This window comes from Corvus kubaryi, unplaced genomic scaffold (assembly GCF_017639235.1).
Source record: "Corvus kubaryi isolate FWS band 111438036 unplaced genomic scaffold, C.kubaryi_AGA036_p1.0 37354, whole genome shotgun sequence".
Classification (NCBI taxonomy): domain Eukaryota; kingdom Metazoa; phylum Chordata; class Aves; order Passeriformes; family Corvidae; genus Corvus; species Corvus kubaryi.
The window spans coordinates 9,929,223-10,001,311 of NW_024581116.1; the positions used below are offsets into that span (position 1 = coordinate 9,929,223).

General features: G+C 38.2%; 1 long non-coding RNA gene across 2 annotated transcripts; it reads left to right on the forward strand.

The window, feature by feature from the left end:
• The first annotated feature begins 15,263 nt into the window (after window positions 1-15,263).
• Window positions 15,264-39,916, forward strand: LOC121667024. 2 transcript variants are annotated; one of them, XR_006016888.1, is made up of 4 exons: window positions 15,264-17,760; window positions 32,281-32,407; window positions 35,198-35,346; window positions 39,337-39,916. It is a non-coding gene; the product is annotated as an uncharacterized LOC121667024 (long non-coding RNA). The 2 variants fall into 2 exon arrangements; XR_006016889.1 differs by having other exon boundaries at window positions 15,268-17,760; window positions 35,198-35,284.
• The last annotated feature ends 32,173 nt before the right edge of the window (window positions 39,917-72,089 follow it).

Below are 72,089 nucleotides of genomic sequence, written 5' to 3' on the forward strand. Positions count from 1 at the left end.
TTTAAGTTTTTGACATTTTTAGAGCAGATGCTGGTAAATTTATAAGGTTTGTATCCTTTCCTATGCTTCATAATAGCACTAAAATCCAATAAAATATAATTCAATGTTTTGACTACTGCATTAATTGAACACTAATGCTGTTTCTATCTCTTAGGTTCAAAATATAATTAGAGACATGCTAACTTTTATTTTCCATGTTTCATGTAAAAAAGATGAGACCAAATAGTAATATAAGTCACCAAAGCAGTAAAGGTCTTTTTAGCTAACAGTTAGACACCTCAACATGCCCATTAGTCATCTATGTAATTTCTAATCCTTAAAAACATTGATGGCCCAAACAAGTTCTGAGTGCTTATAAATTTTTCAATTGTTTTGTAACTGTCCTTCATAAACAATTTATAGAATTTCATTGAATAAGTGTAGTTTAAAGAGTAAATGTTTTACCTGGATCAGACTCTTGTTTCAGCTGCAAGAGGAGCTCTTGGTTATAGTGAACTGCAGCCTGAAGTTGGAAATTGTGAGGAAGGAAATCTTGCCACTGAGGTGTTTGATGCTCTGTTTTGATCTCAGTGGGCATCAGAGCAGAATACGATATTCTGGGGTCAGCAGCAGCCCTGGCCCCTTGGACCACGATGGAGGAGCGCTGCCAAGAACAGGGCATCCCATCCCCACTGCTGCAAGGGAAGTGCAAGCTGTTCAGCTGGGTGCAAATTAAAAATGTGCCTTAGGTTTCTGATGAACTCCCAACACAGCCTGTAGGCTAAAACCTTGGCCTCTTCTCCACCAGGTAATGAACAATGTTTGGCTTGTTGTTAACTTCCATATCAGTCAGCTACTCAGTATATTGAGATCTTCCCAAACAGGCCTCCCTGTAAACTATTTTTATACCAAGATATCCTGTAGCAGTCTTTATAAAAATAAATGAACTAGTGACATTAAGCTGAAAGGTAAGCAAGGTGTTGAGTGTTAAACATATTAAGAGCAGGGGAAAAATCTGTTAATCGTTTTATTAATGTTTTCTTTTCTGCCAAATCCTTGAAAATGCTTGTAATTCTTTGCAGCTGACAGGCTGCTGATTTTGCAGAAAGAAGAGGTTTTTGAGTCCCTTAACTCCAAGTCACAGTTGTTCCTTGTTTTGACTCTCGGAGTATTAGTTCTATAACCTCCCAAATAGTAAGTGCCTGTGTTCTTAGAGTTTAAGAATAAGAAGGTCTGCATCTGCGAATAATTATAGTTAAGCAAACATTACATTGAAACACAAGCTTAATGAGTTGCACTGAAGCAGCATAAGGGACTGTCAAAGTCATTTTGCTGCTGTATGTATTTTTACAACGCTGTTACTTCACTTATTTGAAGGATTCCCCTCTTTCACAAACACTAAGTGACATTCAAGCGTTGCCAGGCTTGTGGGAAGTGGCAGCAAGGGTGAGGCTTTGAGCCTGTGATCTATTCTGTCCTTTTACCATGTCCATGGTAAAATCCATGAGGCCCAGTCCCAAACTGTGCACTCTGTCCAGAACTGGTGCTCTCTTGAGGATTGTCATTGTGGCTGACAGCTTTTCAAAACTCTGATGGGGAACCTTCCACCAGCCTTCAGTTGTGCCAGAAAGGTTTAGATTGGATATTAGGAAAAATTTCTTCACTAAAAGGGTTGTCAAGCATTGAAACAGGCTGCCCAGGTTTAGTCACCATCCCTGGAGGTATTTAAAAGACCAGTAGATGTGGCACATATGGACATGGTTTAGTGGGAGACCTGGCAGTGCTAGGTTAATGGTGGGACATGATGATTTTAGAGGTCTTTTCCAACCTAAATGATTCTATAATTCTATAATTCTATGACTTTTAGGCTTTCCTCTGATTCCTGTCTCCAAGCAGACTGGATATTCCTCACTTTGAGAGGATATACACCACAAGCCCAAGTCCACCAAGACACCTCCTGCAAGATGTGCTGCAGACCAGCAGCTTTCTCAGCTAAGCCAGTGGGTTCCTGTGCCCTTGCTCACTGTTCAGGGCAGGGCACATGGGTCACCAGACTGGCGATGGAAACAGGGGCACAGTCTCTCTACAGTAAGGCATAGAAAGTTATATAGGTACACTATTCCTACCAAATCCCTGAGGCTTTTTCGGCTTTCTAATCAGTGTGCTGAATCACCTGATGTTCCTGCTCTGGTCAGACACCGAAACTGGGCTTGTCACTGCCCCAGGTCTGAGTAGCAGTTGGCTTTGTGTGACCTGCAGGTAACAAAAGCCATTTGCCATTTTACATGGTCATACTGACCTCCACCACTGAGTCTTCTCCCCTTCGATGCTTTTATCTTCTCCTTTCCCTTCACCTTCCAAGGTAGTGAAAGGTGTAGTGACAGCTCAAAAGTGAGTAAGGGAATGTATCTTTCCCTTCCCACCAAGAGCTATTGCTTGGTGGACGTCGCAGTGTAAGAATAATGGTTGGATACAACGATCTCAGAGTAGTTTTCCAACCTTAATGATCCGACTCTATAAGAACAGGAAATTGCATCTAAATTCTCACAGAAAAAATTAATTTGATGAATTTATGTTATATTTTTGAATACTTTGGCTCTTGTTTTGATTTTCTTCACATTTATAAAATAATAAATACGTATTCAAATTTTGCCATGTGTGTTTTTGCTGAAGTGCTAGGCAGATTAAGGTTCCTGTACAAAAACACCTAGGACATTTCTCATTGTTTTATGCTGACAGAATCACTCTGGCAGCCTTTTTTTTTGTGGACCAACTCCTTCCAGAGACACTGGGAGAACAGATGCCAGGGTTTCAGGTTACAGAAATCTGGAATCACTGTATCACACAAAGAGCATTTGAACACTTCTTATGTTGTATGAAAAGCAGAGGCCCTTAACATGCTACAGTTGAATGAAAAAAGTTAGATAAGCCTCAGCCTTCCCGATAATAAAATAAGCAAGCAAAAAAAAAAGTCAAAATGAAAAACTATTGTCAAATCATGTTTATTCTGCAGTTTGAGCATGCTTTTCATATTTATCTGAGGACAATGTTAAACTTGGATAACGAACTGTGTTAAATCTTTTTAAAGGCAAGATAACACTATACAGTCAAGTAGTTAGAAAAACGAGGAATTGTGTTTTATTTTCTCCTCCAATTTCTATGAACCATGTACAACTGTTAACCTTTCAAATGTACTATGGTCTATCATGCATTTTTCTTGGCTCTGTCCTCACTCTTGCAATCTGAACATTATGTTATTCTGTGAATCAGCTGTGAATAGGCCCCATTAGCAGAGACCATGGTCTGGACTTAATGAAATAAATGATGAAACGAATTATGAGATTGAAACTGACTTGCACCATCTTTTTCGGGCTGTTTTTCTAGTTTTCTAATGTAAATTATTTTTATTTCTTCTGAATCAAACATCATTATGCATTATGCAATCTCAGCTAAAACATATACCTTACACCAGAAAAGCAATGTTTCCAAAAAATCTTTTTTTTGCTATTTAAAGTATAATTACCTGGTCAGTCTTAAATACCACTTTCACTACAATCTCTTCTACACTCCCAAATGTCAGAGTAATTACTGGGTTAATTCAGGTCAGTGCCTTTAAATTAAATCTAAGAGCAACAGGAGCAGAGAAGAAGTAAACAAGAATAAAGTACAAAGCAGACAGTTACAGTAACATATAGGAATTTTTTAGGGTTTGCCAGAAATTCCAATCTCATGTGGAGACAGGAAGAATTACTGCAGGGTACATATCCTCACATGGAGAAGAATGGAACAGAGAGTTCTTATTTCCAGCAAAGAAGAGTGGAAGACTGAATACTAAAAAAAATAATCTATTTTAACCCAGGATTGAACAAAGAGATGATCAAAGCTGCCAGCAGCCCTGAGATAGTGACTGCACAGTTTTAGGACCATGCCATCATACCAGTCTCACACCTGTTTTAACCCCAACTTCCTTGTTATTCCCATCCAATCTCCCTGTGCCCTGTGGAATTCATGTTTGTTTTCATGGCTAATGGGCATGGGTAAAAGCCAAACTCTGCTTCAGTTTATGTTGGCATCTCTCCACTTTGCACTGAGAATGCAAAAGCACTAATAATCTTATGATGACCTTTCTGTATGTCACTGGACTTTCACAGCTGAGAACTTTTGCAACTGGTATTATGGACTGAGAAGGATTTAGAAATTTTAGTTTCTCCTTGTAACAGGACAAAGGAGTGAAGGTGAGTTTTCCCTGTGGAAAACAACATGCACAGGATGGTTAACCTTGACAAAAAATCAAAACATGTGGATGTTAGTGGTATAAAAGACATGAGCTGGGAGATGAGCCCAGCTTAGAAAGAATTATTCCTTTGCAGAGTAGATTGTGCTCAGTTTCTGCTTAGTTAATAGAGATCCTCTCTAGATGTGGCATCAGTGACATTGAGAAATCAAACACAGCCAAAATTAATGTAAAAAGCTCTTAACATGCAGTTAGAACATTCATAATTTCAGCACAGTGTTACCTCACTGGTTGCAGGGTATTTTGGGGCTGCACATTGCCTGTCTGTATTTAGTTATACCAAGTTCAGAGTGACATATGCAGTGTATATTCTTGTCCTTCTAAAACTTAAGTAGTATATAATGATGGCTGGAAACAACATTTAGTCAGTCCAAAGAGGGCTATGCCTTTTTGATAACTCCTACAAAACCTTTGGGAGTGTTTTGTTTCTGAAATATAGACTGAATTTTAAATTTAGAAAATGATCCCTGTCATGTTAACGCTTTTTGATGTGCTTCCAGTGAGTTCAGGCAGCTTTGAGTAAAGCTTCTGAGGGGAAATGTTGGCTATCCTGTTAAACTTGAAGAAATATGTGAAACAAATGAAAGAATCAGAAAGAGATGCAATTCCTTGAAAAGGAAGGGGATAGAAGTGCCTCTCTAGTATCAAGAATGGGTTGGTTGTGAATTGAACCTAAACTTAAGGTGCAACCACATCTATTTTGGATAATGGGCTTTAAATGACCCAGGTATCAAGGCTACAAGTGGCACCTTATTGAGTTAGTTCTTTGCCTACCTTTTCTTTACAGAAGTTCCTTATAACTTTACCACCAGTTGGGTGCAGACTTATATCAGTCTTGGCCATGTATTCTTACTCAGACACAGAATGCAAATGCTTTGATAGATGGTTCCTGCAAGATTTGGGACGAGGAGACTACAATAGGGTTTATCTTTCCCCAGTCTTCTCCTTTCTAGACTGAATATATTTGGTACATTTTCCCTAATACTGTTTCAGTCTAAGTATCTTTTTATCTGTCCTCTGCTGGTTTCGACTCTGTCCTGTTGGGTACCTTGTTTTAAAGCAGTGTAGTCAAAACTGGACTCCAGCTGAGGCCTCAAGTGTGTAGGATAAAGAATAACTACCTCCTCTGTGTTACTCCACAGCCTGTTGCTTGTTAATAGCATCACATTTTTCACCTGGACTTAGTTTAAGATCCACTCTAACCTCCCTGCCTCAACTTTTTCTTTTTTCTAGCATGCTGCCTAGCTAGTTATTCCTGATTTTCTGTTTGTGTGTTCAATTTCCTCTCTCAACTGCTGCCCTTTTTTTTAATTTCCATTTCATCGTGTTGCTTTTGGATCATTCCTCCAATTTGTCAGGATCGGCTTGAACAGCAACCACAGCCTCCAATGTGCTTCCAGCTCTGTATGACTTACAAATGGCATGAGTAGTCTCTGTACTGTCATTCATATATTTAATGAAAGTAAGGAATAGAAGAAGGTGCTGCAGAAATATGTTGCCAATTTGTGAGTGAAATGTTGGCAACTTGTCTTTGAGTATTTTTTTTTCAATCACTTGTGCATTTATCATAGAGTCATTTGTTCAAGATAGTATTTCCTTCTTTGGCTGAGGACAATATCATGCAACACGATGTCAAAAAAAACTTTCCAGACCCAACTGGAAGAGGTTACTGCTCTCAGGATATCCGGCAGACCCTTCCAAAGGTAAAGCAGGTAAAACAGTGTTTTATACCTTGTATTTGCTCTCCATTTGCTTCTTTTTTTCCTCATTTATGCTGTCTGCCTGTTTCTTTCCCTCCTCTCACAACTCAGTGGGCTGCACTCTACTGCAGATGCTCCTGTGGACTGCAGGAAGATGGGTACCTTGGCATGTTTTGCAAGAGCCTTGAGCAAACTAATGCAGAGAATCATGAGTAAGCAACTTCTGCAATTGCCCAGAGAAATGTGGCTGTGCTACTGTTTAAAGGGAAAGCAGACTAAGGAAAAAAACCCACTATGTAAAACAAATGTTTCTTGATATTTAGGAATATTTGCTTTTGATTTTTGCATTATTGTGTGGCACGTTTAAATTTCATCTAGTATACCATGTTTACTACTGATTTAACTGTATCCTAAAAGTTGTCTCACTCCTATGTCATTCCTTCTGTCCAAGAACAAAAGGAAAGGTAACATTCAGTGAGATGAAGCATCAAAGGTGCATCTGATGGAAAAGAGATTCTTTCTGCAGAATATGAGATGATTCTGTGGAAACTGCTGCCACAGATCACAGTGACCAAGGCTGCTGTGGGCTATCTGACACACAGATGAGTAATGAGGAGACAAATTTAATATGAATGGTGATAGATAGCAGTTTTGAAAAAACTAGTTAATGTCCAAAGATTTGGAAAAATTATTAGTCTAGGAATTTAAGAAAGAGCACACTACTGCTGACTAGAGAGATGTCAATCTGTAGCTCTGGTTTAGATGGACAGCTTCAGAGCTGGTATGAGTTCTGTTTCAAAATCCCCCCATTTAGCACCATGAAGAAAATTATTAACAAACCCATAAATGCCTTGTTTTACCCCCAATGTAAAAAAAATAGTAGCATAAAACCAAACTGGTTTTCCTGCCTTAGGATAAGCCAATTGCCTGAGCCTCAGGCTCTGGATCCTGGTTTTGTTATGTCCTTGTAAATAGGGCTGGTATCTCCTGGCTCTACTGACTGGCTGTGTATGCTGGGCAGCCCCAGCACCTCTGCCTGTCCAGGTAAGGTTATTGGAGCAGCTGCATACAGCTCCTGAACACAAATCCTTCTCTGCCTTTTCTTGGACAGAAATTGTCAAACTTTTCAAAAATGACTGGCAATTCATCAGGTAAGCTGGAGGTAATACGGGATGATTAGCTTCCCTCATCCTCAGAAATATGCAAGAAGAAAAAGGCTTCAATAAATCAAGACATGTGACTTCTGTGAGGTTTCAGTGTTATAACTAAAAATAATGGCTTTGTCTTTATTCACAAAGGAATTTTTAAAATTTCTGAGGTTATCAATATTTCAGATGTTGTGGAAAGGAATAGGCTAAAGTAGCTGAAGAAATGTTGTCCCACATTTTGACCAGATGTATTATAAAACAAATTCTAAAAAATACTTTTGCATATTTACTCTCTGAGAACTAGCCTTATTTTCTACATGGCAATAACAGAAACGAACTCAAGGGAAATTACTCACATATGTCAAGAACGTAATGTGCCCCTTCACTTTCAAAGGGTTGGCATCAGTGTAAATTATTGCTTACAGGTGCTAAGTAACCTCTTTGATGTTTTTTTTTTATTGACTGACTCAGATTTCTTAGGAAGATAAAAAGCTACTGTAAAAGAGTACTTATTTAATGAAAAAGAACTAAGGATTTTCATAGTAAAGAAATGGGTGCAGATGGGTGATTTTTTTGTTGAATGCACTTGGGCCAAGACTGAAAATTTTTTACCAAGTATTCTCTTTATCTTTCATTTTCACATTGCTATTTCTACCATGGGCTTGAACATAACTTTTGTTTGAATAGAGACTATTACACAGACTTATTTTTGTCATTCAGTTAACACAAATAGTAACGTTTAGAAATTGTGTAAGCACTTTCTTGTGATTTTGAGTCATTCATGTAACACAGTCCTTCAGATTTACTGTTTTGAATTGTGTCCTAGATGCTATTTCTTGCTTTCTGCAAGTTCAATGGAAACGAAACTTCAGTCAAATGTAATACACATGGACAAATTCCAAGAAGATTCTTCCTTTTGTATTCTCAAAGTGATCATCAAAAAGGCCCAATTTAATAACTTTTCCTCCAAATTCAAAATTTGTTAACACATTTGAAAGTGCAAAAGGCAAAAGCTTATTGTCTTGTTTTAAATAGCAGTAATTTCCCATCGAATTAATTGCTTTTCTTTGTAGTGAAGTAAAGATAAGAAAATCACTTCATGAATTTCATACCTCCAAAATACATTTGCAACAAAGCCTGTGATTCTTTCCAAGAATTTTTTTTTGATGGGAAACTGATAAATTTATGTTTTTCTCTCCTCTCTCTAAGACAATATTCTCCTTCTCCCCTAAAAAAAGAACACAGAAAGTCCTGCTGCTGGTTTGCATTACAATAAAGCACCCAGACACATAGTTTAATCAACTGTTAGTATGCCTTTAACAAATCACAATTAAATATTAACAGCCCATGGAGCAGCATGGAGGGCTCTGCAATCCTTTGAAGGTATATTTGCCAATTAAACAAAGTCTGACATTAGAGTAAAGGTGGCAAGGATCCAAAGCAGAGAAACGAGAGTCAACCACTTCAGTGGCATTCATTAGCTAAACAGACATTCTTTGTGTGGCCTGTTTCTTTGCTACTGCCAAATCCACACCCTGTTCAGGAACTTACCCAGGCTCAGATAAGCTTATTATGGAAATAACACTTTGTCACCCCTTACAACTTGCATCTTGTTAAATTATCTTTTATCTTCTTTGTAGTATTTGTCACCTCTCCTTGGGTGCCCCTTGTGTGGCCAAATGGTATTGTGATTGATTTGGAATAATCAGGTTCTAAGGTTAAGTTAATAGGACAATATTTTAAAGATTCCCTCTTCAGTATCATCACACAAGAATGGTTATAGAGAGACATTTGTGTGCATACATTGTGTTGGGATTTTGGCAGTGTGTGAAAGCTTAGGTGTTAGTTTGGGTTATCTTGTAATAGGTGCTGATGTGGGAAAGCACAAATTTTTCTGAGAAGGAAAATTTGGTTGGGAATTCTCTAGCCTGTACGTGGCCTTCCAAAATTTTTGTTTCTACTGCAAACCTTGTGAGATATTTCATGTTGCCTCTGCATACTGAGGGCATGAGAGGGAAAGAAGGAGCCTTTCCACTGCTGCTATTTCTGCTGGCTGAGATAAAAGCCAGAAAATCCTGGTGTTGGATGCCAAGCACCATGGAGAAAGAGGGCATGACAGCCTTAAGTGTGCCTCAGCCATGGAGCCTGCAGAATGCACACAAACATGTGTCCCCTTTTCTTCATTCTGCAGCTTCAGAGACACCTCACTAAAGGTAAGTTAGTCTTCAAAGGCTTGGTCTAGCTTACATCTGTGCCTGGAAGAACATCCATGCAAAGGAAGTGATTTTTGCTTTTGTGCCTCAAAGAGATAAAGATGTGGTCAGAGTAGAATTCAGGCTCCTCAGAAACAGTTCAAAGTGGTAAAGGGAGAAAGAAAGGAAGGAAACTGGGCTTGTTCCCAGTAGAAGGTGCAGAAGCAGTCAGTACAAAGACTGTCTCCTCAAGTGGCCCTACTTCTGTGGCAATAGGTAGTTTTGCACAAACTCTGGGCCCAGCCTTAGCACAGACACCAAGAGACAAGTCTTGTGGATGTCAGTGGGTGGCAAAACACATACACCAGGACTGTTTTTCCATGTTCATGTGCGTATTTTGCCTATGCATACGCCTGCCTGTTGTTGACATCTATATTTCAATACAGAGTTGTCCAACCTTGTGGTGCTATGCGCATATCTTTGGTGACATTCTCAGCTCTGCAGTTAGATACTTTTTCTTCCTCTTTCTATGCTGAAACACTGCATTTCATTTCACTCATCCTCCCACACAGACGCAAGGAAACAGGATATCCATCACTAAGTAACTACAAAAGACTGGAGAGCCAAGTGAGGAGAGAAAAGTAATTTCTTGGGCAAATGCTTAAATGACTATCATATTTTGAATGGTTCTTTGTATTTGTCATAATAAAGTTGATGCCCTAGTCTGTGCTATTTAATATGTATTTGTTGATTTCTAGGACTTATAACAGAAACTTTACTGGCACAGAAATTTTTTTCTATATTCTATATTTTTTCATATATATGCATCATGTATATTCACTGTAGTCACACAAATTACACTTTCCATATACAAATAGAAATGTAGCTTTCACCAAAGCAAGAAAGAACAAGAATATCTCAGAGTTGTGTTGGTCCACTTACGCCTCATAGGCAACACTGAAATATGTCTCATTCAATGATATTACTGCTCATATCTCGCATATTACCTCAGTTCACTATTTTTAAAAAAGGCTCTGTTTAGTGTTCCATATACTGGAAAAATCCTCACCCCAAGTCACAGGAGTATTCTCCTGCCTGAGACAGATATGAGAGAAAGGGAATTAAAAAATAGGCTTTCTGTGTGAGCATCAGGATGAAAACATCTTTTTTTCCTTGCTCCAGTAAAGCACACTTCCTCTGAAGTTGCCAACCCAGTGCCTCAGCAGGTGTCTATCTGCCTCAAAGTTGCTGGAGCTGCGCAGATTTGCAATAGTGAGGGGTTTTTCTTCTAATCTGCTGATTTTGACATCACCCTTACTGCTGATTTAATGAGCCCAGTGTCATAAATAGGATTACAGACCCCAGAGGTCTAATTCTCAGCTCCTTAATACACTGAAGAGTAACAGTAACTATGGTAAATAATTGCCTCAAATCAAATCAAAATTACAGCTTTAAATTTGAATGCCGGAAATGTTTGTTCAGTGATCTGTATGGTGGAAATCACTTGCCTTTATCTAGCTCCCAAAGGAAAAAGATGGCACCCAAGGAGCAAGTGTCAACATCACAAATACTGCCTTTGTGAGCATTTCACAGAAGGTAATGCCAAGATCAGGTGGAAGCAGCTGAAACCAGTGGCTCTGAAGCAGGAACGTGGCCAAACTGTGGCTGTTCTCTTCCACCAACAGCTTTTTTTTTACCTTTTGGACTTGGGTAAGATCAGGATCTAATTCTCAGCATACAGATGTACCATGCAGTTCTCACAGAGTGTGATGGAAATTAAATAGATGCTTCAGGAAGCTAATCATTATCAGGAGACTTAAAGCTTGTTCTGTGCATGCTTTATGACTCTAATTTTCAGATATGGCCTGACTACCAGGATGTCCGCATGGGATATTTGGTCGCCTGGGTAATTATAACAAATATTCTGCTTTGATTTTACTATTCACATGTTTAAGTTGAGTTTGTAAAGGAGGGTATTTTAGGGAAGTGGAGATACTGTGAAGCCATTTGCTAATAACCCAAAGATGTTAGTAGATGACCAAAGTAAGAAAGGACTCTTGTCTCTTTTCCAATATCCTCAATTACATTGTCTTTTACAATCATCAGCCAGTTTTCAGCTGTTGTAATTTGGGCTGACATTAGGGAATGTAATCTGCGTTAGGATACATAGATGCAAATTCTTCAGGGTATTTTCTAGTATTCATGAGCAATGCTAAGTAAATGACATTTCTAGATGTGATTAGCTCTGCATATCCCCAGATACTGATGTGTATATGTAAAATAGATGCAGCTATATATTTTAGCACACACAAACATGCAGGCATAGGCACATAAAAACACTTCCTCTCTCACACAGAGATGCATGCACATAGACCACTGGTGGCAGATAAAAATAAATACACCGTAGGGTTGCTTTTTAGATGAGCACATATTGTGCTTGCCTTAAGAACTTTATGAATTTGATTATAATTTGTGCAGTACTACAGAACTATTTTCTAAATGAGATTAAATACCATAAAGATGCAAAAATAGAGTCTATATAAGACCAATTTCCTATGGAGAACTGCAGAGTTAAACCAAAGAAGGCAGGAAGTATTCCAGTAGGAGAGGGAAAAAATACATGTTTAAGCAATAGACTTGAAAAATTAGGCAGCGAAGGAAAGAGCAAATTGAAAGCTGCTTAGATTTACTGTAGCTGTAATGTGTGTTCTGCTTATTTACATAAGGTCTATGTGATTATCTCCTCTGCTGTTCAGTAAGAATAGTCCCTACTGTAGTATCTGCTGCAACACATGGTACTTTTGTTATCTCAGATATGCAGCCCACTTACTAAAGAAACACACTAACCAATATGTAACGTGAACTTTTGACTGTTCATGGAGTTTGGAGACAGAGAATTTATTACACCACCAGCAGATACTAAGGGCCGAGTCTGTATTCCCCAGTGGACAGACTACTTTGGTTTTATTTTAAGCTTAACAAAATTTCTGTTTGTTCTTTCTTGTTGCTGCCTGTTTGTTTGAAAACAAAGGTTCTCCATTTTGGACTTTATTTTAAGACAATTCTGAGACCAAATATTGCACCCTATTGGTTGAGAAACCAAGGCCTTTTTATGAAAATGACAGACTCTCTTTTAGGCCTTGATGTTCCTCAAACGTTCTTGACTCACCCTGCATACCTAGATCTCTGTCTTTGATGTTCTCCAAGTGTCATCCTTGTAGTCTGCACGCATTCAGTTACCACCAACTTTTACCCATGGAAAGGCAAACAAGTGTGTGAAGGTCACAATATGATGAAAATAACATGGACATTTTTTTTCTGAGACTAGCAGCATCATATCCTTCTAATGAGCATTCAGTTATAAATTCCTACAGAGAAGGTAGTGGTTTGGGTTCCAATCATTTGTGTTTTGTTTACTGGAATGAGCTTTTTAATTTTACTTTTTTAGTTAGGTTTTGGGGGTTTTTTAAAAATTTTTACCTAGTTATCTCTTGAAATATTACGGAACTGTGGCTCAGATCCCATAAGGGAATAAATAAAAGACTCCAACATATCCCATAGTGACAGGAGAATCTGAAGCTCTTTTAAAGTTTTCTTCTTGGCAAAGCAATATTCATGGATATTTTAAAACAAACAAACAAAAAATTGCTTGTCCTAAACTAGACTTTCATGCACATTAGATGAAGGAATTTTGAATTTACCAGTGACAAGAAATTATTAACAGGTTATCTATTTTTCCATCATGAGCAAGAGCTCTTGGTACTGTCTCTCAGACTGTTCTATATGGGAGAACAACATTTCACACTTTCATGATTTCTTCTCATTTCTTTTCCTTTTCAGAATGACAGGACCACTATAGTGAAATGCTACTGAGTCACTGGAAATTAGTCAGTACATTGTTTGAATATGAATTTGGGAAAAATAGAGCAAGATATTGTTTCATAGTTGGTGCAGAGGTAATTTACCAATTGTTCTAGGAAAAAGGAAAGATTTTAATAGGAAAGATAATTTTTATCACATATTTGACAAAGCAGTGGTGGAATGACCCTGGGAGATTGAAGCATTGCAAAACTGCACAAGTATAAGTGCTGAAAAGCTGTATTTGGGAGCTCTCAGATATCAGATATGTGGTTATTAGTAACTCAAAATGAAGAACTCATAACAGCTTAGAGTAAATTTTTACTGTTTAACCAGCCTGTACCAGGGCTGGTCTTCAGCCCATGTGTCTGGTCACAAATGTGCTATTAAACTGCCTTTCCTCCTGGTGGCTATCTTTATGCTCTCTACTGGGGACTAAATATACCCATCAAACACAGTAAGAAAGTTAGCCTTAATTGCTCCATCAGCTAAGAAATAAGGAAAAAGGTTGATATTCTTTCAATCCTGTCCATGTCTGAACAGACAAGTTTTCCTATCTTGAATCCAGCATAGCCTCAGACTCCACTCCCAGTAGTGCCCTTATAACCAACTTTCTTCCAGAACCCAAAGACCTGGGTGTCCAGTGAGCTGCACAGTGGCTGACGGGAGTAATGCCACCCAGTAGTGACCTGGTCACAAGCCTCCAGCTTTTGTTCTCAGCTAACGACAACATTCTTGGCAAATGCTTTTGTTTTAGGCCACCTTGGACTGGTCCAAGAATTCCAATTCAAGTGTCACAATATGAATGTCCCCAGCCATTGCTCTTAATTAGGGCCCTGCTTCCAAAAAACAACAAAAAAAGGCCTAGAGTCCTATTCTGTTATTCCCAGCTGGAGTGTCCTGTTGGCTAGTCAGCTTTGAACCCTTCAATTTCTTCAAAAAAATGTATCAGGCTTCTCAATGAGTGTACTCTACAGCATTGTTAGTTTGCTTTGTAGTAGTAGTAGCAGTAGTAGTAGTAGCAGCAGTAGTAGTCGAGTTTTTAGTGGAGGTTATTCCAGCAGAAAGAGCAGTTTGGCAAACTGTGTTTTCTTACAGTTTTTCTGACTGACCTTATTCTAACTAGCATGGGCAAGAGCAGCTCTGGATTGGCAGTGAGAAGAGTTGTTTTTTCTTCAAAGCCTTCTTTCTAACCCACAGTGTAAAAAACACTCTGTTCTGTTCCTTCTCTGCCTCAGTTTACTTCAACTATAAAATGGAAGTGATAATTTCTGTTGTAAAATACTTACATCTGTGAATTGAAAGCATTACAGAAGAACTAATTACTGTTATGCTTAAACATTCCAGCCTTGCGATTAAGTGATTTTTATGCCTTGATAATTATATTTCACTAGGGAAGAGTGGGAAACCATCCATCAAAGTCCCTGGCTGCGACTGAAATCTTAAGCTGACAGGAATTTTGTGGTGCAGTCATTGATAACCATGGTTTTGAATAGCTCTGAAACAAAGCTGTGAAAAATTCACAGTCTCTTCAGATTCACCTTATTTATAGCACACCCCAGTATGACGTAAATTTCAGTCACGTACAGCTTGTTTTAAAAGCAGAGTAAATTTTTATCAGTCTCTTGAATGCTAACAGATGAAAGACTATGTTCAAATCTTTAGGCCTTATACAGCAGACAGGATTGCAAGGCTAATTGGTGCTGCTGGCATTCAGTGTCGAGGTTAATATGAAATAAAGCTGGTTTAGAAAATTATTATTTATTGTTTTGTACAGATGGATTTGATTTGTAGCTTGGAAGTTTCACAAAGCATCTGTAGTACCCAGAGGAAAGTAAAAGGAGTAGAATCAATAGGAAGTGCAATAGGTACCTAGCATGGTTTTAGAAAAATAACCATTTCAGACAGCTTCACTTTAAGTACAGCTTCTGAAGTCTGTATTTGGCATTCCTTCTTACTAAATCAGTGTTGAATAAGGGCTCCATGATTTTGCTGCAAATTAGGCAAGAGCTGTTATTTCCAGGCTTACACGGAACAGAGCCTCATTTTACTTCTTCCTTTCATGCCATGGGGATTTTAGAAGTTGGCCAAGGAGTGGTCATATCTTGATCTGACCACAGCGTGGCTAAACCAGACACCAGGTAACAGAAGTCCAACTTCCAGTCATGCACATATAAACTGCTGTCCCTCCCTGTGGCATGACAACATCAGAGCTCTCAAATCATCCAGAAAGCACTTCTGTTGGCCTTGATTTTCTTGTGGCAGAATAACACCTCTGCTAGTCTGTTTGGTGGGACATAGAGCGTGTTTTGGCTCCCCAGAGGATGGATCAGCCACTGTTGACAGCAGCAGCCAAACCAGGTATTGCATGCTGGTATGGAGGAAACCAGTAAAAATTCAAAACACTGTTCTGCAAATCATTGCTACTGGAGTAGGGAGTGAGGCTGGCTTCAGTATGACTACATTCATAGTGAAGGAGTGCTAATACATATTTCATGGCCTTTACAAAACTGTACCTTTCTGTGCAATAACTAATGAATGACTCAGGCCTGGACATAGTAATTGTAACAAGAAGCACTGTGCTGCTGAAAACTTGGGAAACCTCTTCTCCAGTAGTGTTGAAATTACTGCATAAAGCTTCTAAATTCCCAAGATACTGAAGACGGAGATCTGTATGCCTAAAAATAGGATTCCTCATCTAGCACACAGAGTTTCAGCTAGCAAACAGAAAATGCCTGAGAGAAAAAAAGTTCTGTTTATTCAGCTCTCTCCCCACCTTGCCCACTGGCAGTTCTGTGGTAGGTACTTATGTTAAACAAGGATTTAGTGCCAAAAGCTTTCCAGATTCCAAGTAACAGCTTCATACATTTCCAAAGAAATGACTGGCTCACTTTCTTACAAAACCTGCAATCAGTTCATCCTACTCTTTCCAAACTAATCTAATGGTTTAAACATTTCCCTCCTCAGCCTGAAGCATTGTGAGTTGCACCTCCTGCTCCCCTATGCAGCAAGTGATGGGTATGGGCTGTGTTTGCCCCTTCTCCTGCACATGAGCCACTCTGAATTGTGCAGCTGAAAGCTCAGCGGTGGGAGCTGCTTCTGCAAGCCTGCAAATAGAGGACAAGATCTGAGCAGAATTGAATGCCCACAGCTTCATTCTTTATCAGGAACGTCCTATCCATAACCTTTAGCCTCACTTGTGTATTGAAGCTTCGTTTGGTTCATATGGGCTATTAATATGGGTAGCATGTAACTCTTAAGCATTATCTTAGGTGAACTAAGATATTTGGTTTTGCTATCCTTTATGTGTGAGCATTTGTCATTCTATACCTCTGACTAACAAGAGTTGAGGGATTCATATTGAGAGAAGAATTAAACTTTTTCCAGTTAATGCCATCAATGCAGCCTTTGGCACGTTTTCAAAAAGCACTTTTCTGTGCTACCTAGTAGTACTGCGTGGAGAAATAAGGGCAATCTTTACCCCTGGAGTTCAACTGACTGCCCCCAATACTCCTTGGAAATGAGCTGGATAATCTATCTCAAGAAAGAGTGTATGAAATAATAGCTGCTACAGGCAGGGAAGTTATAAAAGTTATTTATTTCTCTCATAATAACCCTAGTTGATTAAGGAAAAAAGAAAAAAAAAAAAAAGGCCAGAAAAAACTCCAACCCTGTACAATAAAAGACTCACATTGTGTGTTACTTTAATTTGATTTCACATCTAGACACCCATATGCATTTACTGTTTTGCTGGGAGGGTTTAAGTACCCTGAGCTAATTATAGGACAATATTTTCCAAGTTACAAGGGTAAAATTGAAAGCACAGCTAATGAGATACTATTTCTGGCTATTAAACTGAAAGAAAAAGGGTCTATTTAATTATAAAGTATGTAAAAGAAGCATAATCATCTCGTAATGTAACAGCTCTCATCTGGATTATTATTTTGGTGCACATTTATAAACACTGCCTGGCACATTACTGAATTGTTTAACATTTATGTGAATGTAGTTATTCTACAGAATATCAATATTGACACTGAGCTGGTTGTCTTTTAATTTCAAGAGTATTTCATATCTATCATATTTTCTCATTTATCAGAAATAGAAAATAAAATATAAAGGGGATGGGAAAGACAGGAGGAACTATTAATCTTGTCTGCCAATACCTCGGTATGTTTTCATGTGGTCATTTAAAATAGTACTTAATTTCACTTTAAAAACCTATTAAGTGAGTTTACTGTAACTTGCAATTCTCAGCAACATGTAAGATGAACTAAAAAGCAAATTATGGGGTTTTTTTTCCTTATTCTAACTTAGTTACTATACCATTTATAGTATAGGTTGTTCTTCCAGAATTACTTGCTAGTAAAACTCATGCTTCTAACAAACTGAGATATGGGCAACTTTAAAAACTATCTGTTGAAAATATGCCAGAGTTGCTTGGATGTCACTTAAGCCTTTAGTCCTCTTTCTTCACAGCATCCACAGGACTTCTGCTGATTCTTTGCCTTCCTTCAGCTGTCAAGACCTGCTGGGACTTGTCAAGTGGCACTGGCTGCACCCTCTGCAAGGCTTCTGTGAATGAAAAGGTGAGCTGTGACTCAGGTATGAGCCAACTGAGAGAGGCCGTGGAAGGGAACAAGGTGAAGTGAGGTGATTTCCTTCATTTGGCTGACCTGCAGTTACTACATGGTTAAAGGAGAGGCACAAGTAACTTGAACGTTTTGGAGCACATCACTGAGCCACTGTAAGTTCTCTGGCAGATTGCTGGGGAATTCTTGCTGGGGAATTCTTTCTATGGCAGCTGTCAGCAGCTAAGTTGGAGATGTTTATGCTTATGGGTTTAAGGACTAGTTTGTGAAGTTAATTGCATACCTAATAAAGGCCTTTCTTGAACTTCTTGAACACACCGAGCTTCTGTGAAATAAGCAAAACTTTTGACTGGAGGGAAGCTGAACACATCTCCACATCTCCCAGGAGATCAAAGACAGAGTAAAATATATATATTATGGCTGTACTGAGGCATTATATTTCACTTCAAGGGGGTGAAGTATCTTAACTATCTGTCTCCTGGATTTAGAAACTGAGCTTTTACTAAACTAGATGTTCTAAAAGGTCACAAATAATTACCAACTGTCATTAGGTCCCTGTTAGCAGCTTTTTGTCATGGAATTTCCTTGAATTTGTTATAAAAAGAGAGTGGAAATATAAAAAGAATTTGTTCATAGTTATCTCATGGGCCTATAACTGGAACCAGTAGTCTCACCAGATACAACTTGAAGCCACTATTCCTCTCATTGGAATGGAACAGGGATAAGGGACATAACTTCTTTTACATAATTGCTCAAATACATGCTGGGAGGAATTATAAACATTTGTGACTGTTATTTGTGGCATTATCTGGAAGTCACGGATGTGAAAAAGAATCGATGTCTTTCTGTCCTGTCTTCCACTATCCCCTAAAGCGTACAGGTCCAAGCCTTTCTATCACTGCTTTCCAGTTGATTTTCATTGATTTCTTCTCTTATTAAGCATCTAATTACCATTTTAGAAGCTACTGGTGTACAAGATATTGCTCCTTTATGTCTGAGACTCTTTGATGCTATCCACATGTGTCACTTGCAGCAGCTGACTACTCACTGGTCACTTGGAGGTGGATAATTCTTTGATCCTCTTGTCTGAAGTTGCATATAAATAAGGGAAAAACTTTCCCCAAAGAACTGCCCTGTGAACAGGAACACGAGGAAATGTTCCTTTAGATGAGTAAGCCATGTGTTCCTGTGGGGAGACTGGAAGAAGAGCTAGCCATCACTAGATTCAGTCCAGGCTTTTCAGATCCCCCTTTATGCAAGGGAAAATGAGGATGCCTAGGATTTCCTGGTAGCTGCCTCATTTGCGAAAAAAAAAAAAAAAGCTTTTTTATGGAAGAACAAGAAATAGAACAAGTTGCAACATGTCCCTCATCCTTTTAATTACATGGGAAAGGAGAATACATGGTTAATATTTCCACTTGCAATCCCTTTACCTATTGTATTTCCCACCTGTTTAATTAGTGTTTCTTACTTTTAATTTCTCCCAGTCATTTCCTGATGTCTGAACTGTCTCCCATCTTCTTGCATCTTTTCCCTCGAACCTTGCCCACAGGTTTTCATCCTTTTGTGTGATCCCCATCTTGAAAACATTTGCATATAGATTGTAGTTTCTTTTTGAGCATAATTTTTATGCTATACAGTGATAACATTTCCCCATGAGTAAAAGAAAAAGAAAACAGAAGAGGCTTTGCTAGAGGCACAGAATATGCCTACACTGAGCAAGTGTCATGACCAAACCTAACTGATGTGTGTCTGTGGAGCCAAACAGAACCAAGGACCTGATACCGGCACTGAAAGTACTTTGGGGCTTTTACTTCGGGCTAGTTCTAGTCTGACTGTGCAGCTTAAATACTTGTCAGCTGCTAAAGAGCATTTCATGTCCTCCTGCAGTGCATCTTTCATTTTAGTTTCATCCAAAGGAGCAGTTTGCACAGCCTGAGACCACTTGAGACTGCAAACCAAAGCACAGCAGTGGGGAGGAGGGTGCTGCAAAAGCATCTTCCTGGTCCACGTTAAAACACTGATGTACCTTCACCTATACTGAGGCAAGATATTTTCTCTCCCTTCCACCTTCTCCCCTCAACTATGCTTTAGAAGGACCTGACAGAGCTTGCTCCTCTTCAGTGAATATATTATATATTCCAGTGGAGCACCCACTTCTTAGGGCAAAGGAGTACTTATTTCTTCTGGGTACTCTGTCTGTGAAGGCTCAGTGTAGTGTGCTTTGTGTTGCCTAGTCTTGTTTCTGTATGGAAATGTGATTTTATTATTTTTTGCCCATGTAACTTTTAGTTAGGTTCATTTCATTAAAGTAGAGAAAAGTACTTCTCTGGAAATCATGGAATCATGTATTTTTTTCCCATATACTTAAATAAGTTGTTTAATTCAATTGGATACAGACATTAAAACCATTTATAAATATAGATTCTATTTTAGTAATACTAAGATTATTGACAACAAAATCACAATTATTATGACTGGTCAGAAAACATGTTTTGCAAAATATATAATGTTTTTACATTTTTTGTAACCATATATTCCTTAAAATTTTGCATTCCCCTTGGAATTATGAGAGTTTGCCTCAGGTCTGACTTTCTCCCTATGACTTTTCAATTGATGTCACTGGCTTCCAAAAAATCTTCCCAATGAGACAGATATATTTCTGAGAAGATGTGAGCATTTTAAGCTTTAAAAAAAAACAAACAGGTTCATTACAAAGTCACACACAGTAATACATGCAAGGGACTTCTGGGACCATTGATTTTATTTTCATCCTTCTGCAGGCAGGTATTTTAGGAAGAACTTTTTCCCTAAACCAATTCTGTAGCATATATAGTTCAGATTTTTTTTCCTACTACTCCTGTTGGAAAACTGCTCTAGAATCTCACTTATGTCTGGGTGAATTAAGTTTTAATTGTTTATATCCAGTTGTTCTCAGGTCACATTGTTCTTCCTAACTTGATATTGAATTGATTGATATATAAATGTAAATCTTGGTGATTTTTTTGCAGCCTTTCAGTCTTCGTTTTGTCAGAATAACATAGCAAACATCACCAAATGAGGAAGAATTCACTGCATCATTTTTAAAACAGCATAAGTACTTACTTATCTCAGCAGATTTAACTTGGGATCTCATTTACCATTTTCACAGGAACAGCTTGTTGATGATATATTCATGTCGTTTATAAATGGATCTCTCTGTCTTTTTCCTCGGTCATTTCTAGTTGATGAATACCTAGTTTATAACTGCAACCCTTTTTTATAAGTCCCTAAGTAAAAGTTGCAGCCTGGCCTATTGAATTTAATTTATTACTGTGGTCCTTGACACCCTCCTGCTATTCACCCTCCCTGACACTAATCATTAACTCACGTACTTCTTGGGCACTGAAACCTTTGATGCTTCTTCTTTTAGCATCATCCATGGACATCTCTTTCATTTAAACAATAATGTCCTTTTAAAAAAATTACTTATAGGTGTAGAAATGTACGGTTTTTAATCCCCTGTTTCATTAGAGAAAGCTATCAGAAAAATATGGTATAGGCAAACCTTAGCAAATCCACGTTACAGTTGTTAGGATTTTTCCATTTATCTTTAGCTACAAATCTATCCAAACTATCTTCAGGTTTGATCTTGTAGTTGGGTACACAACTTTCCTTTATTTAAATATTTAGTGCTGACTTGCTGAATAATTTCCAGTTATTCAGTACTAATCTCAAAAAGTTAAAAAAAAATTTTGAACTATTTGCTACGAGATCAGAATTTCAGAATTCTGGATGATTTTCACACAATGATGTACTAGGATTCTTGATTTCTGCTTTTAATTTTATAATTTCTATTTCCATGCCAATTTTTATACTTCCATTCACATTAAACCATTAGTCCTCTGATTCCATACTCAGCAGAACTATTAATGTTAAAAATTGAGGTAACATTCATTTACTCTTTTCAGTCACACCTTGAAGTCTTGCTGAATCTCCCAATACTCGCTGCATAAAAAATAATTTTTTAATTGCCTTCTCTTATTTATTATCTCCTTTTCCAGGTGCAATTTTTAATTGTGTTTGGTTCCTGACAGTTGTTGTTATGATCTTTCATGACTTGTCTTTAAAATATTATTTTCTTTACAGAGCAGTCCTTATTTTATTTCTGTTTGGTTTTGATTTTGCATTTCTTGTACAATCTCTGCTTACTCTTAAGTATTTTCTGTGATTTGGAAAAGTTAGTCTACTACACAGGGGTAGGAGTTCTTGTATTTTATACTATTAATAGAGACAATTCCCAAGCTTACAGTACAGTGAAGTCTATAGGCTCATTAACGCGGCTGACTTTATTAACTAGATAACTTAATTTGTCCTTTTGAAATTGAGAACCCTAGTAATAACCATACCCATGAGTAGCTCTTCATTTCATTTAAGTGAATCAGACCAGAATTGACTAATAACTTTCTGTGAATATCTCCAAAGATCATGAGTTTAGAAAAGGCAAAGCTAAAAAAATCTTACTGTCATCTTCATGTTTATTTGACTGTTATTTTCTTCAAAGAAAATTACTCAGAAATGGCTGGGGTGCTATTATTTTTAGCACCTTTTGTCTCTCTCACTATACTTGAAAAGAGAAGTCATTCAGGCTACAATTCCAAATAGTATTTAATGACTTTATACATTATTCAAGTTCATCATTAGGTTTAGAGGCACAGAACATGTTATAGAGCACTCTCCAGGAATGATGCTGACACAGGCAGACTTTGCTCTCTTCTCAATGTGTGTGGTTGTATTCATCTGTCATTAGTCTACTTTAAAGTCAATGTGAGAATGTGAATACATTGATCTACCAAGTCCTGCTTTAGTTATAGCTTTCCTGAGAAACACATATCCTTAAATACCTCTATTTCAGTCGTGCTTCCTTTTTAACAATTTCTTTCTTGTCCTATAATATTTCCTGTCAGTTCTTTTTCAGTATTTCAAGATTCTTCACTGTATTCTAAAACATTTCTAGTATTTCCAGTTTCTCAAGTAGATAAGATAGGTCTTTTTGCCAATGATTGTTGCCTCCAATGAATACTTTTGCAGCATTAATAGTGTTGTTTTGGTTATGTTCTGGGGTTTTTTTCTGTTTGATATTTGTCCTCTACTTTCTGTCATTCTTTTATAAACAGCCTTAACATTGACCAGCTTCATTGCATACATTAACAGAAAACTCACTGAAAAAGAGTTTGTGGTCTGTTTGAAAAACATGCAGATAGAGTATGACAGGGAGGCCATAGAAAGTTAATGGACCAGAGAATCTGGCCATAGGAGATACCTGAGCTTTGTATCTGCTTGCTGCACACTGTGCTTCAGCACATGTACTCTAAAACACAACAGACAGGGCAATGTCAGAGAATATGCTACAAATGCTACAAGCACAATCTGCTACTGTAGCCAGCCCAGTGCCCAGAGTATGGGGAGATATTCACTTCGTCCTCTGCTTCACTCAGTGGTGAAATACAAGAGGCTACTATGGCAACATCACATGGTACATTTGTTATCTCTGAACGAGAATGTGTTGAAGGAAGTAGCAGATCAGTATGCCATGTGTGCTTTCATTTTCTGGAATGTTTTCAAGGGAAAACATCTGTTCAGATATTTTTCCTGGGATTATGGCTTCAGTTAACAAAAATGTGAAGAGGAAGGGATGCAATTCTCTCTCACACTGCAAGCTTTTCTTTTCTTCTATAAAATTAACTTTTTTTCCCAAGAAAGTATGGCTCTTGTATCCTATACCATGCTGTTTTTCCTGGGTTGAATGTATTATTTGTGTCTTTACTAGTTTCCTTAAATGAGTAAAAAGCTAAATATTCCTTTGAATGCTTGTGTAGAGATATTGTGGGTAGGTGGAAATGGAAGGTATGGCTGGGAGGTTAGCCAAAATCTTTCTGTACTAGCTACAAGCATTACTTCAAGATGTGAAAAAATTTATATTCCTATTCATTTCATAGAAAAGATAGTCTGTGGTTAAAATATTAGAATTCTGGAATTTGAGAAATATGTATTCCATTCTTGGCATGGCTACTCAGGTGTCATCTCTGATGCTAGACATGTCCTTTAATATCTGTATGGTTCAGATCTTCTCAATATGATATCCACATTCTTGGTTTTGGATGCTAAGCTCCCTGGATTCCTTTCACTTAACTTTAGACATCTGCAGTATAGACATTTACATTTGAACAAGCTGTCTAGGCTTCCTTTATAGTCAATGGAAAAATGTACAGGCTTTGGATGCCATTCATCTGGACAATTTTAAACATCTCAGTCAGACTAAGACAAATTGCATCCAAAAAGTCCCTTTTTCTTTCCACTGATGACATCACAAGCAGAAATTAAAGATCGTATATATCAAAATTTGGACAGATAAGTACTACCTTTGCAAACAGAGTACTCTATGTGTGTTAGCAAAGTAGTTTTGCTGATGTGCCCCTTTGTTATGACTGTAGTTTCTGTGTGATACTTGAACACCAGCTACAATCAAAAAGTAAACTGTAGGAGGCCCCAGTGTTCTTTCTTACTTAAAGACCAAGGCAAATTTCAGTCAAACAGAGGCACAGATAAGAAAACTGATTGAGAGAAAGAAAAAAATAATGTTGGCCATAATCCCAATATTAGGTTCTTTTAAATACTAAAAAATAAACTATTCATTATTGTAAAACGTTTTTTTTAAATTGTTGTTTGAAATTAGATCTGCAGCAATAGCCAAGTATTTTAAAAGAAGAAAAAAACAGAAACACATTTTTCTGTACTAGAATATGCTTGTTATTGGCAACTGAAATGTCTTCTGCTGCGAAAGGTTTTCAGTTCCATGCCAGGATACTTGGTTGAAATACAATTGAATGAATCTGACTGCCAGGGCAGAAAAGTTCAATTAATTTCTTCGTTCATGGGTACACACAGCTCTGAGATGCTCTCATGTTCAAGATGCTCTCATGGGGAAGCAGGCAGTACCACACAGGACCTGTGAGAACTCCTGATATTTGGGAGAGCCCCTCAAAACACACTAGACATCTAAAACGGGGCTGAGATTCCCAAGTATGCACAACTGAGCTGGGCACACAGAGAAGGGAGAGTCACAGCTCCTACATTAAGCACTGCTTTTGAAATGCTGAAGTAAAGTAATTAATGTCTCTAAAAGCCAGACTCATACTGTCAGAGTATTATTCAGAAGAGACATCTAGTTTAGGGGTTCTGAATTGCCTTATCTAGGTTTTATATCTGCCAAGTATCTGCAGCAAGTTAAAAGGGCAAGATCTGGCAATCCTGACCTTTGAAAAACAAAGTTAGGATATGACTCATTTTTCACTTCCACTAAAATCAATGGGGAGAGATGCTTCTAACATATATTATACAAAGCTTATATAGGCACAGGAAGATATCTTATTCTGGAAGTTCTTTTATTTTTTCTGTGTCTAAGGTTAAGGTGACATCATTCCATACCTACTCTAGTAAGAACTGTCTCACAAGCAAAACCACACCAAATAAGTAAAGGAATTGAATCTGAGGTGAATAGAGGACAACCTTAGGGCAAACTGTATCCATTACTTCCAAGTTTTTCGTCAAAAATTAAAATGTCATCCAGATGCCAAATCCAAAGTTTTATGATAACTCAGTAAGTGTGAGATACATTAAACACTTTCTTGCAGAATTTTGTCACAAATGTCTGGTAACAAAGGCCAATTTTGTAAAGATCTGTAGCTAATTTTCAGGCTTCAAGTTTTACTTGTAATTTGCATCTCAGGTTAATCACATCCGTGCACAACTGCAAGATGTTTGATGACTTTAACTGAAGTAACTGAAATAGAATTAATGAGCAAAAACAAAAGCACACAGAAATTTCCAAGACTTTAAATTTACTCACAATGTTTTAGAGAATATTTCTTCATGGCAGCTGCATTGACTTGAAAGGTATTGTTATGTTAGGGATTTATGAAGAAGACAAAGAAGTTATCTAAAATACATACAGTCAGCTTAATAGTAACTAGAGCAAGAGACAGTGAAATAAATCCAAAATAATAAAAAATAGAAATACAAGTAAAAAAACAGTTTAAAGGAAAAAAAAATAAACTAGATGAGCAAGAAAAAGTAGAGTGGCTCTGCCCTTGGCTACATTCTCAGGATATGTAAGATGTCACAGGACAAGACCTAAGATTTTTCATTAATGTATGAGCTGAAGGAGCTTACAGTGCCTAAAGGAGATAAAGAGACCTTAACTGTTTCCACTAGGAGGGTCCACTGCCCTCACAGCAGGAGATGCTGCTCTGACTTCTCTCTTCGGGACAGTAGCAACTAAGTTTGCCTTTTCTGGCACAGGAAGAGCTGGAAATGGGACTGTGGCTGTTTTGCCACTGTCAATAACCCACTTCCTTCAATGACTGCCTGCTTTGCCTCTTCACAGAGCCAGTCCTGGTGGGAGATTTAGTTTAGTCTCAGTGCAGGAAATACTTTAAAAGTCCCTCGTTAGTCCTCTGCCTTTGATGTCAATCTCAGAATTTGTACCTTTCCCGAGGACCATTGCATGCTGCTGCATTTTAAAAGCTTACCTTTCTGTCTGACTGTGAATATCTGCAGGATGAGAACTTTCCCTGGTAAATGTTAAGAGAGGAGTTTTCTGTTGAACCATTTTACATTTTTGCATATTGTGTATTGAAAGAAGCAGGAAAGATTTGCTGATGGCAGGTGGGCTTGGGCTATGTTACCTTCTGCAAGGCTTTTGGAATGGGTTGACTTAAAGAGATTCAATGAAGACTGAAGTTTCGTGTCAGACAGAGATCTTGTGAAGCAGGTGAAAATTGGGAATAAGACTAGACAGAACCAGCATGATCTGCCTGAAAAAAAATTAAGAACTTCTCTCTGTAACTCATGCTCACTCAGTTCTACAGATGGACTGTATAGCCTATAACAGACTCCTTTTACGGGATCATGTAAAAATATTCCTGACCACAGATGGACTTTGAATCAATGAAAGCTAATTACATTTTACAATTCTACAGACATGTACATTTGTTAGGATGAAGAAAGGATTTTGGAACCATGTGAAGTGCTTTTACTGAGTCTAGATTTTGTACAGTAACCTGACGAATTACCAGGCTCATGTAAAAGTTACTATTTTGATTGTTTTCTTCCCTGAGAAAATCACTTTCTTCCTAACCTGGTGTTGCTACAGCACATTGGGTACATAGGTAATTCACATTGATGCAGTGATGTGCAGCTCTTGGAAATGAAGCATTATTACATCATAATTCTCAGTTTCCATTTCTAGGGAGGTACTACTGTGTATATTCCATATTTAGCCTCTATTAGTTTAACAAGAATAAATGTCCGACATTGAAAAAAATTAACAGGACATAAGAAATGGCATTATGGGTCAGATGAGTAGAAACTGAGTGTTCTGCTTCTGACAGTGATGGTATGAAATGCTGTTTTGGGAGAGAACATGAACCTGCTCACACTCTGTAGTCCATCTCCCATCAAAATTTGTTTATAAGGAATGGAGAAGACACATCTCTGCTTAGCCCTGCCATCACTGATTTATAATCTAGTGTTCACGAATTTATCCAATCTACTTTGAACCTGCTAAAACTGTCCTCTCTCACAACTTCCCATGGCCATATGTTTCAGAATTCTAACTAGCTACTGCATAAAGAAATACCTTCCAGATAACAGTTGTACATGCTATCAGGATTTTGCAGGAGTTTTTTATATGCCTTTTCCTCTTGAAACAAAAATGTTCAAACCTTTCTAATGTTTTCTTGTAAAATAGCACTTCCATCACCTGCTTACTCTTCTCTGTACTCTCTCTAATTCCACCACATCCTTCTTGAGATCACAAAACAACAAAGAGCACTGAGGGGGCAGGTGTACAAAAAGTTTTATATACATGTAAAACAATGGCATTTGGGTGGTCTTCTTCCAGTGATATCTGATGTCTTGATGGCTATTTCTAGCTGCAGCCAAAGACATTGTGAGATCCTCCTGTTTCTTGTCACTGAGATAATATTTAGCTATCTAAAAAAATCTTAATTTCATCACCACACTTGGAGATGTCACAGTTCATTTCCATTTCCAGGTCATTGGTGAGGAAATTGAGTAAAACAGGTTCTAGAATGAGCCTCTGAGGTACAATGCTGCTAATTCTTCTCTATCCTGAAAATGAAACATTAAGTTTTATGCCTTGCATCCTATGCTTTAATTCAGTTTCAGTCCTGAAAAGAGCTGTGTTGTCATGACAAATGAGCATTCTAATTATCGCTAAGGTTTTTTTAACAGACTTGTGTCAAATAAACCCTTTGAAATTTCAAATGCACATTGTCCACATCATTCTCCTTATAGATGGGCACCCACATTCCCTGGTTCTGTGTTCTGAAAAGCTTCCAATCTAAAGAAAAGCATAACTGTATCTGTTACCTGAAGAAGCTGAAACATAATGCTTGTCCTTAAAAATTTCCTATTTGCTCATTTGGGGCTCAGTTGGGCCCAATAACTATAGTAAGCTCCTCAAGGCAGAGGCAGACTTTGTGCTCTGTCCCTACAGAACCAGAGCTCCAACTCAGAGCTGAGACTCTTGGGAAAGCAGCAGAACAGAAATCTAAATCTCATGTTATACTTTTTTTTCAGTTATCTCAAACCATTCATCATTTCCTTTCCCAGATAAGGAAAGCCAAAGAGGGAAAGGTACTCAAGTGAAAGAAGCAGCAGATAAATCCACGTCATCCAAATCCTAGCTCTACTACACTGGACTGTCTCCAAAGCCAAGGGATCCTAAATGCAAAGCTGCATTAGCATTTTGTCCATATCTCTTGTCTCTTTCCATTAGCAGGGAGCTGAATTAAATCCCTGCACCTGAAGAACAGAGATACTCCAGTCCAAACACTGTGGAAATTTAGGGTTATATGCACTCCAGATTCTCTTTTTTTTTTTTTCAGTTCAGGCTCATCTCATATCTCAAAGATATTTTTTTCTACTTAACAAGTTTCAAATCTTTACATTTACCCCATCCTCAAGCTTTCTGTTCCTTGGCAAGTCTTCCAGCCCCCAACACTGCACCATCTTTTGTCTGCTTCACACTTAATCAGCATTCCTTTATTAAAAAGCTATTAATTAGCTTCTCAGTGGTCCAATCTACTGACTATTGTGATAATTGTAAGACTTTTAGAGCTTTTACCCCCCACTTTGTTGACAGACTATTGGACTTAGAAACAGCACCACAAGGAATGCAGGCTCATCTTTGTTTCAACATACTTAAGGTGCTTTTATCTGTAAGTTTGCCTTGAACAAAATCCTGTTCAAATTGTATTAAGCCCCAGATAAACCTCTCTTTCAGATTATGGTTTCCAACTGAACTCCTGTGCATTGAAGAGAGGGCACCAAATTCTTGATTGTTTCAAGAAAACCTCTTTGAGTAATCCCTTGAGCTTGCCTACAGGGCTTGGATTTCCTAATGGATGCTTTGATGACAGGAGATAAGAGCCAAAGGTACCCTTATTCTCTTAGAAATTGCTCCAAACAAACAACCTCAATGATTAAAGCTAATAGAAATACCTGGAAGATTGATAGTTTGCAAAGCACTGCTGAGTGAATGAATAACTTCCCCTTTAGTTCCAAAAGCTAATATTTGTCCACATTTGCTGCCTTTTAAGAAAGTGCAACGGGTTTTTTTGTATGCAGAGTGTTGATCAGGAACAAACAGACACCATTTAACTGTTATTTGAATTTTAAACAAAGGCTCCCTACTTCAGCTATTGAGGCAGATTTCTGCATGGCCCCATTTATAATAATTCAAACATGGCACGGGGAGGGTCGCTAGAGTAAAGTACATATAAGTGTGAACATGATACTCTTGTAAAAGTCTTTAATGATGTGAATGGGCAGTGCATTATGGTATTCTATAGAGGGGTTTTAAATTGCACAAAGGGCTTGTAAAACTTCTATATCTGTTCCCAAGCCATACACCTATCAGAGGGTTGAACAAATGGAAACCAAACTCTGCAGCAAATAAAAATCTTAAATTTACAATGCTGGATTATAAAATGGTGTCTCTCAACAGCAGCCCTGACTTATTTCATGTTCTGATGAAATCATTGCTTGTGAATGCCAAGAAATTCAGCTGTAAACTTTTGGCAATAAGTAGACTTTCCTCGGAACTGATGGTTTTGAAAACATCTGTAAGTAAGGAATCAACTGCAGAACCAATAAAAGAGGCTGAAGAGACCAAAACTTTCACTAACACCTCATAACACAGGCAGTGCTGTGAGTGCCACCAAGCCCTGCTCCCTGGTATGTGGGTTATGTACATACCAGAGTTCATTTCCAAGATGGAGGGTTTATGATTCCCAGTGTCACAAAGCATGCAGTGGGGAAGTGTATCACATAACAAAGTAATCTAACAATAGAGCTGAAAAGAGTTGAACATTTGGTTTTTGAAGTAATGCAGCCCAGGGTGGGTGGTTCTCATATTGAAAATTCCTCAGGTTTCTTAAACACAACATAAGTAAAACCTTAGGAGGAACTACTCTGAGTGAGTGTTTTAAGGAAATTCTCCTTTTATAACCACATTGAGGAAGGATTTGATTTAATCTCATTTTCCTTAAAAGATAGTGGAGTATGGAGTTAGGAGTCGAAGGAAAAGACAGGAGGTTTGAGGGTGAGGAGGATATGGCTATATTTTGACAGTTGAAAAGGAGATTGTGAGCTGCTGGTGCCTCAGAGCTTTGTTCCCTTAGCCCAGGTCACCACCAGGCCTGTGGCGTTCAGCTAAAAGGACTTACTGAAATGGAAATAGAAGTGTGAAGTGAGACTTCAAATTATGTTTAGTTCTCTGACTGACGCTTGAGCATTCAACAGATTTAAACATGCCTTCTACAAAACCAGCCTTGGGAAAGAATTTAGATACAGAGAAGGCACAGATTTAATCTAACTTTTCCTCCCCTTGTTGCATTTTTCCCCCATTCCCCCACACTACTTTGATACATCCTGTGGTCCCCTCAGAGGATGAAGGTTCCCAGACAAGATGACATTTTGTTCTCTGAGCAGAGCTGCTCTGATTACACCTGAAACTTTGTGACCAAATTCTTTCCCTGTCCTCTGCGTTGTGGGGAAGGAAAAGGCTTTCTGCCCGCTCTTCTCTCTCACAGTTCCCTGGTCCCTCACAAACCATAAATCCCCCCAAGTGAAAACAGTGCAGCTTGTTCGCTGATGCCTACCCAGCAGGAGTGAAGCCACAGCTCTTCCTGCCCCCAACATCAGTGCTTGGCAGAGAGGTGAATGAAATCCATTTTTCAATACTGTTGTCACCTTTTAATAAAACATGATGAAAAAATTATTAAAGATCTTATTGAAGGGAGTCAAAATAATTATTTTATATTATTTTTGACAACTGGATTGATGACCCCACTGCATGATAATTTTTTTTCTTTTTTTTGTAACAGCCATGATTTCATGCTGAGGGACACAATTGCACTTCTTTTTTGAGTACACAGTTGCACTCCAAGACAACTAGCAATAGGACAAGGGGAAATGGCCTCAGGTTGTGTCAGAGGAGGTTCAGGATGGATTACAGGAAAAATTTCACCACTGAAAGAGTGGTTGTGCACTGGAACAGACTGCCCAGGAAGGTGGTGGAATCACTTTTCCTGGGTGTTTTCAAAAATAAGAGGACGTGGAACCTTGTGATATGATTTAGTGGGCTTGGCAGTATTTGGTCAAAGGTTGGACTTGGTGATTTTGGAGGTCTTTTCCAGCCCTAATGATTCTATGATTCTCTGATCATTTACAGCTTCCAGGTATTCAGGTTCAGATAATCTCTCTCTTACACTGACATGCCTTCCACAAAATAGGGTTTAGGACTGATAAAAACTGTCAACTTGACTGCATCTGAGGTTCTTACGTGGATTTGCGGGATGATGATAGCTTAGATGAACAACAAAATATTTTTGCCTTTCACAGCCCCTTAGAAGACTAGGGCACAGAACTCCTGTCTGCCTACAAAGCTTTTGGGAGCACTGCCCACCAGGCCAGACTGGAGGCAGGAAGGGTGAGTGTAGAATGGGAATGAAATCTGTCCAGGTTTTGGGGAGTTCTAGGCAAGGTGAATCTCAGGCTGAGTACAGAAGTGCTTTCCCTTGTGTTATGTTAAAACATGGCAAATCCTCACCTTTGAAGGACACTCAGCATGACAAAGAAAATCTCTCTCCTCTGAATTTATGCTCCTTTAAAGGCTCGTGCAGGAGGAGCTTGAAGTAAAACCTGTGGTGTTCTTTCAACCAGGCACTGGGTCATACCAGTGGTCTGACCCATGACTCCCTTCATCCCCAGCTGGGAAAAAAAAAGAAGTCTATCACGGTGTATAGTACTCAGTAACTAAGAATTTCAGAAGTAATCCTAATATATGTAGCATACACCCTTCAGTGATGGAGAAATACTAAAATATCACTTAGCTGAAAAGACTTTATTGCGATATGCTTTTAACTTGTGCTTTCTGCTTCTTTCCAGTCTCCTGTTTTCTTTTCACTCCTGTAGAGTGAAAGATTGGTCACACTGACCCACTGCCAGTATTTCTTAATTCTCCTTAATGAGGACAACCTGCCTGCCAAATCTGATCCTGGAAACCCACATAACTGTGAGTATGAGAAAGATGAGATTAGTACTTTAGAGCTGTTATTAGTGATATAAAATACAAATGAATATGGTTTCTCACCCCAGATGCTATGAATGGTCTGTGTAAATGTTTTAAAAGCCCACATTTTAAAACACCTTAACACTGAGTGAAATGAAAACTTACTTATAAAGAAGGAAGTTGAAAAACAAAAACTCAAGTAATTTTTGTTAGCATACTTCATTATGTAAACAAATAGAGAAATACAGATCTGATTTCATGTCTCATTAATATTAACTGCTGCTTGTCAGAAAGTATTTATGCAATTCTATTTTATAATACATTTTCAGATTTTAGCATTCTCTTTCTCTTTCACATAATCAAGATGAAAATTTGCTTATGATTCCTCAGAAACACAATAGAGAAATCATTCAACGTACCAAAAAAACACACCAAAGATGAGAGAAAAAACTATATTCTGGAATAATCAAAACCCTCCTAGTTTGGTTACCCTTCTAAAGCTGGTAGGTGAAACCCTTGACCAGTTCCTTTTAAACCCAAATGTAAACGCTGATTTCCTTCACCAGAGCACTGTGTCTGAAACCATCATCTTGCTGGTTCTTTTGAAAGCAGAGAAACAGAATCTTTTCTGAAGCATGTTTGTAAAAAATAGCAGGTTCTCAACATCAACAAAAGTAGAACAGCTCTGTAGCTACAGCTGAGCTTGGAAAGTGCTGGAAGGACCCTGTGGAACTTGGGATTTCTTAATCAGAACAGAGTTCTGCAGCCCTTTGAAGGCCCTGGCTCATATTTGTGGTGGTGGCAGTGGAGTCCCACTCCCTCTGGGCATACACATCCACTCTCTTCCATGGACAGAAAGTAGAATAAAGGTGGAATTTCATGTTCCTTGATATCACAGATACCTTTGCAGTGATGCTTGTTCACACACAAAGAATATCCTCGCTTGTCTCTGATTAGTCATATTCCTAGAGAACTGCCACAAGTACATTGCATTCCCAGCTAACCTCTTTCCCAGTTTTATGTCTGCATCATGTCTGGTGTTACTGCCATGGTGTGGTCCATAGGGGTCCAAGGGATGACCAGAGTTCCTTGTCCAAGGCCACAAGTGTGTGCTCAGCCCAGATAGTCCTGTGCTCCTTGCAGAGACCAGCTAGGGAGACATTTTTGGGGGTAAAGGGCCTTTGATGCTCAGCTTGTTTCCTACTTCTCTAAGTGAGAGAAGGTGGTAGGGAAGAAATTATATCATTAAATCTGTGCTATCCCATTATATGGGAATTTTAGACAAAAAAAACCATCATAAAGAGAAAGCATGAGAGGTGAATAATAAAAGAATAAATGTGTATCTAAGTTTATTGTCATTATCCCAGCGGATGAGTGGGGGTGCATTAAGTTCCCAGCTTTTGACACCATTTGATGCCAGCCCTTGGGAGCTGGGCTTGGCCACTGCTGAGGGCGCTTGAAAAATCCCACCTACGAGTCAAACAAACTATATTAGTCTAGTGACCTGTGTTTGAACCCACTTGCCTTTTAAAAATAAACCCCTGTACAAATCCCAAAAGAAACATGTGGTTAGTTCACATCATGGACTAATAATAGCTTACATCATCTTATTTTTAAAATCAGTCTTTTTTTGAATTATGGGAATGTCAGAAATAGTGTTGGAAAATTCCAAAGTCTACCAACACTATCTTAAAAGTGGCCAATCCTTCTTTTTTTCTGAACCTATTTAAAATTTAAAAAAATAAAATAAAATCTCAACCTCTAAAACGACAATCTTTTTCTGCCAACTTTCAGCCTGGAACACATTTTTACAGCACTTATAATCCCCGAACAAACCAGGTTTATGCTGGAAGTGCTGACAGACCTTTAGCTATTACAGCTATCTTACTAGCTCAGCTGTATTTATTTTTCATTATATTTAAATATAATTGGTTGAGGTTTAAGTCTAGTTCAATTTGATGAGAACCTTTTCATTTAAATATCAGTTCTTGGAAATGAGTCCTTTCTTGGGTGTCTTTTGGGGCTATTATGAATATAATTTTGGGATTGCTTTTTAGGTTTTTCTCTACTACCTCATTTGTGTGGTTTTGCTTTTAATTCAAAGTGCAAGAGGAAAAATAAGCATTCTTATGAAGCATATGGTATTCAACTGTGGTTTGAATCCCAGTGTGAGGAATTCCACTAGAAATTTCACACATTCTGTTCTGGTCTCAATTAAAAAATACTGGAGCTGGCCTGGCACATCAGTGGAAAAGCTATGGGCTGGTGTACATGGATCCTTGATGCTTTCCTGAAATTCTCTGGACAAATCTGAGTGGGGGCAAAGGGAAAAGGGTCAAGGTGCAAAACAACTGTGGAAAGCCAGAACTGTTTGTGTCAGGGATTGCTGATGGGATAGCTGTGGAATTAGTTTAAATATGAAGTGTCTGTGCTCTCCAGATTGAAAAATACTTTTTTCTGGATGAAATATGACCAAGATGGAAGACCTTTGAAACTGAGAATTAGGAAAAAAGAAAAATAAATTCAGTAAAATGACTTTGAAATACCAAATCTAGCCAACAGTTATCTCAGAGGGGAAAAAAAATCTTCTGAAGTGAGAAATGTAGGATTTGAACTTTAACTACTGTCATACATAAAGGAGGATGGCAATGAAGATGAAGTCATAGTTATTAATGTTCTTATTGATATTAAGTAAATGTTAGAAGTGTAAATTTAGGAGAAATGAGAACAATATTTTTATATAATTTAGAGGAACCATTTCAATAACTTAATCTAATGTTTTTCATAATACAGGATAAAGAATCACACCAACCCTTTTCTAACTGAAGACTTAAGCTTTTTTTTGAAGACTGTGATCTTTCTCTAGAAGATGTGATTTAGGTAGGAAGCCTTAAAGAGATGGATAATCCACAGGGGAATTTGTCCCAATTGCTCTCATTCTGGTAAAAAGATTATTTCCATTTTTTAAATCTTTTTCTGTCTTTGCATGATTACAGTCTTCAGTATCTCTTTCCCTTATGATTATATGACTAGTGATTATATGCAATTATCATTTGGTTTGTTAGTTTACTGTTCTATAAAGTAAATATACTAAAATATTTAAATCTCCTGTGTCACAGATATTTTTCAAAACCTTGAATAATTTCTCAGGGCAAGGACTAAGGTGCCTTTCTTAGCTATATTGTTGCATTGGAGGTTCATATAGATTGGGTTATCCAAATGATTTGTAAAGCCCTTTCAGAATCTCTGCTCTCAAAGACACAATTTCACATTTTGTGGTTGTGGTACCTTCCTTTGCTCTTTGAGCATGAATCTTGTCTGTACCATGTTAGGAAACATCTTCAACTGCACTCACCCTGTCAAGCAACCTAGATAGTGTGAAATAGAGTGGGGTTTCATTATCAATTTCTGAATTATCAGCAATAATTGAATAGAATACTTTCTTTCAGATAATTTGAAAAATATTGAATTGCAGCTGTCATGATTGCCCATTCATAGTTAAATTAAAATATATGTGTCTACAATTTCACTTTTCTTCACAAGATTAGGTGTGTTTTGGCCTAAATTGTATGTCATAGAATGTGAAATGTTTAAAAATGTTTAAAAAGTTAATATTAACAGAAACAGTTTTAAAAACAATCCCATTTTTCACTTCTAAGTGCCTGATAAAAAAACTTCTAGGGAAAGAGCTTCCCTCTACTCCTCTTTTCTTACATCTGCCAGAGATGAAAAACTTAGATGGTCTCTTATATGACCCACTGTGTCACTTTCTGAAGTCTTATGGATGAGAACTTGTTACTTAACCTTTGATGAAATCTCTTGCACTTCAATATATCAATGAAACACATACTGTGCCTGACAGACATACAGAAACAGACACAGCTGTTTCCTGGTAATCACCAAGGTGCTCTGTTCTCTAATGGAGTTCAGGAAGGGTTGACACAGACACAAAAGTATTGCAAATCAGTGTCTATGAGTCTGTAACCAGAGAATTTAACCATGTAACACATACTGTGCAACTGATCAAAATGCAAAATCAAGTCAAAATACAGAGCTTCCAGAGTGCATTTTGTGTTTGGTACAGGAAAATACACCACTTCAAAGCTAGTCAATAATACATAAGACACAATTTTTTACAGTGCTTGCTATCGCTTTTTTTGTCAGGAAGAAGAAAACAGACATGGGCAAAAGAGGAACAAAAATAAAAGTATGTGGAAAATAAAGAATGGAAAAGCTGGTGTTAAAGTAGAATGAATCTGTTTTGCATCTGCTCTGCTTATATCATCCAGTTAGTAGCCACACAAATAGTGAATTTAAGCAATTAACAGAGTCCACTTTCCTTGGGCGGATTTACTATGTTTGTGTTCTGCTCCCAAGATTTTACCTGCGACCTTTGTGATTTGCAGTCACAGTTCTGCCTAGAAAGTCAAAAATTAGCCTGGATCTTACCAAGCCAGGAGGAGCTTTGTTATGCCCACCTCAGATGGTACTTGCTTCCTGCAGCCCTACTGACGCTTGTCCCACATCAGATCTGGGAGAACAGCAGAAGAATAACGAGATTTGCAGGTGGCTGGGCTGATCCAGCAAGCAGATTTCTGGGCTAGGTGCTGATAGGAGCTGTATCAGGCTCACCCAACCATCAATGGGTACTGAGGCTGCCAGACAGAGCCAGAGCCTAGGGCAAGTTATGAGAGATTTCCAGAACTCAAACAGAAATCTAAGTCTTGTTGAAATTCAGGTTAATAATATTTTTGGTTTGGATTTTTTGGGTTTTTTTGTTTGTTTGCTTTTGGTTTTTTGTTTGTTTGGATTTTTTTGGTTTTTATGGCTTTTTTATGTTTTTGTTTGTGTATATGTGTCCCTTTTTTTTCTTTTCTTCATGGTTATTAAGATAAACCTCAGGTCCAAGTTTATTGTTAGGAAAATGAAAAGAAAAAGTAAGCTTGTTTCTGGAGCCAAGAAAGTTTTTTCAATTTGCTTCTCACTTCATATCTGGAATAGAGTCTGTCATAGTATTAACACTACTTGATAGCATATTAGTAGAACTGTTTGAAGCTTGTAATCTCTTAAAATGAGACGGTTGGTAATATTCTGATTTAAAAACAAACCCACCATTTCTTCCTCCTAAAAACATGCATCCCTATGGCAAGAGGAAAACACTGTCCAAACAGATGTCAGCATGTTTGGCTTTTTTTCCCATTTTAAAGTCTTCCCATTGTTTGAGACACACTAACATCTATGATGCCAAATACTTCACTCAACAGAACTACTTGTCCACAGTTTATGACTGCAGGACAAGTGTAGCACCTGGATTCTCCCAGGGATACCATGTCTGCCAGGATCATAAGCAATTATATCCCCTCATCCCAGGAAATTCTTCCAGTCCAGACCTGTTTACATGCCCAAATAGATATTTTGAGACATCTGGGAGAATAGCTGGGATGGCTGCCATAGAATCCTGAAATCCATAGGTTATGTCCACTGTATTTTGAGTCACCATGTCTAAGACCACATGTCCTTTCCAGGCAGTTCCTCATCCCAGCATTGCTCAAGCTGGGGCTGGCAGAACTGCAGGGCTCCTGCCACCTTTTGCTGTGGAAATCAAGTACCTCAGGCAGGCAGTGTTGGCATTACTCAGTGTCACTGATGCTGGAGTAAATGATGACCCAGTTACTAATTCAAAACATTTGAAGGTAGTTTACTTTCCTTTCTAAAGCAATCCTTATGCTATTTCATAGCTTTCTGGGAAGTGGCCAAGAAATGCTGGATTATGGCCCTTACAGCAATATGGCACAAAAAAGTTATCAAACACACTTTAGTAGTTTCATGTTTTCAGACATCAAATGCTTCAGAGGAAAAATATAAAATTTTCTTTGTAGCACTCTTGGTTTAAAAAAAAGCTAGTAGAATCTAACAGCACACAAAGCTAGTATGTTTTTTGTGCTAAAATGTATCTGAATCTTGAAATACAGTAGTTAATTTACTTATTCTATGTTGATTTATTTGGATAATATTATGCTCTAATTTTTCCTGCACTCAGCATCATGTATATTCGTGTATCCTATTGTTTTTAACTATGAGAACTTGAAAAGTTTTTGTTTTTCTTAAATCCCATGCAAGATTCTTCTAAAATAATTTGCTCTACTTCCGCGCTGATGCTACTGACATCCCCCTATAAATAAATGAGAAATTCCTTCTATAAAGAGTGAATTAAGCCTTACTATTATTTTTATAAATCTATATCAAATCATTTTCCTGTTCAAATGTGAAAGCTAACTCTTTTAGTAAAAATTTTTGTTTTCAATCTGTTGTTATTAGCAATCAGAAGAAGAAAATATACTAAATTATGTTTAGTTCACCTCTTACATCATTTGCTAAGTCAATAGATTATCCAGGTATGTATCCAGGCATATCCAGGTATATCCCATCCTTAGCCTGCCATAAATATATAGGATAGAATGGTCTATAGTTGCTAAAAATTAGTATATCCTGTCTGCAGTCTGTAAGAACAGCTTTACGGAAATATATTTCAATCTGTGTCTTTTATTTTTCCATTTTAGTGGTACTAGGAATCTTTCCATGCAAAATTTGTAGAAAAATATAGAATTTTATTTTTTCAAGTGCTTTACCTTTATGCTAGTCTGTACAACATTGGTTGGGGGACATGAAGCAAAATTCAGCACACATAGCTCAAATACAGACATTCAGAAGTCCCCACAGATCTTCATGATTGTCCCCACAGCCTGTGCAACAGATCTACATTTCATAGTTCTTTGCCTCACTCTGGCCATACTGGTCCACCTTCAACCACGATTTTTAATGCAGGATTTGAGGGAATTTCCATCACCATCTTAACAAGGAATTTTCTACTTTATTATTATTACTATTCTTTTAACAGAGAATTTAATACTTCTCCCTGTCTTTGTCCCAAGATCACAAATGAGGACATTTCTGCTTCCAGTTTTGGCAAAGCTTTGAAGCCCCATTACAACTCACCAGCAGACTCCAAAAGCCTGAGTCCTCTAATATGGACTTCTGGATTTGGATGAACCTTTTCAAGATCTCCAATAATGACTCCACCTTGGAAATGCAAAGTCTTACAAAAGGATCTGGTTCAAGCCTGCTTTCCTGGATCCCTACATGCAGAACACACTCAAGTGAAAGTACTTGCACTATTGACTTAAAGAAACTTTCTGTATTGTTCTTTCTTACAAGTTGTTTACCTGTTTTATAGGTGTCAAAGCAGAAGCTGAAAAAAAGTTCACATTCTAAGTTGTGAAGTCTCAAACAGGAAATCACATCCAGACTTAATTTCAGGAACCTATTTCCGTCACTTCTAGAATATATTCAGACAGTATAGTTGCTGTAGTGGTGGTTTGGTTTATTTGCTTGGTTGGTTTTTGTTGTTGCTTTGGCTATTTTTAAATTTTGTATTTCATTAAAAGATCTGTTTTTATTCCATATTCATTCCTTCAGCAGGCTTAATGCTAAATTTGATGAAAATGTGCAACCTTTTTTTATGAGAAAAATTAATTAAGTAAAGGTTTTCCATTAAAAAAAAGAAAAAGTGTGATCATTTTTTTCTTCTAATAGTCTTCAGTTACATCAAAAGCTCTTGCAGAGAGGAAGGATAAACTCTTTTTTATGTCTGAGTTGCTATAGCAAGAAGTAATGAACTTAAATTACCAGCAAGGGAGTTAAACTGGATACAAGGAAAAATATTTTCTGATGCTAAGGCCAATTAAGCATTAGATGGTCTAGGGAACCCACAAAATATAAATTATTGAAAGTTTAGAGAAGATATTGGACAAAATGTGATGTGACTACCATTCCTTCTGATTTCAGCAGGAGAGATGGTAGATAATCCCTTAATATTCCTTTCAATTCCACTTTTTGTTGTCCTATTTTTAAAGTATTTTTTTCACATTTTAGATATCACATTTCAAGCTTTTTTTACTGATGGTGCTTTGATTTTATTCATAGCTTGCCCAACATGACCTGTATTTTTGTCTTACCCTAAACAGATGAGCCTATTGTAAGATGTATAACCTATCTATACTCTATATGTAAAATACTTTAATATAGAACTTGCCCTTCTGCATGATTTTGCAGCATAGAACCCAGCATCAGATATTTTGGCAGCATGAAATGAAATAGTTCGCCTCTGTTTTCCTGCCTGCAAGATAAATATCACAACAATGATTTCATTCTTCTGAGAAATTCTCAAGATGTGAATATTCTTTTTAAATCTGAAGTAAAGGTGAAGAAATAAATTCAATATTATGTGGAATCATTCAGGAAACAGTTCTGCTACTTATCAGCCTTGAGAGGCCTTAGAAAATAATTTTGCTTCATCTTCTTTTATCTTTTAGACTACAAGCTTGCTGGGACAGGAACAGTCTTACTTTGTTTACATTATACCTAACACAAAGCAACCCCATTCTGGGATTCTGTTGCCCATTTTCCCAATGCAATTCTACACTAAAGAAATTAAAGCCTAATGATATAGCATCAAGCAACCTGCGATGAAATATAATCAAAATGCAGCGTGTTGCCAATATATCACATTCTCAGAACAGCAGTAAAGACTAATTCCTCTTTCTCTCCTTTTCCTATATTTTAATGGATGCACTGACGGTGTTAAGCAGCTGAACAAGGCTTTGAGTGTTCCCATGAAAACGGCCAGGAAAGCCCCCTGCACACTCTGCAAAGGGTAATGCTGAACAACTGCTGCTCCCCTGACTCGGCGCTTTGTGCGATGCCGCACATGGGCCTGCAGACACACATTTTAACTCTGGTGCAAGCAGAAACCTTTCTGACATGAAACCTCCATCAAAAGAAGCCTGTGAAAGCAAGTTTCCTGTAACTTTTGCTTTGCCATCTTTTAACTAATTCATGAAAGCAGAATAGCAACAAACAGCATTGTGTCACTACATGTTATATCGTGGAAATGCCTTCAGCACTACAAAGCACAAGAAAAGGCAATCTAAACAAGATATGATATAGATTTAATACACTGGGAAAGCTTTAGAGTTCATTTAGGCCCTGATTCAAATATCAGAAAAGTCATTAGGAATCTTTCCACTAACTTTCCCTGAAGTCTTTTGAACATGTATATTTAAAGTTACATTTGTCTCTCCTTCCCAGCCAAACAGAGTGCTGTTGGTCTCTGTGAGGGAAATTATTAATCACCTCTTTTTTTTTCTAAAGATACTAACAGTTAAATGCTAAAATTATTATATCATTATGTATCTAATTTATGACCATTGCCTCCTACAAGAAAAACTATTTTTGCCTTCAGTACAAAAAAGCTTAAGGAATTGCAACTTCTGTACCATTGCCTTAACAGCAACATAATTAATTAATGTAACTCATTAATTACTGTATCTCATTAAGAGTAATTAAAATATTGTGGCACAAATTTGGATCCACATTACTGCATTGGATTAATGATTAATTTCAGAGTTAATTCATTCCTTGGTGTAACTGAGATAAAAATCAAGACCACCAAGAGATTAGAAGACTTTCTGAGTATTAAAAAATTCTTTCTGTTTTGTTTTCATACTTCTTTGAATTTGTGGGCTGTCATCTGCCTCTTGTTGGGTGGTCATTTTCTTCACTGTCTCCCTACTCAAGTGCTGCTTCATGCTAAGGAACTTGCTAGTGGTGCACTCTTCCCTCAGAAACAAGGATCAAGCAATCTGGGAGCAGATATTCTTGTAGAGAAGGCTGGTACCTCGTTGCTCTTTTGTTTCAGCATAAAATAAACCTACATATTTAAATTTAATTAGAAGTCTTTAGGGGGAGAGTAAAAGACAAAGTTGTGTTTTCAACCCAGTATGGAGTTCAAACTGAAAGTAAAAAGAATTGTAAACTAAAAAATTCCTAAAGTTTCTAGCTAGAAATGACAAAGAAGAGAAAAAAATATCTAATTGAAGGTAGTCAGCATAATAAAACATATTAAACATAGAATATTTTTTCCTTTTAGATTTCCCTGAACAGGAAAAAAGTCCAAAAAACGTTACAGCAGCATGACTATCTTTACAGACCATCTTTTCCAAAGCCAGTATTTAGTGTTGAAAAGAATCTATTAATAATAATAACAATATTATTGTTTTAAAATAATAATAATTTTAAAACCCCTATTTGCAAGTCTAGCATTGTCAGATAATTCTCTCCAAAGATTTCCACTGACTGAAACGCAAACATTTCTTTCTGTTTCTCTTTCAACCTTTAAATTTCTGTCAAAGAAAGTAAAAAAATTCAGGCAATTTTATATGAAAGAAAGAATCAAATTCAAGTGTTAATTTTTTTTTTTACAGTGTGCTCCACTCAAGAACCATTCCCATATAATTTGGAGGATCTAGTTCATGTGTTGGGGTGGAAGGGAAGGGACTGATGACCACAGTTCTGACAAGATGGCACTAAAAAACCTGATAACTTTTGGATAAAATAGATTCAAGCTTTTAATCTACACAAAGAATTTCTGGTCATTTACTGAAACACAGTTGAATTTTTTGTCCCTATTTCATGCACAGTAAGATAAGACAGCAGATTTTTCAATAAATATTTACTTAAGCAAAATTTTTTACTTCAAACCCTTGGAGGTCAGTAAAGAATTGGATCCACAAACTAAGAGAAGACCACAAGTGTGGATTTACAAGACACTTTTAAAATCAGCTGTCCATCTGCAGTCTTAGTCTCAGGAAGTATGATGTGGCTTATGGTACTTCCATCAAGACATAGACTTCTCTGCACTGACTGTAAGGAAAAGTATACAGGAAATATTTTACCCCAGAATAATTAATGAATAGCAGGTTCATAAGGTAGTTTACCTTACTTATACACTTATTTGTCTGCGAGGTCATCATACTCTGAACTAAAAGGGAAGTCTCTAAGGTCCAACTGCCCAAACGTTAAGGTCAAAAGTTGGAGCTAAATAAAACCTTTGCAAAAATGCTTTCATTTTAAACTCCAGCTTGCTAGCTACAGGGATTGAAAACATGCAGAAGTAATTATCAGTGATTCAAAAGCTATTGCTAATGTGGTAATTTATAGCTGTGCTCTTTTGAGTGTCTCTTTACCTTCTTTGCTACACAAATAAGGTTATTTCCAGAATCGTTCTAACCTAATTAAATCCTATTATCTCCCAGCCAAGCATAATTCACACCCTATTCTCAACATCAAGCCTGGCAAGCATTACAAGGAGTATGCAGTGGAAAACCTTTCAGTGGAAAAAGCTGGTGGATCTCAGCTTTCTACGTTCAATTATCTGATATTGTGGTGAATTTAAGGAGAAAGAGGTAGATCAAGAGATCAAGAGATCACTGTGTGATAGGAGGTTGTTTGATAAAGTGTTAATCAGTTAAGGACAATTATGTCCAGTAAAGATTGCCATACGTGAAAGATAAAAGCAAAAAAAATGAGGTAGCGTGAGAAGAAAAAGTAAGGAATAGAGATTTAAGCCAGGATTTCCACTTAATCTTTGCTCTGGCTACTTCTTGGATCCTGTATATCTGTGTGTTGCTACTATCTAGGGATGTATGCAGGAGATTTTATTAGTGATGCTTGAGAGACACACAGCAAAAGGGGCATACACCCATGGAAATTAACAACTTCCACATCACTGGCATTTCATGTACCAGATGCCATTTTTTTTTCCTGTCTATGTAAAACTAAAACCAAGATGTGTAACCTGTCTGCTAGCTGGTACTGGCAGCAGCCAGTGTGTTTATTTTTACAATCCCATCTCAAGGATACTTCCAGAGTCCCAATATCGAAATAAAAAAGAACCAAAAAAGTCTTTTCCTAGTGGTCTTCCAGGAACGAAGTGGTTCTTCCTGCCTAGAAGCACACTGGAGCAAATTGGAGAGAACTAGACTGAAAAGAAAGAGAACAAGACCAAACAATACAAACAAACAAAACAACAACAACAATGAAACATATGGAGAGCTCAAGTATATTTACACAGTTAAGAAACCTCAAAATAGTTCCCAAGGCCTTTGTTTGACGTCCATCATAGAAGTATCTATATCAGTATATATCAGAATGGGTAACCCTGGTAATCCAAGACCCTTTCTATAAGTCCATTTTAGCTATCCCTCTCTCAGCAGCCCATTCTGTTCTCCTAAAAGTGTCTTCAGAGTCTTCAGACCTCCAGGTACTAATACCCTCAGTTTAAAAAGGCACATCATCCCTTCTACCTGCTTATCAGTCCAGCTCAACCTGCTGAGTGCTGCTAATTCTAGAGAATGAGGGTTATGAATCAGACATAACTGTTTCTTTCCCCCTCCTCTCTTACACATTAACTGAAGATGAAGGAAAAAAATTTTCTCCTTCACTCAATGCCGTGGGGGTCAAGTTGGATCTGAGCCTTGCCAACAGTAGGTTTCTATGCATAGGAAGACAGCAAGGATATTTTCATATGGATTTCAACCTAGGTCTTCAGATGTCCTTGTATTTTCAGGGTATCACACAAGGATGACATTGTGTGTCAAAATGAGACTCGAGGACTATGCTGTGAAACTAATTTTGGAAACCTCACAGACCAAATCATTTCTCAACGAGGTTTGTCTGTGAGCAGTTGTACATTTTTAAGAGTTTTTATTTAAGTAACTGCCAATGCCTTTAGTACACTTTAGTCAAATACCTGAAGAAGAAGCAGGCACTGAATGAAATTTTTAAATTGTCTTTGGTTATGTATGAACTTTCAATGATTTGGACCTTAGGGCTTGGAGCAGGACTGAAATGATGGAGGGATAAAGAACAGAAGGAATGATGAAAGATATACCCTCAGCTTAGTTCAATCTTTCTATTACTACCACACAATCAATCAACAAAATCGTATTCAAAAAGGAGAGTATCCTTCAGGCATTCAAAGGGCTAGTTTGGGGAGTACTGGTGAGGATCCACCTTTCCACATGGTCTCTGCACTGAGGCAGGCATGGATTCTCATGAGGTCTACTTTTTAATTTTTATTTTAATTTTTATTTTGTGGGTTTGATTGTCTGGTTTGGTTTTTCCCCCATAGAATTCTTTCAAACTAGAGTAAGCTTTCCTAAAACTGTTAGTGGGGGGAAGAAGAGTGAATAGAGAGCATCAGGCTGTCAAAATGATGTGTGGACTAGGAAGCAACTTAGCTTACAAGTGCAGCTAGTTCTGTAGCCAAGGGGAGAAAGCTGGAGATAAACAATCTTTTTCCTCACTGGCCTGAGTCCCTGGAAGTATGCTAAGAATGCTGTTCTCCTTCCAGAGGAGCTGATTCAGTTTCACTTGTGGCGGTTTAGTTCCCACTGTCATCACTCTCGCAGTGACAGTTGCCATAGTGAGTGAGAGAGAGCCTTGCCTGGCTTTGGGTACTAACACAAAAGGCTGCCTGTCTCCTCTGCAATTTGGCAGGAGATCCTTTAGTGTGGGATGATGTGTAACTGTGCCCTTACTTGCTGCAGACCTCTCTGGAGCTTACTGGCACATTCCTGGAGAGAGCAAGCAAGTACAAGCAGTGCTGACTGGCCATTTTCCTGGCAGGAAACCTACCACAATATCTGCACTTGACCCATGTGTTTTCCCAGCTGGTCCCTCAGCACTTCATAGACTTTGTACCTGCTGCAAAAAGAGAAAATATTCATTCATTTGAACGCAGCATAAAATGACTCAGCTGGCCACCAAAGATCCCCTAGCAAAAAACCTGGCCAATGTTTAACTCAGCGGTACAGAACAGCCGTATGAAATTCAGTAAAAGACTGCACTTCTCTTTTTGGGGGGGGATCCCATCTTCCAAAATGGAATTTAGGACACTTCATTTTACACCATTAATCTCCATGTACAGGAAGAAACATTAAAGAAAAATCAGTCAAAAAAGATACATATTTAAAAAGAGGGAACACCAAGTCTTCAAGCTACCATTTGGCACTAGCTGAGGATGCAGCTGTGAGGTTAGCTGTATCCATCAACTCGGTGCCAGAAAGCTACTGCAAAAGATTTGGTAAGAATTTCTATTTCATGTAGATGATTAGTGTTTTTCCTTTCCAAATGCAGGACCTATAACACAATATGGTATTTTAGAGACTGGGCCACTCCCACGTGCCAAGGAAACCCCGTTTCGATCCCTTCCTTGGACAGAAGATCTCAAACCTGTATTATCCCACTACCAGAGTAGAAAACCATCAAAACAGAGGTTTGTCACAGGAGGAAATTTGGTTACTTCCTTAAAAGCAAAGAACAGTCATTTACTTGTAATGCCACGGTCAAGGATGAGATGCACAGATTCCAAAATTCTGAGATGAACACTGAACCCGGAGTGAAAAGCTGGTACTTCTTTTCCCAGGGGAAATGAAAGGGCTGGCCACCACTGCTATTTCAGAGCCTTCATTTTCATATGCTCTATCTCCACACTAAGCATTTCAGAGAACTAAAATGAAAGAATATTCTGCTTCTAACCTCTGAAAAGACACAGATATTAGCCCTCCATCAGACACAGAAACCTGATGTGTTGAAACATTTCTAAGTCAATGCCAAAGAACTCAGATTTTTTTGTTGTTGCAAATTGAAGCCATTAGCATTTATCTACCTCCAAATGTGGGCAACGACTGGACAAAGACATTACTGTTCGTTGGTTGAAAATATCTTGAAAGCTACTTTAGCAACTTTTTTGCAAATTGAGTCCTGTCAAGTCTGACTCATTTTGGAACACTTAACACAGGTGCTTCTGAAAATATTCTGCTTTTCTGGTTTTGTGTGGCTTGCTTCAAAGAAGAAAAAAAGAAGAAAAAACAGAAGAAATATACACCTTCATTTTACAAATACCTGACCCGAAATGGAACAAAAGAATGGCCTCATGCTTAAGGCATTGAACAGTTATTCAGGAATGACCCGGAGCAAGTCATTTAATCTGTCTCTACCCTGTTTCCATAGCGAAGGTCTCTTTTGCTTCCCCAGCAATTTAAGGAGTAAGCTTTTCATGAGAGACTTTGTTTTACTTTGTGCATTTGCATCTGCATTACATGAGAGAGCTTCTTTGTGCAAGAGCTTCTAAGCACAACTTAGTTATAAAGATAGACATAAAGAATATAAATATAAACTTCGCAATTTTTATGATCGTTTCTGAGGACTACAGTTTAGATTTCAGAAAAACAGATTTTCCTCTGAATATAATTTTGAAGATGTTGCTTTAGTTATATAAATCAAATATTGCAGAGTAGAGTTTCATTTGCACACATCTCAGTTTTCCCCAGTCTTAAATGAACACTGCATGATCTGGAAGGATGAGCTAATGCCATTTTCATTTGGTGACAGTCTATCATTGGCTATATTCCCTGAAAGCATCATTATTGGAGATGTTATTATTACTGCTATAGAAATTAAATTATCTCCAAGAAGGAGATACGCATTTAAAATGGAATCAGTGCCCCCTTATCTTCAGCAGTATTTGTGTTACAAATTATCTCAGGGACTCAAATTAGAATGTCAAAGGAATTTGGCAGTGGAAAACAAAGGAAGTACCTGAACCTCCTTAGGACAAATCTGATATCTCTTTCTTGCATGTCAAGTAGGCACTGCCCTTACCACATAACTATCAAACCCCAGATCCTCAGCTGGTGTAAGTCAACCTCTCTCTGCCAATGGAGCCCTGGCTGTTTACCCCAGCTGAGGATCTGGCTCACATGTAATTTATTTCGAGCTGCCATGCCCCAGACTATGCAGCTCAGGGTCTTTATTCAGGGATCCTTACAGCAGTTGTGATCATATTCATTTAATTGTGGCAATTAGGATTTTTACGCATGGAAACAAAATTTTGTTCTTTATGTCAATAGTATGTAAACGGACACTTCAGAAGTTTCATGGCTTAGTATAAAGAGCAGAAATAAGGTAAGTGGGCAGAAAGGTTATAAAACACTTCTTCAACATCATTCTTTCTGACTGTATTCAAACAAACTCTACTGTGTACCAGGTCTGCTGCCAGTGTATTACTTGACAGGAAAATGCTCTGAATATTTTATTAACAAAATCAAAGCTCAAATAAAAAATTTATGTCATGTGCTAATGACATTAATTTTGGCAACATTCCTATTTCCACACCGTTTTGTCCCAAGTCCACTCTGAACCCTAGATTTTCAACCTGAAAACACTCCAAGAAAGACTTCATTTGGAGAAATAACAGGATGTGGCCTTTTGCTCAGAAGTCTAAAGGTCAATGTCTTTGCCACATAAGTGGGACATTTGACATCCATGTCCTCTTCAACTTGAGTGGGTTTGAAGTTCTTTTCAGGTGAGTTCAGCCACCAGCCCCCTATGCAGCTCCCTGACAGAAGTGCTCTCCTCACCCTCCAGTTGAAGTTGGGCCACTCTGTATACCATAGAAAGAAGATTACTTGAATGCAGTAAGTAGAAAAAGAAGACGTCCATCCGTCTCAAAATTAAGCATATTCTTGGCCTCTGATTGTAATACTCATTATGGAGTCAAAAGAAAAGGGATTGCCAGGAGTAAATGTCTAGGAATGAAAACTGATATTATGAAAGGGAAACCAAAATTCAAAGTTGTGAGCTGGGAAGTCCAAGTAACTGGAATCCCCTTTCATAATAGAAGGATCCCAGTGGAATTTGAAGTCCTGTAGGAGGATTTCATAACATGCAATTGTACCAGGTAGCAAAAGGCAGTGATATCTGGAGCATGGGGCGCAGTTCTGGTTCCTCAAGTGCAAAACAGATAAACTAAAAAGGAAAAAGACAGAAAGAAGACTATCAAGGTATAAAATTAGAACACCTTCCTCTGACTGATTTGGAAAAAAAAAGCATAAGATTGCTTTCTTTATAAACATATCACTAAATTTACTACCAGGAGGAAAAAAATGGGATTTTAAGCTAGCAGTGTTGGACAGGAACAGATGGATAAAAACTTGCTAGGAAGAAATATGCTGAAACCTTCACTACTGCATCAAAGGAGTGAGGTTCTGGAACAGCTATCCAGTAGCAGTGGTAGAGACAACTCCCCCAAATCAAAACAACAACAACAAAATTAGTTTTTAAAAGGACTTTGATCACTTCATAAAATAATTCCTACCATAGCTGACTCAGGTAACAGTGCACGGATTTCTGTGATCCAAGAGGCGCCTTTCAGTCTTGCATTACTCTGAATTTAGAAATTGTTACCAAAATCACATAAACACCTTAAGGTAATTTAAGTACTTAAGCAAATTGGTAGATTCTGTTCCATGTATCTAAGACTGTTCATTAGCAGCACAATGATTATCTTTTAGCTCTATTTAAAAGGAAATGGTTTTCCATTTCCCACTCTTAATCTTTCCTCACTGCCTGCATTAATTATTAACATCTGTGTTTTAATTCTTTTTTCACTCTTCTTAAATGTGCTCGATGTGAGTTTGGTTTGCCCACGGGACACCGAGAGATGGATGAATCAGCTGCTATTATTTCAGCTAGAAACCATGTTCTGTAAGAGATTTGTATTTTGAGTTGATCAAATTCACAGAGCTCAACTGACAAAAAGAAGAAACCAAACAAAAAATAACCAACCAACCAACCAACCCCCCCCCCAAAAAAAAACCAACAACAACAAAAAAAACCAAAACCAAAAAGAAAACCCAACAACCCAAACCACCCTAACCAAAAAATTTAGTGGCCATCAAGTCATATCTGAATGTCTGCCATACAGAACTGGCATATTTCTTTTTATCAACAAATTATATCACTTTGACGTTTGTAACACCAGTAGACACAAGCTACTTTTGAACTTAGAGAAATCTCTACCCTTCTTCTGCACTCTCTTAGTGCCTGAAGGCTTCAGGAACAGTTTTGTGACAGCAGACATGACCCAAGTCCTACATACATGTATACTGGGTGGCTGCTGCATGTACTTACCAACACCTTTTGTCTGAAAGTCACCGATTACCTCAGAAACAATGTGGAAAGCACACAGAAAGTGAGTGAGTAATTAGATTGCAATGCTTCCTTGTAGCCGGAGTTTCTTGTAAGCCCTGACCATGTTTTGCTTTCAGCAGCAGCTCGTTGGAATCACATTACCCTGTAACAGACCCGGTTCACTTTAGTCATGAGCAGCTGGATCTTAAAACCTCACACTGGCCCATATGCTCATAGTACTTAACAATGATTTTTTTTTTTTTCTTCATTTATTTGTGGTAGAGACTTCTTCTGAGCAACATTTCTAAGATTTTTCTCAAGCTTCAGGAAGCTGGACATGATGAGCAATGCATGAAGTCTACTACCTGGTTAATTTTATTTCAAACTGCAGTAAACTCATCTCAGTCTGAAGAAATATATGATAATGGGTAGTCATCTCCTCTCACTTATGTATTGCATTTCAGTTACAGCAAGAAATTGCAGTATAATGGAACAGGATAGAGGTTGTCAGGACTATGAAGTGAAGGAAAATGACTGATTAATACACTTTTTAAAAAATGGGCAGCAACATAGTGCTGGTGAGCCTATGTTGTGGTATAAAATTAATCTTGTCTATGAAGCTTTTCTTCCTATTTCATGCATTTAGCACCCTTTCATAATGTTTGCACATTCATAGGCTAAAACTAGGTTTATGGAGGAATATATTTTAACGTCTCTTAATTTTCAAAAATATTTCTATTTGTCCACTTTCTTCTTAGAACCACTTATTCTTCATAGAATTTGTAATGCTATTTTCCAGCAGAACAAAATAAAACAGAAGACCAATAAGAATATTTTTGTCCCCTTAGGGAAATTGATATGAACAAATAAATGAACAAAATTAAGCTACAGTTTCATATAATATTTTTGAACAATCTATCTTTAAGTGATTTTTGAACTTTAGGTTTTCAATCAAAAATCAACATCTGTTCATCAAAAGTCCTGAGATGGAGTAGCATGTCATACTCAGGCCTTCTGGTTACCCTCAATCCAGCTTCCACAAACAACTTTACACCAGTTTCATTCACGTTAAACAGTTGGGCTGGGCTGCCTTAATTTAATTTTGTTCGTGTCGTTTTAGTATTATTGTCTATAATTTGTGCAAGTTTATTAATGGTTAAGAAAAGCTAGTAGCTATTCTGGATTTTATTGTAACAATAGATGCTACCTGCAATTTTCTAACAGAAATTATTGAAAATTCCTAGATCACAGGAGTAACTCTGTCCTTAAATCTTCTTTTAAAGAGTCAAAATGCATTCTTGAAACTCAGGGGTTTTCTCTCTGCTATTTCTATCAGAAAATGTGTTGGACCACCCTTCTTTGTTGGTTTTAAGGTATTTCTTGCCTCTTGGCCAGTTTTTTTTCCCTTTTTTATTTGTTTTTTATTTGTTTGTTTGTTTATGACAGCACAGCCCTTTATTTTAAAGTTTCATTTTCCCCCTAATTGCTGCATTATCATTTTATTGAATCAAATGCTTTATTACCTTTCCGCTTCCTTAATTGTATTTAACGTAATAAACCAATTTTCTCCAATAATTATCTATCCTTCGAATAATCATTCCTTTAAGATTTTTGTAAAACTTGTTCATCTGTCAGTGAGAGGTAGTGTTTGACCATTAACCACAGAACAAAGCCAAAACTTTCCTGTAGAGAAAGATTTCCAGTCATGCTCTTCCAGTACTTTTCAGGCACCAGTTTAATGGTCACAGAGAAGAGGTAAAAAAGTGTTTTCTTCTCATATGTTTTTAAAACCAGAAGACAGACTTCAGGATTACCGAACTGCGAGCAATGAATTTATGAACACTAAAAACTATCCCTAAAACCCAATGTCAGTGGAGCATCTGTACCTGATGGATCTGCAAATGGTACAACACAAAACCATTTTTTTTTCCATTTAGAAATATTGGAATTTAAGGAAACACAGTTGTAAAATCTGAAATAAAGAAAATCTAGATGAACTAAAAAAGGCACAGTGTTTGCTGAAGGAGCTGGCTGAGCTGAATTTAAACAAACCTCTCCCAACTCTGTGGAACAAATTCAGGATGAATCCATCTTTAGTAGAGTCATAGAATATATCAAGCTAGAAGGAACCTTTAAAATCCATCAAGTCCAATGTTCTGATGCTGTAATGTTGATGACAGTAATAACTAAAATTAAATTAATCATCTAAATGCTCCTTAACTTTGACAGACTTTGCTACTGTGACCATTTCCCTGGGAAGCATGTTCCAGTCACCGACCACCCTCTAGGGAAGAACATTTTCCTCATGTCCACCTGAGCTTCCCCTGTCCCAGCTTCGTTCCATTCCCTTGTGTCCTGTCACTACCACTGAAGTTGGACCACACATGTCTAGCTCCTTGTCCTCTTCCTCACCACCTTCACAGGAAAGGCTAGTTTCCATGCTATTTCAAGCCATCTCTTAAGTTTTAAAAGGTGTTGATAAAACTAATGCATTGCAAGGCCTGGTTTGGTGTTTGGGGTTTTTTTATACTCAGAGAAGTTTTGTGCAAATATAATTATAGCACCTGATAAGCACTTAGGCTTTGGGGCGATTCTGTGAATTGAATTACATCTTTGTATAATTCATGGTTTGTTATCACTACTCTGTTCACACCTTGCTGCAAGCAACTCCCTGTTGTGCAAAATGCAAATGAGCTTTTTTTAAGAGCAAACTCAGTGTGAAGCAGTGCCTTTTGACTTTCTTAAAAAATAAGATATTCTGGAGGTATTTTTGATACTGAAAATGCAGTCAGATAATCATAAATTACAGAACTTTCAAAAACTTTCCCTTTTATTTCCAATTCCTTTTTTTATTTGTAGTGTTGCAAGATTGCATATGCCAGTACAGCAAAAGCCAGGAAGCCTCTGAGGATTTAAGCAGTATAATATATTTAACAGCAGTGTTTCAATCTAGGGAGAAAACAGACACTTTTTAGTATGGTACAAAGAAAAAGAGTGTGAATGAAATAAAAATAACTTAGAAACAAGAAACTATGAAGACAAAAGGAAAGACTATTATTTTTGAAGTGAAGCCTGTACTTTTCCAAGTAGTCTGTAGGCAAAGGCACCTCCCTTGTATAACACATCTGAAATGCAGAGAGAAGGTCCTGTACTCAAACTGCATCAGTTAGCTTAATAGTAGATATACTAATTTTTAAAAGTCTTTTTTTCAGTCTAAAATATCCCAGAAATCCCTTTCTTTACTCTCCTGAGTGCCCATCCTTCCTGGCACAGGGATGACACATGAAAAGCCACTGCTGTCCAGGTAGTGAGGATGTGTGAGGAAGCTCTGAGCCAGCTCCAGATCTGAAATGAATTGCAGGGTCCTAACAGCATGCAAACAGCTACAGATGAATCCCTTCTGCTTATTTACTCTATTCCCTTGAATCCATTTGGTAAACTGGAATTTTAAGGCATGATTTAATGACACTATTGGGGAACTGTTTTAATTAAATATATAGAATTCTTTATTGATTTGGGGATATATTTACACAGAACTAAGAAGTGTGATGTCTGCTTTTTGCTTTGTTGCATGTTACCTCATTTGAACTTAGAAAAACAGAATTTCTACCTCAAAGTTGTGAATTGTGTTCAATTATTAGGTCTAGACCATTTTCTGTGCTTCCAGATTATCTCTCCTAGAGAGATCTTGGTGCAGCTAGTGTCTGGAACATATCTGTGGCTTCCTTGTAGAATTCCTGTGTGACCTGGAGCAACTATTTTGTTTTATCAAATAACACAAGGCTCTGACTGAGCACATGTTAATAAAACTTCCCTACCTCATAGGCAGGCTGTGGGAATCAGCAGCATTAAATACCTGAGGTGCTCGATAGCCTGGTGATGAGGACCATATAAGTAGTTGCATAGTCAATCTCCCTATGGTTAGAACGTTGTCAAAGTGTGTGCTCCGTGTATCTGAGTCTGATGTGACATTTCACTAGTACCAAATTATCTGGAGACATTACAAGCAGAATTGTGGAAGGATCAAAAACAGCTCAAGTGGCTCACCCAGTCTCTTGTTGCAAGATAAAATGGCATGCAGCTGACACAAAACATCTCAAAGCCCTTGATTTGCTTTAGTGCCTTTTAAAGTACTTCTTCTGAAGAAGGAATATGTGTGTGCACACAGGAGTTATTACCAGCTAAAAACTCTGTCTGCTGATATCCCACGTTAAAACACCGTATGTATCTATTCTAAAATCAGATGCGACATTGGAAAAATATTTGAGAGGTATGTTTGTCTTTTGATCTTTATGAATTCCTCACATATTTCTACTGATTGTGACCTTCCTGCTACTTTCAGAGGTGTACAGAAATGAGAACCATCCCTTATGTGCTGCCAATTTTTATCTTACCAGTGAGTAGTGATAATTTTTTTCTTTTGGTACAGGGGGTCATTCACAGGCCTGCATGGGAGTTTTAGCTACATCAACCAGAAGAATAACATAATCATGATTATTAATGTAACATGTAATGGCTGGTCCTATTATATATGTAACTATATATAATAGTAGAGAGGCTTGCTGTCTTGTGCATTAATATTGCTTTAGAGATGAGATCACTTGCCACAGAATTTACTGCATCTTTGATTTCAATTGCAAGTAAAACTATTAAAGCATGTCCTATTTTTAAGAGCAGGCCCTTTCAGCTGCAACAGAGAGTTTCTCAGTGGCTGATCTAAACTGGTTCATACAGTAAATATGAGATCACTAGAGATCTTGAAGTTTTGGGATGTTGACAAGCCTGATAAGCAGACAAGAGGCACGTCTGTAGATGCTCTGTATTGCTTCTCTGTCAAACTTCTAATTTGTCCACTTACTCTTATGCTTGCTTCCCCTGAACAGAGGTTCAACCCCAAACAAAAACCACCTAACTTCTGAATGGGGTAAAAGCTTAGGTTTAAACATTAGCCAACATGGCTGATGGACACATATTTTTTCTGTTTGCACCCCTTTATGTGAAGAACTGCAATGCTGTGATATGTCTTCCATATAAGTTCTGAATTCATCAGCATTTAATGAAAGTAATCTGCTGTCTTTTCTAGCAAAATTTTTTGCATGTTTTTCAGATCATCGACAAAAGTGTCATGTGTCGTAAGGACAAATCTGACACATTAAAACATATTTACTGTTATATCTCCCTGTGTCTAAACTTAACCGGGTTTTAATGCACTCATGTGATGTCAAGTTGCTGATTTTACTAATTGCTGTAACTTCTTAATTGAAATGTTGACTAGTTCCGAATTTAATACTTTGTTGAAATCCATTATAGCAACAGCCTTGCTTGTAACAATTACGCATTCAAAACTGGGATTGATTCTTATCTGCTCAGGTAGTATGAATGGGTTTTTTTTTAATGTATCTCTGCTCATTTTCTTCTAATTCTGTACTAAACAATCATCAGCCATCATTGCCCCAGGGTTGATGTCAACCTGATGGACTCCTTATTACTCGTGCAAGGTAACTGAAATGGTAAAAAAATGTTGGGGTGGGAGGGACGCTGTTTGCGTTTTTTCCTCTGGAATTTCATCAAGTGATCTTAGAGTCAATGAAAACTACCACCAAGGAACCTAAGGGTTCCTTCTCCAGTGCATCATCTTGCTGTAGACCAATTATCAGTACTTGCTGACATCAAAAATTCTAACTGAAATTGTTGCTGTTTGCCATCTTCTGAACATGGGGAAATGTGTGAAAAGTAAAATACAGTTGCCTTTCCACTTCCCTGTCTTTTTAATCTTTCTGTCCAGCAACACAAAAAAGAAATTGTATTTAAAATAAAATAAATATGCAAACTTCCAGAAGGCCTTCATTTGTGGGCTTGATGGTCAAGCATTCTTTCTACCTCTGCATCTCTTATCAGTTCTAAAATTCTAAAATATTATTATAAAGTTTATTAGTTATTAATAATATATTCTTTTTTACAGTCAGCACACACTCAGTTTACTCATATGTGCATACACATGTGAGACAACTTTGTACATATGTATGTGTAGCTGCTTTCATTTCCAAAATCAGCTTGTGGTTTCAACCCCTGTGGCCTTTCACAGATGTGAAAGTGTGTATTTCTGAATACCTATTAAAGTGTTCTTAAACAATTTCTGATTATTATTCATGTGTTTTTAATTAAATTCTGCTTGCTGCTTGATCTGGTTCATAATTGTTTTCAGCCTTTTGAAACTGGCCCTTTGAAATTATCAAGTGTAGATATTGCTGGTTTGGACTTCCTTCTTTCTAATCATTGCAAATATTAAACAAAATCACCTCTCTCCTGGGCTAATGATATTCTCTATGAATAATAATTAATATCAAGTAAATTGTTTCATATCCTTGAGATTTTTGCATTTGCATCCTTATCCCTGATTGATTTATGTAAATCAATTTGGGAAGAATTAGCATCTTGTAATGCAGCTTGGGTAAAAGTCAGTGCAAAGTAGAACCATTTAAGGAGCAGCAGAAGCCAAGTTGTTTCTGAGGCAGAAGCTCAAGACCAGGCTTTTTCCTAGGAGACCTGACCTTTTCTCTGTTAGGGCTAGTGCTGCACTGACTACCTGCCCTCCACACTCATGTGTTACCAGCATGCAGTTCTGTCACCTACATGTTTTAAAAGTACTGAATCCATCATTTTTCCCCAAACACTGTAATACAAATATAATCCTCAGCATCAAATGAAGGAAGTACATTCATGCTTTTAAATACAAGCCAGATGCTAAAGTAATTTGGTTTGGTTTGGTTTGGTTTTTGTAACCAAATTCATGAAAGCTGAAAACCTGGATGAGGAAAACGCTTTTCTGTGATGACATAATTATACAATTATATTGGTTTCTTTTGACAAGGCCAAATGAAACAGAGCTCTCAGAATTTTATCTTATGGTGATGACTGTCAACTCTGGTGAGTTAGAACCATCCTGCAGGAATCTGACATATGTGGAGAGCAATGAAATGGAAAACACAGGCTTATTTTTCCCTCTGAAATATCTGCATTTTGGGTAGATCTTTTAATCATTCATTGAATTCTGAAAGACAGAAACTAATGATACAGTAGACACAAATAACCCCAGAGACATCAACATGTTGTAAAAGCTTTCACAGAAAATCTACTCCTCCCTCTTACATCTGACTGCAGGTGCATTAATTTCCAGCAGTGCCCTCAGCAGGTCGGACAGGCAGATCTCCAGGCCATGCTGAGAGTCTGATGTTCTCTACTCTTCACCCAAAGGACCTTGGGCCTCACAGTCATGAAGCCCATGTCACCTGCTGGTAAAGATGTCATCAGTTCACCCTTTGATCCATCTGGTTGGGGTTCACAATTGCTTGCTACTGCCAGACCTCGAACATCTTCAACACAAATTTCTCCTTCACAGGACAAACATGACAAATCAAAGCCTAAAATTGTAAAGAAAGCTACAGTGGAAGAAAGAGGCTAGTTGAACAGACATGGGTGGGTTTTGCCCAGGTGCAAGGCAGAGAAAGAACAGTGACTTAGAGCATCACAAACCTCCATCTGTCACACAGTGGGTACCTAAAGTAGGTGTACTGTGCTCAGCAAAAAGAGTGGTTAAATAAAATAGATGGTTAAACCTGTATCTTCATCTTTTGTGCTTTTACCTACCTGACTTGTGTGGCCACAAATCAATGCCCTGAGTGACCAGGGTGGGAAACGGAGGTAGGGTGCAGAGTCTGTCTCTGTCAGGCATCCCAAATCTCAAAGGGCACCACTAGAGGTTCAGGGAGCAAAGGTGAACTTGGAAATTAAAATCTTGATCTCTGCCACATGAAAAAAAAAAAAAGAGAGAGCACATTATGACATAATTTAAAATTAAAGGGTTTGCTTCAACTTCCTTGAGACGAAATTGAAGTATTATATTTTGCAGAAAAGTGTTAAGATCTTCCTGCAGAAAAATCCTCACTCAGCTGTAATGAAGAGATTTCCCAGTTCCTTCCATCTCTGCTACAGCTTTCTGCACTTTGTCTGTGACTTAACATTTTGAGAAGAAAAAAACTGCACAAAAACCCTGTGGCTCACTGAGCCACTTACTGGCACAGGGCCTTGTTTAAATATCTTCCTGAAGTGGTTGCCTTGGCTCACCCTTTCTCTCAGGATTTCTAATGGATTTCTCTGCCTGAAATTAGGCCAAGTAGTTTCCTCAAAAGAATTGAAAATCTAAAAGGGTTACTACCATTCCTTTTCAGTTTAAATTTATGAGCTGATTTCATCCATGGATTTGTAATGCTCTTCCTTCCCCCCATCCAAACTTGTGGGTTTCTGGTTGTGCTCTATTACCTTCCCTCTGTTCTGAAAATCACCCAGAACTTCTCTGGTTGTTTCTACACTCATGGGACTGATATTCACCCATGAAACAGATGACTGCTACCTCAGTATCACAGTAGCAATTCAATAAACCACCTTTCTGAGTTTCTCACACAATTCCCTGGAGGATGGTCAAGCAGTGGAGCAGGCTGCCCAGGGAGGCTGGGCAGGCCCCATCCATCCTTTGAGGGTTCCAAACCTTGCATGGTCTGACCCCATAACTGCCCCTGCTGTGAGCAGGAGGTTGGACCCCTCTGGAGGTCCATTCCAGCCTTCATGATGCCACAATCCGTTCCTAGGGGGCTGTTCAGCAATCGGTTTGTTTTTATTTTAATACAATATTAGAATTCATTTATAGTTAAAGGTCTTTGTCCATATCCTGAAATTCAACCATGGTTTCCAAAATACGCAACTAAGCAAACATAGATCACTGCATCATTGAATTGCACTTTGAGATTTTCTTTATGTAAAAGTAGGTTAATTACCAGAGTTATCTTCACACTGTTGTCATAAGCCTACTACTTCTCTTAGTAGCTCCCTATCAATTCAGACTTCTGCTTCTCCACACCCCTGGCATCTTTTTTACCTACATGGTCCTACTGACAAACAGCAGTAGCACATAGTACTGATATAAATTGCTGTAGAACTGAAACTGTGTTTTCCCATAATGAAAACCTAGCTCCACTTTTACAGATACACTCCTATCTTTGAATCCAATACTTTCTGACACTGTCTGGGAGTCTAACCAAATGTGTTTCTCTAGATTTTTTATCTTCAAAATTAGTGTCAAATTTTCTTGTGGCAACTGAAACAACACAGAAACATAAAGTAGCCCAGCTCGTACAGGTGTCTACAAGAATGAGCACATTTTCCAACTCTACAGGAAGATTTTCCTTGACATGTGCCACAAATTAATATTTTTCTGGGAAACAAAAATGATTTGCTGTCCACTTGACATGCTCCAAAGCAATTACTTTTGCAGCCCTATTAAGAGTAGGAATATTAAATAAATTACAAAATGCCAAGTATGAAAGCCCTTGCTAAGGACTTGATTGCACCAGAGTGTCAGAAATTCATAACATAATGTACAAAGCTGTCAAAAAAGGGGAGGATTTGGAGGAATTCCACCTCTGTTTTAAGTACAGTTTTATATATGGAAACACTATTCTTATGAAAATTCTCACTCTTTGAAGTTTTCAAAGATGACTTGTTATGTATTCTGTTGTGGAGAGAAATATATATCCAATACTGAGAGGGTTTGTATAAAATCAGTTTCTGCTGTTTATTTCAACCTCACTACTCCTCATAATTTATTTGAAAATTCATTTTAGTACAACCTCCCAGGAGAAGTCAGTGAGTTCATTCTTTGTATCTTTGGTGTTTGCTAAGAATTTGCATTTTTTCAGCTTAGGCAAGCTAGAAATAAAACTGATAATGCTGAAGAGTTGATGGTGATTTTTATGGGAAAATACAAAACATAGTGAATGCATCCCTGCAATATTTGTTAAAAATAGTTCTGAAGCTTGTGCAAGACCACTTTGAATTCTATATAAAACATCTAACACATTTATACTAATTATGATATATTCAATTATTTATATAAAACCATAACAAAATCCTGGACTTGTGAAACTGGTATGATTTTTGGCATTCATTTCAGAGAAAAAAAAAACATTCAGTGTGAATTTCCAAAAGTAATAATCTTTGAAAAGTGATAACATACTAGTTCTTGGCAAATTAATCTGTAGTTCAAAATATACGGTAGAAGAGGGAAAAAGGTCCTTAGAGAATTTTGGGGCTATTCTATGTGACAACAGTAAATGTTCTCAACTGTAAATTACTTAAAAGTGTAGCACACCATGACATTTCTTTAGTTTCAAATCACTGAATTTGTAATGTGGTTGCTTCTGTAGACAGAACTATTTCTGTGGGATGCATGCAAAACATTTCTTCACCAAATTAAAAAATATAACAAACTGTATGATGTCCAATGAGACCACATATTAGGCTAATCTGTCATGGAGCCATAGACTAATGAAGAAATGATTGAAAAAATTAATCCATTTTTACTCTATCAGTGGACATTAGGGGACCATGAGTCAGGTGAAGTCGCTCAGTCCTTGATTCTGCCAAATCTACAGAATTGTTTCATATCATTATTATTTGTCCTTAAAATACTATATGTGAATGATGTGTAGCTTTTATTCTTTTTGCTCTATCTCAAAACACCCTCCAAATGGGACAGATATCTTTATTGGTTTTATATAAAGAAAATATTTTTTTTCTTACATATCTTAACATTCTTATTTCTTTTACCTTCTATTGTAAAATGTATTTTAAAAAATCTTTATTAAAGGAAAATCAATTAAGCCAGAGAGGGAAAAGGCATCAGAGTGCCCCTTTTGATGATGGGACTATTCATATCATTACAGTTCAGTTTATCTCTAAGCTGGGCAGAATCCAGGGTGTGATTTGTATCTATCGAGGCACTGGGGTTGAGATGTGACATGTTTCCATCAGGCAAACCCAGCACCATCTTTTAGGCATAAGCACATTTCTATCAGATTGCTACTGTGAAAAATGTTAAAGTAGAGGATGCATATCTTTATTATTTTCCTTCAATATTTATAAAACTTGTCCCATTGGGCTAGCAGCAGGTTAGCAAGAATAACTAAAGCTTTTCAGTATGTTGAAAAAAAAAGCCTTACACAGGCAGTAGCTCTCATTTGCAGCTGTCCCTCATGGCACTTAAATGTCATTTCAAACTTCACTTCATCACCTTGGTGAGCTAATGCACTCTACAGCCTCACCAGATGTATTTCTCTCAGATGCAGTAAGCACTTCAGATGGCTTCACCCTCTCACTCCTCTCCTGAGAAACAGTCTTGGGAGAATATTTGTATGTTAAACTGCAGGAGAACTACGGATGAGAAATACCAATTCTACTATAGCCTATGAACTGATCTACATGTCTTTCAATGCAGTGAAATGAGGTCACATAGTTAGAGACACACAAACCAGGGAGAAAAAAAACAGTGGATTACCTATTGTAAAACTGGAGCCAGATGCCAAGGATATAACTGAAAGAGAAGCAAGTGAAAAACCAAGAAAATTATACTGGTAAAGCCATATACAACACATACCTGTCTCTCAAGATACATCTGCAGTGAAGACTCGATTGTCTTCTGAAATGTATTACCTACAAGTGTAAATCCTTTTACTTTAATTGCATTTATTTCTGGTTTTACCAATCTGATGAACGATAGAGGTTCATGGTGCCAAATCATTGCCTTTTCTTCTAAGATCAATACTGCCTTTCTGCCAAGTAAAGTGTGTCCTTGGGCTTGATTTCTCATAGAATCACAGAGTTTTAAGATCAAGTCCAACCGTTAATCCAGCACTGCCAAGTCCACCACTAAAACATGTCCCCAGCTGTCACATCTACACATCTCTTAAATACCTTCAGGAATGTGACTCCACCACTTCCCTGGGCAGCCTGTTCCAATGCTTGGCAGTCTTTTTGATCCTAATACCCAGTCTAAACCTCCCTTGGTCTCTTCCTCTTGTTCTGTCACTGGTTGCCTGGAGAAGAGCCCGATCCCCACCTGGCTACAACCTCCTCTCAGGGAGTTCTAGAAAATTATAAGGTCACCCCTGAACCTCTTTTTCTCCAGGAGAAACTCCCCCAGATCCCTCAGCAGCTCCTCATATGACTTAGTCTCTAGACCAGCTTCATGGCCCTCCTCCAGACACACTTCAGCTCCTCAATGCCCTTCTTGTGGTGATGGGCCCAGAACTGGACACAGCACTCAAGGTGTGACCTCACCAGTGCCAAGTACAGGGGGACAGTCACTGCCCTGGTCCTGCTGGGACCATTATTTCTGACACCGGCCAGGTGCCATTGGCCCTCTTAGCCACCTGGGCACACTCTGGTCCATGTTCAGCCACAGTTGACCAGCACCATCAGCTCCTTTTCCTCTTGGTCACTTTCCAGCCACTCTTCCCCACCCTGTAGCACTGCAGGGGTTGTTGTGATCCAAGTGCAGGACCCAGCACCTGGCCTTGTTGAACCTCACACCATTGGCCTCAGCATCAATTCAGCCTGTGCAGACCGCTCTGCAGAGCCTTTTTACCCTCCAGCAGATCAACACTCCCAGTCCACTTGGTGTCATCTGTGAACTGACTAAGGGTGCACTTGATCCCCTCATCCAGATCATCAATAAAGATATGAAACAGGACTGGCCCCAGTAATGAGTCCTGGGGAACCCCATTAGTGACTAGACACCAACTAGATGTAACTCCATTCACCATCCCTCTCTGAGACTTGCCATTTTACACCCAGCAAAAAATGCACCTGTCCACACCATGGGAAGCCAGTTTTTCCAGGAGAATGCTGTGGGAAATGTTGTCAAAGGCTTTACTAAAGCCCAGACAAACAACATGCACAGCTTTTCCCTTATCCACTCAGTGGATCACCCTGTCATAGAAGGAAATCAAGCTTGTCAAGCAGGACCTGCCTTTCCTAAACCCATGCTGGCTGGGCCTGATTCCCTGGTAGCCCTGTACATGCTACATGATGGCACACAAGGTGATCTACTCCATGAACTTCCCCAGCACTGAGGGATGGATACTGGGATTCTCCTTCCCACCCTTCTTTTTCCCCAAGTTCCAGCCAAAACTGTCTGTTCTTCTTTGGCTGAACAAACTGCTCAACCAGGACAGTTTTTCTCCCTCACCAGCTCCTCTCTCAGCATGTGGAGATGAAAGCACCCATAAGATTTTCTTCTTGAAGAATGTCCTCAGTAGAAGACATTGATGATCTGGGTAGTTTTTGAGCACAGCTTCATTGAATTGCATGTATACGTGGAACAGTTAGGTGGAGAATTGTTGCTGCCTGTTCTGAGCTTCCCTTCCCCCTCCCCAAGACACTTGCCTCTGCCATGCGTTCTGAACTCCTTTGTTCCAAAGCGCGGGCAAAACCAAATGTAACACAAACTCTTTAGCAGTGTCTGATTGGCTGCTCACCCCGGGTCCGCCCCCAGTCTGCCCCTTTCCCCTTCTCCGAATAAAAGAGACGATCAAGGGAGGCCCCACCCTCTTTTGGCTGTGCTGCCCTTTCTGCGAACATCTCTTGTCGTCTGTTTCTTTTGAAGGCTTCTAACTGCAGGGAATTGAGCGAGCAGGGAGCTATATTTCTCCCTCTTTGCTTCTGCTGATGGTATTTGTTTTGCAGCTGATACAGGTACCGATTTTAGAGCTACTAAAGTGCTGGATCGCCCGTGCTACCTCTCTGGGTTTTTCGAGGCTTTCTAAGGCATTGAACTACTCGCGCTAGCCAGTAAAAAGCTGTAAGTATATCCCCTCAGAGAATTACCAAGCAGCCGTGACAAAATCCGGCCGGACTTCCTAAGTGCAACACTGTCTGGGAACAACTCCAGTCAAATCTACCACAAACACTTTTGGTGTTGACACCACACTTTTTCTACATGGGAAACAAATGAACATACCAAACAAAACCCCCAATACTTAAATTTTCTTAAATTTTCAGGTGGTTTTATAATAATGTCATAGATACTGTCACAGCAATATGCTATGTTGTCATGCCATTACTCTATAAGAAAATATTTCAAACACAGACATGCACTTCCTCAAGAATGCAGAACATAAGCCCTTTATTATTTTCATTATTCTTGAAATACGCTTTTATAACAGCTCTTGCAGTGGCCATCAAACATTCCTTTGTTGAGGCAATTTTGAGAAAACTTATGAAAAATATTTTAAAAATCCACTATTTTTGAGATCACTGGACAGTAAGTGTTGACTTTGCTAACAGAAATTGTGTCCTGGCAGCAATCCACATGCCTGGAGACAGATTATTTCATGGATTTGAGATGGAATTGTTTCAGTGCTATCTCCATTCAAACGAGCTAGGGGCCTGGACCACAGCTAAACCTCAGATGTACATATGTAGTTTGCTGCCTACCTAAGGTGTGTCATAACTACAAAGCAGTGTACAATTCTTCATACCATGCTCATAATCACTGAAAGGAGCAGCACAGCAAACAACACTTACTAGAAACTTCTGTAAACTAGACACATTCCTAATATCTGGAGTATAATGTATTATTAACAACTAAGTAAATGAGTAACAGAATACAGGAAGATTATAACAGTTATAACATGGTCCCAAAACAAGATTAAATAGTGTCAAGAATGTGGCATGGTGTGTAGCTAAGCTGATTTATTCACAAGCTCAAGTGGTTTAGAGTAATATCTTTAAAGGCCAGTGGGGCAAGGCTACAAAATGAAAGTAAAACATTTCTTTTTTTGTTTGCTTTCATTGTACCTGCTTTCTTCCACTTTTTATCAGTACTGTTCTACAAGTAAAAATTGTAAACATGAATAATAGCAATTAAGAGAGAACTCTCATACAAATTTGCATCTCCTGTATGATCCAAGGTGGGCAGCCCACTGTCACATGCTACTGCTGGCACATAGCCCATAGGTGGAGTTTGGTAGGTTTATAAGGGATGCTGGAATCAAAACCACTGAGCACTCCTCTCACTGCCTTTAAACTGCCATGCTGGATAATGGTCTCATTTCATTTCCTAAATGTCAGGTTTTTGCGTGCCAGCTCAAAGAGAGCCCGGAGGTGTAGCCGCAACCCGACTGCGCTGCAGCAGCACAGACACACAGAAGCGCAGGCAGACGGGGCTGTGCTCCGCACCCGAGGGAGCCGTCCCTGAACAGGGTGTGAAGGCACACAGGCAGAGGCTAAGAAGGGAGAGAGAGGGGACTCTCCGTGTAAGTGCCATGCAAAATGTTTATTGAGGTGAAACAATGGGGGGATGAGACAGAGAGCCAAGGACCTAAGGGTGTCCAGGGTTTTTATAGTGGGGATAGGAAAGGCGGGGATAAGGGATACAGCCAATGGGATACTTGACAGGAGACAGGGTTGAGGGCAAGAGAACCAATGGAAATAACACAAAGGAGGGATTTAGGGAAGGAACCAATGGGGTGTCGAGTACAACAGAACTTTCTAGAATTAATACATATTAACTTAGGGGAAATGAATATTAACAAACATACATAGAACAAGGAGGGGAAAACATGAACCTGTCACATAAAAATATGTAAACTGTGGAACTGGGGGATTATGGGCTCTCATCCTCACCACAGAGCGAGGCATTATGCTTCGGTGCCTGACCACCACAGCTTGGTGTCTGTTGGATCTTCAGCGGTCAGGGTGGCTGCAGCCACTTGCATCGCTACACCTAAACTGAACTAGAAGGAAACTATTTTCTTTTGCTTGTCCCTTAGATGAACAAAAGATGGTCACTAGTCTGTCAGCACTTATGAGACAGTCATTAAAATCTGTCCCAAACACAGGAATTCCCTCTGATTTTACAGGAATCCCAAGACAAGATTTTCAGTGGAGGTATATAATAATTTCATGGAAAGTAGTAGCATTATACTCATCTACACTATCTAAAGAGATAAGCCACATATACAAGGTTAAAATGGAGTTTTGTTTCCAAAGCACCAAGAAAAGTCACACAAGGCAAGTCTCTGGTGAAAGGATTGGAAGGAATGTCCTGTAAGGAACAGCTGAGGGTTCTGGGTTTGTCTAGTCTGGACAAAAGGAGGCTGAGGGATGATCTCATTGCTCCTGAAGCTTCCTGAGGAGGGGAAATGGAGAGGGAAGTACTGTGGTCTTCCTGGGATCCAGGGGAAGCACATATGGGAAAGATTCGGTGCTCTACCAGGGGAGGTTTACACTGGAGGTTTACATTTCTTTACAGAGAGGGTGGTCAAATATTGGAACAAGTCTTCCTAGAGAGATGGTCAATGCTCCAAGGATGTCAGTGTTTAAAAGGCATTTGGACAATGCCCTTAACAACATGCTTTAACTTTTGGTCAGCCCCAAATTGGTGAGGCTGTTGGACTTGTTGATCCCTGTGTGTTCCTTCCAACAGCAATAGACAATTCTGTTCTCTTCTATGTGTTGTAAATGATAATTTTCTTATGACTTACTGTACAAATGCATCAGGGTTTACTTTTTTTATTCTTTGCTGTGCCACAGAATGCTGTTACAACACTATATTTGAGATAAAAATCCAGTGTTTCTGAAAACATGATGACAGGAATGTAACCATGGCTGCAAGAACATTCAGTTCAGTCATAATTTAAGCAAAACAAAGGGTATTAAGCATCAAAAGGGGCACTTCACATCTTCTGATTGGCATTTGTAGTAGTTTGAAATATTGCAAACCTGACACCACAGAACAGGATGAAATATTATAATAAGAAAACTGATTGATTAGTTAATGTCTGCATAGAGCTTTTGAATATGAAACACTGCCAGTTTATTGCTAAGAAAGGAGTCAGATTGGCCTGACATGTATAAGCTGAGATAAAAAATTATCCTTCTAATGAAGTAATGTACTTGTTAGACTGTAGCATTTAAAATTCTTTTGTGTTCCCTCCAATTATTACTATGGTAATGGTCAATTATTCTCTTGTACACAGTACAGAGAAGTTCATATTACAATTGCAATAGACCTAGAGCAAGTTTTACTCATCAGCTAAACAAAACATTTTTCCTTAGAAAGCCAGTCATGGTTCTCCTTGAAGAAAGCATGTAGGAAATGACAGCTTGCAGCAGCAACTTTCTGCTTCAAGTAGATGGCTAGAGTGATGGGAAGCTTTATGGGAATCCTGTACTCTGGACCAAGAGAAACTGATTCTCTTTAATGTGGTGAGTTCATTTAACAGAGGAAGTAAGAAGGCAATACATAAACATCTTTTAGAACACTTAATTTGCAAGAGAATGGAAGGGACGAGGGATAAAAGTAGAAATAATACAGGAGTTTCTTGATCAGAAAATTTTAGTAATCTGAATGATACAGCAAAGGACCAGTGACTTTCAGGACAAAGGTTTCCAGACCAGCAGATTAGCAGTTTTTCATGCACTATCAAAATCTCAATATTCAAGCAAATATTGTCCATATGACATCTGCACTCAGATGTCACTAGCATGACTACAGAAGGAGCAGTGATGAAAGGCATATTTTGACAGTAATATGCAATGTTTTATAAGTCATAAAAATTATAATTATGGAATGTATTTTTTATACACTATGCAGCTAATCCAACTGAAAATCTTGCTTTGTTTTTTTCTAATTATAGTAAATTATAAGCAGAACTGATGTCACTGCATATATCACAATTGTCAAACTGCACAACAAGAGGCTATTATCACATAATTTCTCACATAAGGCCTCACATAATTTCTAAACGAATCCTTTGTTTAATGCTCCATGCAGGGTTTCCTCCTCAGATTGGCTACTTCTGGGAAATTTCAGACTTTTTCCACTTATTACTTTCTGGTAAAGTTTTCTTTCAAAAGCTGTGTGGCCCTTTTTTCCTGGATGAAGGTTTGGCAATTTGACAAGCTGTGTGTTTACTACTATCCCACAAAAATAAACATGAAGGAAACCAAGGTAGAAGGCTTTGTAACAGCTCTTTCCTCTCAAGAAGGACACGCTGGGTGTCACAGGCAGCTGTAGAGAGCCTCGGTGCTCGCTGTGTGCGTGCCACAGCTCCCAGTGCTGCCCCGCTCTGTGTGTGTGCCAGATGAGAGGTGGGATGGAGCTGCTTTCATCCTGTGTCAGCAGCAAGGGGCCAGGCTGGAGAGCTACCACCTGGAGCACGCTGCCTCCAGCATGCAGCTGCACTGGGCTCAGCGAGACTGCAAGGCTCATGCTGAAATCGTGCTGAGTTGGGGCTCTGGTGACGTGATTTTTATCCAGATGGCTGAGATTAAATCAGCATAGGTATGCCAGTCATGCATATCCACACTCACACTTTCTGCTTGCAATGAGGACATGCTGCCAGTGACTAAGCACTGATGTAACTCACAGCCTGTTCACCAACCCTCTCAGAGCTTGGCTCCATTTGAGGTTTACCTTCATTTTGGAAATTGGAGCTATTTTCAGTTTAATACCAAATACAGCTTGAAAGGAATTCTATATATGCCTGTTCTGATCTATTCTTTAATGTGGCTTAAGTTATGACCTAGTTCTATATAAACTCTAGCTTCAGTGTCTTCCAGATGGGCAGTAAATCTGAACACAAGGGAGAGGTTCTCAGCTGCTCTAAGTCAGCACATATCCAGATGAAGTAACTTGTGCTAAGGGTTATGTATTGCAGCGATTATAAACCCACAGTTTCTGTAAATGATATACACGGTGGTTATTTGGTGGTGTGGCAGGTTAGGGAAAATCAAAGGAAAGGAAGCCCAAGCTGGTGTTCAGTAATGGACAACTCAGGACATTGCAAGGAAAATATAATCTAGTTCTTTACTTGGTCATTAATAATCACTTCCAAGAAAATGTATTACGTATTTATATTGAGTGTAACAGATAAGATTTTGTTCCAGGTATAAATTTTAAAAGAGGGAAAAAATAAGTCGATATAAAAGTATAAATAAAATAAAATAGTACATCAATTCTCTGTAGCTACATCACTGAACTATTTTGTTTTTCTGATAAGACAGTATTATTTAACGTAAATTAAAGGTGTACGTTTAAGAGATCTGGACTTCACTAAGGCGTTCAGTATTGAAAAATGGGATGTTTATGAGCCAAATTGGAGAGGATGGTACATAAGGTACGCACAAAATGCAGAAGAAACTAGCCAAAGGGATAGCTCATGACAAAGTTGTCCTGAAAGGGGGATGAATGATTATGAGAAAGACTATTTGTGAAGTTCTCTGTGGATCACTCTGAAATCTTGCTTAATTGAATATTTTCCACAACGATCTATGTTACTGTAGTGACATCTGCTAATGATACAAACATGGGAGGTGTAATGCCTCTGTAGGGACAGGAGTGGTATTTGATCACAACCGGGAACCTGGTAAATGCTCTCCCACTTTTGAAATACCACAGGCAGTGACTTGTAAGTGCTCTTTGTTGCTTACCTAAACACAAACTGAATGTGTTTGAAAAAGTAGCTGTATGAATAAAACAATGTTTGGTTTTCATGCTCCTATTCTGTGAAAAGTCCAAACTATATAAATATCTACTGTCAAGAGAGAACAAAACTAATGACAATAAACTAAATTGGACTAAATTCTTATTCAGAATAATGCAAAAAAGTGTCAAAAATAATGTAGTCATTAGCTCTTGCACCCAGCCCTGTGGTCAGTTGAACCGAATGGAAGAAGATCGTTGAGAGCATTTTTGTAATGAGCTTAGACAGGTAAGTTACCTTCATCATGAAGCACACAAATTTGATGAAGTGCCATGGATATCTTTGGAGCCTGGATATTTAAATAGTGATCAAGCTTACTAAAGTACAAGAAATTGCTTGGGCCTGATTGCTTAAGCTAACAAAGAAAAAGAGAATTTTTCCAAATAAAAAAGGCAGGGTCATAAAAATAATTATGAGGTGTGAAACCCTACAATATTTAATGATAAAAGACTGGACATTCAGAGATGGGAATGACTTACAGAAGGCGTTAACAAGATCACTAAAAAGAAACAGTGGAGGGAAATTTAAAGAAGTTTTAAAAGACAAAACTCATGACCCATCCAAAAGCAGATGAAAGTGCTGCCAGAACCAAGCGTGAGCTGAAGTGAGAGATCTGACTATCAATCAAACACTCGCATGAAAAAGAAACAATTGTAATTGTACAGGAACAGGGTCATATTCAGCCAAGAAAGAGACGTGCGTAGTAAGGGCACAGATGCATTAGATTTGCTTTTATATGGACATCATCTTGCAATACAAAAGGAAACGTAGCATTATGGAAGATACGCATGAAGTGCCACACGTAATTTGTTTGTATACGTCTGCTACTAAGCAAATCAAAATAGGGAAAACTCTGTAGAACAGAAACATTTACACTGGTAGTACAAAATTTCTTTAGGCTCATACTGTAAACTAAGAAATAGAGCAGATGTGACTAAATAACTACCTTCATAAATCCAAAGGATGTGCATTAGCAATTCAGTGATTTCCTTTCGGGTAGTTATTTATACGGTTTCACAGATTTCCTTCACTGCGACATTTTGGGTGCTATTGTCAAATAAAGAATAGAAATTACACAGAATTAAACTTTGCATGGTCCTGGAAGGAGTTTAGTTAGATCTCTGCAGGACTTTGGCTCTGTTCAACTCTCATTTTGAACTAGTTGGATTTGCCTAAAAAAGAAACACTCCATCCTCATGTTTGGATACTCAATCTGTAATGCAGAAAAACACCAGTAATTAGGAGAGCAGCAACATATTTTTGAATTCAAGTTGATGTAATGCAAGTAAATACTATAAATTGAGCAACTAATAAAGCGTAGACCTGTGCTGAGGCTTTAGAACAAAACCATCCGTCAGAAATATTTGGATTTTAATGTTGTTTATTGTAAGGACACCCTTCTGAGAGGTCACTTTCCTGTGAGGAAAACCACCACAGAAGTAGGTGTTTCACAGTCAAACAGCAGAGGGGTGGGTCACACTAGGCACACAATGCCTGGGTTTGAATCAGGGCTGTAATATGAATCCCAAGACTTTACAGCTTACACCAGTTATTCCCCACATTCCTAATAACAGGAGCTGATATGCTGTAGGCAATGAAACGATGGAGGCTTTGAGAGGAAAAAGGTAGAGATAAAAGGAAAGAAATATCAAGGAACAACTCCACGTATATTAAATTTTGGGGGAAGTTGTTAGACAGATGCAAAGTTTAAACATTTTAACAAAAACCAGGCCACTCCATGCTCTCTTTGCACTAGTGTGAGAACTTCAATGTTCAGATACCTCCTAAAGGATTTGATGAGAGACTAATAGCCTGACAGGCTAACACTTCACTTCCTTCCAATTAGGAGACTTTAACATCAAAGCCAAGGTCCTCTACTCAGCACGGGCTTACTTGAATGAATTATAGAGGAGAAAAGTCCAGTAGTTTCTTGGTTTTTTCCCTTGCAGAGACACAGTCCAGCAAAGGCTTTAATAAGATGTTTGAGGTCAAAAGGTTCAGGTTCCTCACTGTGAGCACTAGGAAGCTGCCAGAGTGTTTCAATATGTGTGGTGTTTGCAATGCAATCAGACAAAGCTGAAAACTCTATTACAGTGTCATGTGCCTGACTTCCTTCTGGAGTGCTCTTGTGTACAGCCAACAGCCGAGTGAGGACTTGGAGCACACTGTGAATCTTCCGTGCTGCCACTTCAGCTGCTGAAACAAACAATGCCTTCACCACCTCAGCTTGTGGCTGCCAGGAGTTGTGTGACAGGGGCTTCCTCCAGGGAATTGTGCCAGTTGGGTTGTTACTGATTGGTAACAGACCTCCAGGATTTAGAGGTTTTCAACGAGAAATGATGAATGTGTTTGATATGATGTTATTTGACTTGATCAGCTCAAATCTCTGGCAGAATCTAGAAAAACTACCATAAACAGTTTTGCTCCTA